Here is a 72,089-nt window from a genome sequence, read left to right as displayed (position 1 = left end):
GAGAAGCAAGAGCAAAAAATTCAAAAGCTAGCAGAAGACAAGAAATAACTAAGATCAGAGCAGAACTGAAGGAGACAGAGATACAAAAAATCCTTCAAAAAAATCAATGTATTCAGGAGTTGGTATTCTGAAGATTAACAAAATAGATAAGACCGCTAGCCTGACTAATAAGAAAAGAAAGAAGAATCAAATAGACACAATAAAAAATGATAAAGGGAATATCATCACTGATCCCACAGAAATACACACTACCATCTGAGTATACTATAAACACCTCTATGCAAATAAACTAGAAAATCTACAAGAAATGGATAAATTCACAGACACATACACCCTCCAAGATTAAAGCCAGAAAGAAGCTGAATTCCCGAATAGAACAATAACATGTTCTGAAATAGAGGCAGTGATTAATAGCTTACCAACTTAAAAAAGCTCAGGGACAGACAGATTCACAGCCAAATTCTGCCAGGGGTACAAGGGGGATCTGGTACCATTCCTTCTGAAACTATTCTAAACAATAAAGAGGGACTCCTCCCTAACTCATTTTATGAGGCCAGCTTCATCCTGATCCAAAACTTGGCAGAGACACAACAAAAAAATAAAATTTCAGGCCAATATCCCTTATGAACATCAGTGTGAAAATGCTTGATAAAATACTGGCAAACCGAATCTAGCAGCACATTAAAAAGCTTATCCACCACGATCAAGTCGGCTTCATCTCTGGGATGCAAGGCTGGTTCAACATAATCAAATCAATAAATGTAATCCATCACATAAACATAACCAATGACAAAACCCACATGATTATCTCAATAGATGCTGAAAAGGCCTTTGATAAAATTCAACAGCATGAAGGGCTCTCAATAAACTAGGTATTGATGGAAAAAAACCTCTCAATAAACTAGGTATTGATGGAACATATCTCAAAATAATAAGAGTTGTTTATGAAAAGCTCATAGCCAATATCATACTGAATGGGCAAAAGCTGGAAGCATTTCCTTTGGAAACCGGCACAAGACAAGGATGCCCTCTCTCACCACTCCTATTCAACATAGTATTGGAAGTTCTGGCCAGGGCAATCAGGTAAGAGAAAGAAAGAAATGGTATTCAAATAGGAAGAGAGGAAGTTAAACTGTCTCTGTTTGCAGATAATATGATTGTATATTTACAAAACCCCATCGCCTCAGCCCAAAAACTCCTTAAGCTGACAAGCAGCTTCAGCAAAGCCTCAAGATACAAAATCAGTGTGCAAAAATCACAAGCATTCTTGTACACCAATAATAGACAAGCAGAGAGCAAAATCATGACTGAACTCCAATTCACAATTGCTACAAAGAAAATAAAATACCTAAGAATACAACTTACAAAAAACATAAAGGACCTCTTCAAGGAGAACTACAAACCACTGCTCAAGGAAATGAAAGGACATAAACAAATGGAAAGAAATCCCATGCTCATGAATAGGAAGAATTAATATCATGAAAATGGCCATACTGCCCAAAGTTATTTATAGATTCAATGATATTCCCACCAAGTTACCACTGACTTTGTTTACAGAGCTAGAAAAAAGTACTTTAAATTTCATATGGAACCAAAAAAAAAAGCCTGTATAGCCAAAACAATCCTAAGCATAAAGAACAAAGCTGGAGGCATCACACTACCTGACTTCAAACTATACTACAAGGCTACTGTAACCAAAACAGCATGGTACCAGTACCAAAACAGATATATAGACCAATGGAACAGAACAGAGGCCTCAGAAGTAACACCACACCATCTGATATTTGACAAACCTGACAAAAACAAGCAATGGGGAAAGGATTTCCTGTTTAATTAACTCAAGATGGATTAAAGACTTAAATGTCAAACCTAAAACCATAAAAACCCAAGAAGAAAATCTAGGCAATACCATTCAGGACATAGGCATGGGCAAAGACTTCATGACTAAAACAACAAAAGCAATTGCAACAAAAGCCAACATTGTCAAATGAAATCTAACTAAACTAAAGATCTTCTGTTCAGCAAATGAAACTATAATCAGAGTGAGCAGGCAACCTACAGAATGGGAGAAAAATTCTGTAATCTGTCTATCTGACAAAGGTCTAAAATCCAGAAATTACAAGGAACTTAAACAAATTTACAAGAATAAAAACAAACAACCCCATCAAAAAGTGGGTGAAGGATGTGAACAGACACTTCTCAAAAGAAAATATTTATGTGGCCAACACACCTATGAACAAAAAGCTCATCATCACTGATCATTAGAGAAATGCAAATCAAAACCACAATGAGATACCATCTCATGCCAGTTAGAATGATGATCATTAAAAAGTCAGGAAACAACAGATGCTGGAGAGGATGTGGAGAAATAGGAACATTTTACACTGTTGATGGGAGTGTATATTAGTTCAACCATTGTGGTAGACAGTGTGGCAATTCCTCAAGGATCTAGAACCAGAAATAGCATTTGACCCAGCAATCCCATTACTGGGTATATACCCAAAAGATTATAAATCATTCCAGTATAAAGATATGTACACATGTATGTTTATTGCAGCACAATTTACAATAGCAAAAACTTGGAACCAACCCAAATGCCCATCAATGAAAGACTGGATAAAGAAAATATGGCACATATACACCATGGAATACTATGCAGCCATAAAAAAGAATGAGTTCATGTCCTTTGCAGGGACATGGATGAAGCTGGAAGCCAGCATCCTTAGCAAACTAACTCAGGAAGAGAAAACCAAACACCACATGTTCTCACTCATAAGTGGGAGTTGAACAATGAGAACACAAGGACACAGAGAGGGGAACATCACACACTGGGGCCTGTTGGGGGTTGGGTGGAAAGGGGAGGGAGAGCATTAGGACAAATACATAAAGCATGTGGGACTTAAAACCTAGATGATGGGTTGATAGGTGCAGCAAACCACCATGGCACATGTATACCTATGTAACAGGCCTGCATGTTCAGCACATGTATCCCAGAAGTTGAAGTTAAATTTTAAAAAAATTAAATTTAAAAAAAATTTTTAAAAAAGTTAAATTTTTAAAAAAATTAATAGGAAAACAAAAGAAATGCAAATTGAAATAGTATAACCAGCCTGGCATTATCTAATAAAGTTGACAATATGTTACTGTAAAAAAAAAAAAAAGAGAAAAAAAAAGAAAAATTTCCTCTAGCATGTCATTGCCTAATGTAGTAATTTTTCAGAATAATTTTAGAAATGATAAAGGTATTTTAAAAACACAGAAGAATTAAGCAGGAAAAAAAAGATTTGTTAACAAGGCCAATAAGTGCCAAATATTCATCAACAAAGAAATAGTTGAATAAATTAGCATCCATTCGCACAAACAATGGAGCATTATGATGCTTGAAAAAGAAAGAAGGTAGATCTCCATGTACTTTACACTATATTGTAGGTGACATATTTTTAGGTGAAAAAATACACAATTTGAAAAAAGTATATGTTGTATACTGCTATTTATCTGAGTGAAGGAAATAATGTATTAACATACTTATTTACAGTAAAAAAGGGAAAGGGGGTGAGCAAAAAGTAAAGGAAAAAATGATTGGGTATAATGGGGCAGAGGGAAGAGGGAGAAGGAGACAGAACTATGAATATACAGTTGGCCCTCTGTAAACATGGGTTCCACATCTGTGAACTCAATCAACTGCGGATCAAAAATATTAGGAAAAAAATTGCACCTATACTGAATATGTACACACTTTTCTCTTGTCATTATTTCCTAAACATTACAGTGTAATAACTATTTACATAAGCACTTACATGTATTAGGTATCATACACAATCTAGAAATGACTTAAAGCCTATGGCAGGATGTGCATAAGTTATATGCAAAGAGTTTATCATTTTATATCAGGCACTTGAGCATCCTCAGAGTTTGGTGCCATCAAGAGGTCCTGAAAACAATCCCCCAGGGACAGCAAGAAATGATTTTACCTTCTTTTGTATATTTGATAACATTAACTGTTACTAAAAGTGTATGTGTGTGTGTGTGTGTGTGTGTGTGTGTGTGTGCGTGCGTGTGTGTGTGTGTGCATGTGTGTGTGTGTGTCAGAGAGAGAGAGAGAAGGACAGAGAAGTTATGTAGTCTAATAAGGCTTAATTAAATTATCATACAGAGGTTTATAGAAGAATTTTCAAAGGGTTATTCATAGTAGATTCCTGCAGTGGGGAGTAAGTTTAGTCTTGCAGAAGAAGAAGAGAAGGAAGGGAGTAGAAAAAGAGAATGTAAGAAAAAGAGAAACTGCCTTAAATTCAGTGGCCATTGGAAACACATAATAAAATAAAGCAAGGCAAACAGATAATATATGTGCCAGAGTCCTATTTATTAAAATCATATTTATATTCATAAACAGATATAAAAAAGAAATCAATGAAATAACCATGGCGATTTTTAAGGATAGTAGGATTTTAGATCATATATACTTTACTATTTATATGTGTGTTATTCCTTTTCCGAACAATCACATTGTACTATTTATAAATCTAGAAAAATATAATAAAGTGATTTTCATTCTAGAAAAAAAGAACTACTACATACTACTAAAGAATAACTAAAAGAGCAACATTCCAAAAGGAAAATGTGTCAGGGATGTCAACAGTCATTTAACAGATAAAATACAAAGAGTATTTTATTTATTTGTTTATACAAAGCGTATACAATTGGAAACATATTCAACTGTTTGATAATTAAGGAAATGCAAAATAAGGCAACAGATTGAGCACAGAGCAGGGGAGAGAGGGAGTCAAGAATTATTCCAAGGATACTGGCATGAGAAACTGGAAGAATAACTGGTTATTGGTGACAAGAAGAACAGCTTGAGGAGGAAGATGAGGAGTCTGGTCTTAAATTGAGATGTTTGTGAAACATCCAAGTGGAGAAGTCAACCTGTCAGTTGGATGTATGAGCCTAGAGTCTAGGAAAGAGTGTTTCCCACAAAGAAATAATATTTAAAGCCATGAACTTAGGTGAAATCACCAGGAAGTGATTTATTGTATAAAATATTTCCAAGGACTGAATCCTAGGGTGCTTTAGAGTCAGAATGTGGGGGAAAGTAGAGGAAGTAGTATCAAGAAATGTGTTGGATTAAAAGCAAAATCGGGAGATTGTGGATTCCTGAAAGAAAACCATTTCAGGAGAGAAATCATCTAAGTCAGTAGGACAATAACTGATAACTTATCATGGGATTTAGCAATATGAAGGTCAATAGAAAAAAGGACAATTTCAGGGAAGTAGTGGGGATGAAATCTATTTAGATGGGTTCAGGGAGTCAGAGAGAATGAGAGGAGAGGACCTGAGACAGTGAGGTTAGACAGCTCTGTGAAGAGTTTGGCTGCAATGGGGTGTTATGAAATGAAATAAATCAAGGGGGTTCTGTGTCAAGATAAAGTTTTTTTTCTACAATGAGAGAAATTGTCTATAGGCCAGTGAAAATTACAAGTCACAGAAAAATTAATGATTAAGAAAATACTGGAGAAATTCCTGGAGTGGAGGTGAGGGAAGATGCAATGTAATGTCTAAGGGAAAACATCAGCCTTAGTGAGGAGCACAGGCTGCTCACACAGAGTATATGGACAAAATGTCAAGTCAGTGAGCAAATATAGGGTGGTCAGAGCTACTGAGATTTTTCTTATTACTTCAATTTCTTCAGTAAAATTAGCTGAGAGTGCATATGGGGTAGGAAATATTAGAAGTTTTAGTAAGAAAGGAATGAAATGTCCAGATAAAAACAATGAATAATATAATACCCAAACCATTTGAGTTGACATGTTCCAGGCTGTGGGCCAATATTGAGGTCATGATATTTATGTTTTTAACCAGTCAAATGATTTCTTATTTATAGTTCTATACTGAAGGATCGACTGGATTCCGAATACACGGGCTCCAGAAAACAGCTTCGTACCCTTTAGCTGCACATTTCACCATGAGGCAGAAGAAGATTCAATATTAAGTTGCTAATTAAGTAACTTTCTATATGCATGGCTATCTTCAAAGTTTTAAAACCACATGAAGTAAATTATATGAATAAGCTAAATGCTTAAGCATTATAAGTGACACTATAACTTTTTCTATGCATTTTAATAACAAATGTATTGATTACCATTTACTGACAGATTTCCTCTAATTTGTACCCAGGGTGTCACAGAGAGAACATGTAAAGCTAGTCTGGTTTTCAAGAATAAACCTTTTCTATTGCAGATATTGACTCTCCAGACCATACATGGAGAGGCTCATATCCTCATATTGTTGAAATCAAAGGCTGGCATAGTCTTTATTTCTATATGCAAGCTTGGTCATACAAAAGGATCTTTGTCCTGACAGATATTTTCTCCTGCAGAAGTGCTTCATTTTGGTTATGGTTTGGATTTGGTTTACAATTTTTCCTTCAAAGTTTTTCTTCAGTAAGCCTACTGAACACGCTAATGTGATTACCTCATGTGAACACTTCAATCTGACTTGATACTTTAGGTCTGTACTATCCAACATGGTAGCCAACAAGTTGCTATAGAACACTTAGAATGTTCCTAGTGCAACGAAGGAACTGAATTTTCTATTTTCCTTAATTGTCATTCATTTAAATTTAAAAACAAATTATTTAAAAATATTTTTCCACTTAACATACTTTACTATTTTTGTAGAAGTTCAGCTCATATTAACCATTGAAAATTCAGCATATGAAGGGAGATGAGCTCTAGGGAAGAAAAAAGATTGTGATGAGCTATAAGTGTAAAACACTCGCTGGATTTGAAGATTAAGTATGAAAAAAAGAATTAAAAAGTCATCCTGATAATTTTTATATTGACTATTTATTGAAATACTAATCCCTTGAATAAAATGGTTTAAATAAAGCACATAATAAAATATTAAAATATTTTATTCAGTCATAAAGTACTTTAAGATAAAATTAAAACATAAATAAATATATCTTGCTTCTTAAATGTAGCCAGTAGAAAATGCTAAATTACTTATTGTGGGCCACACATATATTTCTGGACAGCACTGTTCTGGTTTATTAAGCATAAAGTTGGTTCCAGATGAATAGGAAGGCTCATAGGTTATTACTGTTTTGCAACATCTTTCCCTCTGGTGAGGCAAAGAGCGTTACTTCAACCTTTCCAATCATTTACTCTCTGTGGCTTCGGAATTAACAAGGAGAAGTTACATGATGAAGACTATCTAAGAGAATTGTCTAACAACACAGAGTATCAGAGAAAAGAGCAGGTATCCATTCTAGGGTAGGTTCAAAAAGGGCCTAAATCAGTATTTGTTGATATAGAAAATACCAGGATGCATTGGAGAAATAAGCATTAATTTCCTGAATGTTTTCCAATAAATTTCTTAATTTCAAAGTCAGGAATACAACATATCTATAAGGCTAAGTTATAAGAGAAGTTTTTGTAACATGTGCTTTCTAAGTCAAGCTGTTAAAAGACATATTGGCCCTTGTCATTTTTTTTTCTTTTTAATCACTACCTTTTCTTTTTCTTTTTTCATTCTTTGTCTTTCTTATTTCATTTTCTAAGGAAACAGCAGAGTAGCATGACCAGCCTGGGCAAATTTATTGGAATGGAGAAGTTTTATTTGGCATCTTCTTAGTGATATTCTTCTTCCTTTTGGCAGTATGTCTAATGCCTAGAGCTACCCAAGGTCTCCATTTAAACTCCAACCAAAAACTACCTTTTCACAAGAGAATAATAAATCAACATGTGCCAATATATTTTCTGTCCATTTATTACTATCTCATGGGCATAATGCCTTATCCTAGTACAATAAAATTTTCAGGGTCCATGACAGGTAATTGGAGAATGTATATTGGGAATGTCAGAACTTTGGGACCAAACTCAGATTTTACCATTTTGACAGCTGTCTATTGCATCTACTGGGCGTATTAAGGCTCTGTTGGTCAGCTTTATTAAAACCAATTTAACTTATTGAATTCTTTTCCTGTTTGTCAAAGAAAAATGTATTCCAAAGCTCTGATTGAATGCAGTACTTTTCTACACAGAGGTAATAATTCATTTTCAAAATTCTCATATTCTCACAATTTCTTTTAAAAATATAGTGTGTGGATGCAGCAGTGCTGCACACTCTTCACTTAGTCAGTGTAAAAGTTTCTTGCAAATATTTGATGGGAGTCATATTTGAGTTAGCATAACTTTATTTATTCCCTGGTGCGTGGGATTTTATTGCTTGGGTCCATGTGGGATAGTCCTCAGAGTGATAGATGACTCACTGAAACAGCTGTGACCTGACAGAGTTCTTGCTGAAAATGCATTTTCTGTATAAATTTGATTTTTTTAAAAAACAATATCCATGATGTCATTGCAGTCTTCTAGTTCAGCTCTCCCTGGGGATGGAGTAACACTCCTTTACAGGTGGTGATGGAACAGATGGTCTCATGTGGACAGCATGAAGAGGAGGGAAGAAAGATGACAATATATAAGCATTTGTGGAGCTAAACAGCACACACAGTGGCCTATTTATTATTAAAGTTATGATGGACCCATTATGTGATGTCTTGAAATTCCTAGAAATGCCCCACTGGAGCTGGTAATCATCAGAGGATGCTCAGCAAGGCTGATCCTAGGCAAAACTGCAGGATGCCACATCAGCTTCACCTGACGAGACTCCTGTAGTGCTTTTCTGCCCCATGGCACACTCCCCTGTTGTCTTTTTTCATCCTTTCTAGAATGATCCTAACAACATCCTCAGCTTATCTGTTTTTCAGTTTCTTCATCACAAAAATAAATAAACAATACTTCATCTCTCGACATAGTTTATTTTTCTTTTGAGATGAGGTCTCACTATGTTACTCCTACCGTTGAACACTTTTTTTCTCCATGGCCTCCTAAAGTGCTGGGAGTACAGGCATGAGCCACTATGCTTGGCCTTAAGTATTAAGTAAGTTAATATGTGTAACTTTTAGAATGGTGGCTGTCTTATATATGTACTGAGAACATGTCATTTGTATTACTTGAGAAACAACAAATCAGAATTGCTTGACATGTAGCCTAGGCCCTTGCATCTGCTCATTGAACAAAATTAGATGGTTCAATTCTCTTTCTTTCCCATGCCCTCATCAAAACTTATTGGTCTTGTGTAGCATGTCATCAGAGGCTTTTTTTTTTTCTTTTGGTTCCAGATTTTTTTTTTTTTTTTTTTTTTTTTGAGACGGAGTCTCGCTCTGTCGCCCAAGCTGGAGTGCAGTGGCCGGATCTCAGCTCACTGCAGCTCCGCCTTCCGGGTTCCCGCCATTCTCCTGCCTCAGCCTCCCGAGTAGCTGGGACTACAGGCGCCCGCCACCTCGCCCGGCTAGTTTTTTTTTTTGTATTTTTTAATAGAGATGGGGTTTCACCGTGTTAGCCAGGATGGTCTCGATCTCCTGACCTCGTGATCCACCCATCTCGGCCTCCCAAAGTGCTGGGATTACAGGCTTGAGCCACCGCGCCCGGCCAGGTTCCAGATTTTTAAGAGCTACAAGCTAGCAGCTAATCACTGGATCTGAGGTATATATTAGTTCTTTGGGGACTGCACAGTTAAAAGTGTTTTAATTTAAACATCAGTATTTAGAAATTCATATATTTCTTATAAAATTATGATTTCTGATTTCCCTTGGAAAAAAATTTTTAAAAATTTGGCAACCATGGGCAGTGGCCCCACATGGGAACACACAGCTAGAACTAAATAGTAGTATTCCCTTTTTGATGCTGCATGGATCCTCCAATTCTCCAGTCTATACTACTTCTTATTTCTCCCTTCAGTCCAGCCTAATTCACTTTTCATTCCGGGCTCTGTGGATTTCTATGCTTGTGACCCAGGTGTCACAGTTGTCTTTCACAGAAGGCTTATTTGTGTCTTCATGAGAATGCTCTAAAGAAAAAAAAAAGGAAATTTAGTCCAGATGTGGAAGGATGCTGTGCCATTTTTGTATAGTAAGACACTTAATTTTCGTTCTCTGAACATGTTCTGCTCTTGTTGCTTAATCTGTTAACTCACTTGACTTTTATTTAGTCATGGCAAGGTGTTAGATTTTATTCTAAGCATACAGAAGTCACTGAGGGATTTTAAGTAGAGGAGGGGTTAGTGCAATTTACATATTTAGGCCTTACTATGATTGCTGTGCAGAGGTTGGAAAGGGTGAATGAAAAGAAATGCGAAGCCAGTTAGGTAGTTTTTGGAGGTGTTAACAAAGAGAGGAGGATGGTAATTTGGACCAGGTCATGGAGTAGTTAAAAAAATAATAAAAAATAAGAAGAAAGAGGAAGGAAGAGAAGAAGAGGAAGAAGAAGGAGGAGGAGGAGGAGGAGGAGGAAGAGGAGAGGGAGAGGGAGAAGGAGGAGAAAGGGAGGAGGAGGAGGAGAGGGAGAGGAGAGGGAGAAGGAGGAGAAAGGGAGGAGGAGGAGGAGGAGGCGGCGGCAGCAGGTGGGGAGTAGGAGTGTAATTCAATGAACTTTGAATAAAATGTTTCCTGTGGAAAATAAGGGCATAGTCTGGGCCTGGCCCAGCACCTGGCAAGTTTTTCCATTGGCTTGTTCTACTCTTGTCCCGTCAATATTTTCCTTTTCTTTAAAACGCCAAGATTTTTCCACCCTCTGGACCTTTGCATTTGCTGTGACACTCATTCTAACATGTCACCCCAATGTCTGTCATTCTTATTCTAGCATAGCTCACTGCTAGTTTGTATCTCATCACAACATAAATCTTATCATTTATTGCCATTTAATATTTCTTGTATATTTATGTTGTTGATTGCTTGTACTTGATTTGTTTGTTTCCCCTGATCAAAAAAGTATAAGGTCAAAGACCAGGCTTTTTTCCTTTTTTTAGCCATAGACCAGGCTTTTTTCCTTTTTTTAGCCATATCCTGGGTCCCTAGGATGGTATCTAGTCCACTCACTTGTTTAATAATATTTGTTGTATGAATGAGATTTCATAGATATTTATTAAAATGTGAATGTGAGATATGAGAGAAAACAACATCAAAGGTGATTGTAGTTTTTGGTGGATAATTGGGTGGCTGGTAGTAACATATACATTGGGATTGTGGGGTCTGGGAAATCCACTATCTTGTGTGGAGGTACAGGCAGAATTAGAGTTCTGTTTTGGATTTTGTAGAAATTTTCTAGGGCTGCCATAACAAATACAACAGAAATGTATTTTAAGTGGGCAACTTAAAACAACAGAAATGTATTTTCTCTCATTCTGGAGATGAGAAGTCTGAAATTAAGTTGATGGCAGGGTTGTTTAAGTGCCAGAGAAGAAGAGATATGTTCTCTAGAGAGAGGACTATGGGTTAGAAAAGCTCTCTCGTAAGTCCTCCAAACTTTGGTGGCAACTAAGATCAGACGTTAATAATAAAAGGTGAGAGGCATAGAAGACAGACATGGGAGCAAACAGACAGGCTGAGTAAACCAGAGGGAATGTAAAATGGGAGATATGACCTAGATGTGTGATCTAAGCATAAGAAAAGAACAAAATTCATTCATTCAGTCATGGCTTTCCAGAGTCTGTCTTGTTATTTCACAATGAAGCAAAGGGAATCCAGTATGGCCCAGCTTCCTTGGGATTAGCACACTGACTTTTCAAGATTCCAATATAGCAGCAGCTGACATTTCTACAGCTGTTGGTCCTCTTAGAAAGGTCTTACTGGTGTGGTAAACAATGGGTTCCGTATTCCCACATCACACATAAAAAAGGAACTTAGATGTTGAGAATATGTTTGCTAAGGCAGTGGGAAGTTTCACAATGGTACGTCAACTGCACTCCAACTTTTCTCAGCAGGAAGACCTTATGTTCAACTGAATCAGAACAGTTATACTATACTATTTCAGAGTGTTCACCAGTGTCTCGTAGAACAGGAAGGCAATCTTACAAATAGAGTACTGACAGTCACAAAGACAAATGTGAATGCTAGTGTCTAAATATTTTTTAGAATTTGGTAAGATCGGCATTCCAATACAATGCTGGAGGTATTTGGCAAACCAAGGTGTTCACTTTCCATTCGAACTCAGCCCACATACATTGGTCCACATCTGATATTGGGAGAAAGATAACTGCAAATCAAGGTAGGGCATTCTCAACGTCTTTTACTAAAACAAACCAGCAAATAAACCTGCAAAAAACATAATTGGTATTTAAGCTGTACATGAGTAAGTTGCTCTAGTGGCTCTACCTGCCTTTTTCCTTTGAAATGGATCTGAACTAGGATACCCTCAGTAGTCTGGGCAAGTGAGGAGCCCACCAGATTAGAGGCATCCATCCATCCATTTACTCATTCATTCATGTGTTTATTTTTTCTTGTTTGCTTTTAAATTTTAGGTTGGAAGAGACGGCACTTCTGTACTCAAGGACCAATTTCATTACTCTAATATCATATAAGGGAACTGTTGCATCCTGGTTGCTTACTTCTACTTTCCATTTCTTAACCATGTTATCAGGCTTACTAACAGTTTTAGTCCAGCAGACATAGATATGGCTTATCACATCTTCAATTTACATAATATATTTTGAGAACTCACCCCCTCATCCCATCATTACAACAAATTGCTTTTGTATATTAAAATTGGACTTTCATACATCATCTAATAAACAAACATTTGCACTATCCTTTGGTAGTATTTATCTGTAAAGAGTTCAATAATGATTAAGAGAAGACTTCTTAGAGAATAATATTGGGCAAATTACCTAACTCTCAGGGCTCAGATTCAACAACTGAAACGTGGAGAAAATAATACTATCCCTAATAGGACTGCAATGGTAATTAATTCAAGTAGTGTAGGAAGAGAAATTAATCTGGATCTGGCACATCACAATTACAATTACTAAAATTAGTGCCTCCACCTACCTAGTTGTGTGCCTTATTGCAAAGAAAAATTTAGAATTTTGATTTCTTAAAGAATTTGTGCTATGTATCTCAAAACTGCTGCATTTTGTCTCATATTTTAAAAATAATGTAATATAGAAAAATTAGAGTTCTACTAGACTTCAGTCTACATGACATATTCATTTGTAAAGGAACACTGCAATTAAAGAAAGTATACTAAATATTTGAAAAGATTTTGACTAAAAGGTGAGCTGTAATTAAGGAGTGAGAATCAGACTCAAAATATTTAAGTGATACACAATCCAGTTACAATGAGTACCTCTAATATTTAGATTGTGTTCATCCAATATGTTTTTTTCATAAAATAGGACCAGAGTTCCTTGGAGTGATTCTAGATTGAGGGCAAGAAATGTGCAAACTGAGGCTAGACTATCTTCATATGATGCCACAAAGCAAAAGCAAATAAGTTATCAGACTACCAGGTTTGTGTCAAAGGACTCAAGAACTAACTTTAAGAGGCTTTCATTGGCCAAGGATGGGTTACTTTGAAATTCAGTAAGAATACTGATTTGCAATGTGGACTGACATATTTCTAATGTAGTTAAAACTATAGATTTAAAATGACACTAAAAATAAAAATTAAATTAAAATTCATTGATTAAATTTGGAAGACTGGAGAAAGTCATGTAAATTATAAAGGAAAATAAAGCAAAAAAATCAATGCTTAGTTTTCCTATATGAATTGTAAGTATAAACAAATAACTGATGCAAGTTTCTTTTTATAAACATCTTCTAGCTAAGACAGGAAAGCAGAAACAATAGAATTACAAGATCGTAATTGTTTAACCTCTAGTGAATTAAATAAGCTGGGTAATGATCCCAATGGCTGCTGGCAACACACATACACACACACACACACACACACACACACACCAGACATTATGTGTCTTCTGAAAGAATTATAGAACCCCCCAAAATGTCAAACTTAAGTCTGACCAATTCTCTACATCTAACCACCATTTTACAGTATATACAGGGAGCAGAGTAACATGTCAAAAAATATCTCAGGGACTCTATCGACAAAATCCAGTGTGTACGGAAAAAAACCTAAAGAAAAATGAACTGAATTCTTCAATAAATAAATTTCAACTAATTGAAATAAGCCAGACACAGAAAGAAAAATACTTGTGATCTAACTTGTATGTGGAATAAAAACAGAGTTAAAATACACAGATAGAGAATGAAACAGTGGTTAATGTGGTGGGGGTGGGGAGAAGAAAGTGGGAGATGTAGGTCAAAGAATACAAAGTAGCAGATGTATAGATGAGGTGTAGAGAGCTAGTGTACAATGTGAGAACTAACTGAATGAAATTGTATTCTATTACAGATTTCTGTTAAATGAGTAGATTTCAGCTGCTCTTGTCACACAACACACACACACACAAACACACACATACATACACAACCACACACCTGTTAACAATGTGAGATGGTAGACGTGTTAATCTGCTTCAGTTTAGTAACCATTTTATTATCTATGTGTATCCCATAACATCATGTTGTAAACCTCAAATATACACAATTATATATATATATATATATATATATATATATATATATATATATATATGCATATATATATATATGCATTTTCAAGAGAAAAAAAGGTGTGGGAGAGGTTACAGGTACAAAGAGATTTAAAAGACATGTCAAGTTATTAAAATAGATGAGCCTTTAATAGCTTGAACGTAAAGTAAGAAAGTTAGAATGTAGGCGGGGCGCTGTGGCTCATGCCTGTAATCCCAGCATTTTGGGAAGCCGAGGCGGGCAGATCACCTGAGGTCAGGAGTTGGAGACCAGCCTGACCAACATGGAGAAACCACGTCACTACTAAAAATATAAAATTAGCCAGGCGTGGTGGCACTTGCCTGTAATCCCAGTGAGGCTGAGGCAGGAGAATCGCTTGAATCTGGGAGGTGGAAGTTGCGGTGAGCCAAGATCACGCCATTGCACTCCAGCCTGGGCAACAAGAGTGAAACTCCGTCTCAAAAAAAAAAAAAAAACAAAACTAGAATGTAAAGTAAAAATTTATTTCAGAAAATGAGTGTCCAAATTTAGTGCTTAATCTACTTAATGTTTTTCTAACTGTACATATTTCTTAATTCTTAGGAGTACAAAATTAAGCATTCACAAAAATAATTAGGAATAGTTTCTTTAATTATTTTGGAACAGAATTCCAATCATAACATGTAAATTGACTGCTTGATTTTTATGTATTTCACTTCCATTAATATATACATTTTCAGAAATATATCATGGTAAATGTGACTATCATTCATATATCAAGAGCTAAATAACATTTACTCTTTGACTCAATTTCTTTCCAGGAACCTGTTGAAAGAAGGTAGATATTTCTATGAGAATGGATATAATATTTTATTAGTGTTATTAATAACACAATTTTTAAGATAACCTAGATTTCAAATGCAACAAAACAAATTATAGCTCTTTGTGGGGGTGTGTTTTGTAGTGTAGGGGAAATCTAATCCAAAACAAAACCTTCTCCCAACCCAGAAATCCTCTCTGCAAAGGTAGTAGAAAGGAAAACAACACTTTTATCACCAAATAAGCATTAAACCAGAACACGCTGCCCACCACAGGCAATCTGCTAAGAGATTACAAAAACAGAAACCTTACCCTTTTACAACCAAGCAGATACAACCCATTACGTACATGTTTTTACGATAAACAGTAACTTGTTCTCAAATAAGAAGCTTTAACGTGCCACACATATTTTATCCTAAATTTACCTGGTAATTTGGGGTGATCATCTGTGTTATCTAACTGGCTTTATCCAGAAAAAAAATAAACATCTCATATCTTTGTGAAAGGAGGTTCCTTGGAGCAAGGTTCTCACCAACATTGGACTCCTATCTTTCCCTAGAAACTGGGAGATGGCAGTACTATCTTCCTTAATGTTTATGCTTCAAAGAGATAGCTCCCAGGTACTTGAGAAAGACATTCCTGGATCACAAAACTGAGGAAAAGCCTACCTTGTTTTTAAAAGGATTTATATACATTTCAAAGAGTGGAGAAAGATTTACAATCACAAGTTTTTCAAGTAAATGCTCTAAGAGAAAAGAGAAGAGAAAAGTCAATTTCCTTATTTTCAACATGTATAATAATTAAGCCTATTATCTCTAATTTTTATATGTTCTTAGAATAAGCTATCAAAGTTTTTTAATAGTATGGTAGCAGGTTTGCAATAAATGTTAAGAAAACTTTTTGTTAAATTATATATGGGTTATATGCCAAATTTGCAAAACAAAACAAGCAAAATATATGTATATAAAAATAATGTTGACCTAATGTTATCTATATTTGGAGAGTTATCTTTTATTTTAACTAGTTAATAATTTTTTCTCTAATTAAAGTAATATAAAATGATTTTATAACATTGAAGATACAACATAAAAAGGGTATTACCTTAGATAATTTTATTTTCCTCTATTTTCTGTTTTACCAACTTCTTCATTACCTGCAGGTATTAAATTTATAATAATCAAACTGTAAAAAATAAATTCTGTTCATACCAAAAAATAATTTCACTTTTGATACTTGAAAAATCAGACTTGAATACTAAATCAGAGGCATAGCCAATAATATAAACTGTTTGTATTTCTTACTTTATTAATTTTGACATAGGAGTTAAAAAGAAATTATTTAGGCAGATAGTGAAGGTAAAGAAGTCCTTGGTAAGGTTTCCCTTTTAATAAAAAGCATCCCCCAAATTATTTCTTTTCTAACAAACAGCAGCCTGTAAAATTGAGCTGCAGACATAGACAAGCAAGCTGGAAGCTTGCACGGGTGAATGCTGTTAGCTCTTCCAATAGGAAAAGGATACCTGGGGGCGAGGCATGTCCAGCGTGGCAGCGCCTCTTCTTTTTCCCTTGTGCACCACGTGTGAAGTAGGGAAGCAGACCAGTCTAGTAGAAAACCATTTGCAGAACAAGAAGATTATGCTGGTGTGGTCAACTTTGCCAGCTATGTAAACATCACAACAGGTCCTTGGGCCCTATGCAAATCAGACACCGTCTCCTCAAACCTATCTATAAAACCTTGTGTACTCTGCTGCAGGCCAGAAGTCCCACTTGGGCACCCCCCTCTCTCACAGGAGGGAGAGCTGTTCTCCTTTCTCCTTCTTTTATCTATTAAATCTCTCCTTCTAAACCCACTTCTTGTGTGTCCACAAACTCGATTTCTTTGGCGTAAGACTATGAATCTCAGATATTTATCCGAGACAACAATGCCACTTCAATTTTATACAAAATATAGAAAACCCATTATTTTTCATTGACTTTTTTAAAATTCAAAAACATGTTAATAACTTTTTGAATAAATAAAAGCTTTGGGGTGACAAAATTGTTCAGGAACTAAAAAGTAGTGATGGTCACACAACCCTGCAAAGGTACTAAATATTACTGAATTTTGTGAACCCTGAAAATTTGAGACAGGTCTCAGTTAATTTAGAAAGATTATTTTGCCAAGGTTGAGTATGCATGTCCATGAAGAAGCCTCAGGAAATCCTGATGATATGTGTCCAAGGTGGTTGGGACACAGCTTGGTTGTATACATTTTAGGGGGACATGAGTCATCAATGTGTGTAAGAAGTACATTGGTCCTCCAGAAACGGGGGGACAACTTGAAGCCAGGAGGAGGCTTCCAGGTCACAGATAGGTGGGAAACAAATGGATGCATTATTTTGAGTTTCTGATGAGACTTTCCAAAGGAAGCAATTCGAATATGCATCTATCTCAGAGAGCAGAGCTATCTATGATTTTGAATAGAACGGGAGGCAGGTTTGCCCTAAGCAGTTCTCAGCGTGACTTTTCCCTTTAGCTTAGTACTTTTGGGACCCCCAACATTTTTCTTTCACATTTCCCTCCTTTCCTTTTCTTTTTTTTTTTTTTTTTTTTTTGACAGAGTCTTGCTCTGTTGTCCAGGCTGGAGTGCAGTGGTACGATCTTGGCTCACTGCAAGCTCTGCCTCCCAGGTTCACACCATTCTCCTGCCTCAGCCTCCCGAGTAGCTGGGACTACAGGCACCCGCCACTATGCCGGCTAATTTTTTGTATTTTTAGTAGAGACAGAGTTTCACCGTGTTAGCCAGGATGCTCTCGATCTCCTGACTTCGTGATTCACCCGCCTCGGCCTCCCAAAGTGCTGGGATTACAGGGGTGAGCCACCGCTTCCACCCTCCTTTTCTTTCTTAATATCTTTTGGAGAAAGCATTTTAGAAGAAAATGAGTCTCTGGTCTCAGGTTTCATCTGAACTTGCATGGTTAGGAAGGTTTATTCCTAGACAGGTAGGCCCTGAAAGCTCATTTTTAGAATGTTGTGAAGTCTCAGATCCTATGAAGAGAAAATAGCAGGACAAAGGGAGAAAAACAACAACAAACAAAAGAATGATCCTAGAACATTGATATAGATCTTATGTATGTAAATAGGTTGCTGAGTTTTTATTTTTTTATTTTTTGTAGTTTAAGTTGTCTAGTTTTAGTTCTCAGGGCTTTAAGAAAGCACAGCTTAGTTTTCAGTGATTCAAATTAGAAAAAAAAAATGATGGGGATAGGAAAAGAAATAATAAAAAAAAATTGAAAATATTATTTTGGAGACTTGTAGGTAGGAAAAAATAGAATTCAGCTCAAACTGTAGAAAATAATAAAAATTGAAAATCATTAGGCAAGGCTAGAATCTAACAACAGGTGTACTATAGTTTTGAAACATAAGTTTTCTCTCTCAAGTTCCCATTTTTATTTAAGACAAATCATGGTAGGACTGATTTGGTTTACTATACTTGGCCAGATTATTTGCATAAAGTGCAGAAAAAGTAATTATTTTTCACATAGGCTTTTTAAAATTAGCTTTCATGGAACTTTGTTTCATAGAAGACATCTCAGATAAGACTTTTTTAAAGCTCAGCTCAGCCATGGATTTGTGCCATCACATACCTACGAGTTGGGTGAATTTCTAGAGGAAATTCCTCTTGAGGTTCCAAGATATACCTGGGGCTCATGGACCTGTCAGAAAGTGACATTCTTTACTTACCACAGTTTAGAAACCCTGTACAGGGACTGTGTACATAGAACATGAGGCCAGTTTTCCCAAGGGCTTTAATTGACTCCATAAGTTGAGTTTGATTCCTTAAAGGAAAGTACACCATTCCAGTCAAAGCCTGGTTAAATAATGTTTCTCCAACTGTGTCCTGTTACTTATTAAAACAGATTCTTATTGCACTTGTGCAAATAACTGTATTGCCATAAGTTAAGAATACTCACAAATAGTTTCCAAATTCTGGAGAAATCAGATAGAGAGAAACAAATATGCCCCAAATTTTGTTCATAAAAGTATAGTCAATTGTTAAAAGTTGTCAATAACTCAAAAGTTTCAAGACTCTGAAAAACAAAACAAAGGATCAGCAATGTTTTAAGCAAAAAGTCAAAAAGATTAGTTCAGTCCATGCAATTAATTCTTGTTCTGCTTGATATTCATGAACACTTGAGCTCTCCATGAGTCCTGAAAGTTTTCCCTCTATTCTGATATCACAATCTCCAAGGTTATCAGAAACCTGCAACCAAGAGCACCAGTTAGAGTCTTAGAGTTGATTATAAAACCATATTCTAAAGAGGACCAAAACAACACAATTGTCCATGGATGACAAAAGGTTTTATGGCAGCCATAGTCAAAGAAACAATTGACAAGGAAATCTGTTACCTCTAAACTTACTGTTACACAGTAATTTTAACATAACAACTATGATTATTACTGATAATGTACACCAAGTTATATCAGAATTACAGAAATTTCCCATAATTTTGGAACACATACCAATAACATATTTATACAAATAAAGGCCAAAGAAAACTAAATACCCTTTCAAATTTGACAATGTTTCCCGTATAATTTTTGTAACAAACAAGCCAAATTATATCATTTTTGGACTTAAGGGAGCCTAATGTCTTAAAGGAATAATTAGGTCAAAAAAGACATAATTTATAATTTGATTTTGGAAAGTTTGTCAAATATCAAAGGTTTAAAACACTTGGTATCACAAAATAGGATCACAGGTCATTGTAAAATAAGTCATTCATTTAACCAAAGTGATAACTCAAGGATTTCAAAAAAGGTGAAAACCTTTATTCTTTGAGAAAGAAGACTTAAGTTTCCAAACAATACATCCTAATAAAAACAGCATGAAGCCAATTAAATTTGCTTTTCAAAATTTTATGAACAATCTATAAAATTTTAATCTTGACCACAAATTATAACTTTCAAAAGCCTTTTATATCCTTCACAATCTTTATTAAGGAGTTGGTTATGCTTCAAGAAATCCTTGTTAATCTAATACAGGGCCCCATATGCTGGTCTCACATTGGTGTGCCTTTGACATTAATGATTATTTTATAGAGAAACTGAACTTATTTTATTTCTCAAAATCAGCCTTTACAATCTCATGTGCCTACCACTTCCACAATAGTGCCTGGGCCTTGAGGAGTTGACTAGCTTCAATTTCTGGCCCTGTGTCTCAGGAATGAAGTTTATTTTGATTGGCATCTTCTTTGGGGCCTGAAAAATGAGGTTTTAACTGCTGTCAGTGTTTAAGATTTAGCAGGACTTGGTGTTCTTTATAGATGCAGGAGTCAAAGCCCTGTAACTCAATGTCACAAGGACTTTAGAAGCACTTATAGGATGATACACGTATGTAATAACCTTAATTGAAAAAAATTAAATCTCAGTTTCTTCCTAAGCAAACCAAAGTTAATAATAACGCCATAGAAATTATTTTGATAAAAATCTGTTAGGCCAGTTTCCAAAAGGCAAAAGAAAAGACCTCCTGCAGTATGCAGAATACTATACAGGAAGAAAACCTTTCCTTTCGACCTTTAAAAAAAGTGTCTTGTAAAAGGGGAAAGAAAGCTGAAAAACTGAGATGCAATAAAAGTTGAACTTTGGGTTAATAATAAAAATTAAAATCTCTTATAATTTATTAAGAGGTACCAACCCCTTAAGAATATTTCTTTGTTCCAGCCAATAATTTAGTGTATAAGTGTTTTTATATCAAACCTAATCTCTAAAGGGAGTTATAATTTTCCTTTAATTATAAACAACTTGATCATATAAAAGTTTTTTTTTTTAATAAATCCTCTCATTGTGACTTACACCCACCATTCATGACATACTTTGACTTTCTAGTTCATCCTGAACATCTCTCTTTCTTAAACAAACAGTCATTTTATTTTAGGACTACATTTACCATGCAAGACTCTCTCTCATATAAAATTATTTATCTTTAAGCTTTCCTATCACAAAAACACCTCTTTATTTTTATAACTTTCTTTACATCTTTCTTATTTTCTAGCTCCTTTACCTTGTTTTATATATAAACTTTAAGCTTTGAATTAGACAAAACTTGTTCACCCTTTTTTAAAAGCACACACTTTTTTTTTAAATCAAGAATGTTTTTCTACAATATATTTTTCTGGAAAATACACAAATAATAAAATATCTATTATTTAATTTAATATAAATTTATATTCTAAATTATGACAAGTTTATCTACAAGTATTCATCCCATTATATTTACCTAATTATTTCATTTTAATTTTTTACCTAAATTATTTATGAAAACTGTGATAGTCATGATTTAAAGTTATGAAACAACCATTGCAAAATTATAACAGAGACAGTGAAAATGATTTGACCTAATTGGCTCCACCTTGCTTTTAACCTCTAAGCTGTCCTTGTTCATTCCTGGGTGTAAGTCAAACTAACGTTGGGAGGAACTTAGTTTATAGTTTAGCTTTGAAACAAAGACAATACTAAAAATTATACAAGCAAAGATCATTCTGTTTTGGGCTGGGTTTATAGTTTTATAACCCGTATGCCAAATTTTGACACCTTATAGTATTTGCAGCAATAAGTATGAAATTGCTTGATTAATAAATGCAAGCAAAAATGTATGCTGGAAATTCTTAAGACATTTGTAATATTACTTTACCAATAATTTTAAAGCTAGCTTATTTATTAAATATTTTACTTAAGTTACATAAACTTGAAAAAACATTTGACTAGTCTTTTCTTTCTTCCTGATAAAACATTTAATTCAAGTGCTTTTATTTTCTTCAGGCAATTAACTAGAGCTCTTTATATATTTTCAATAGTGAAGCCATGTGTACACAATACATAAAAACATAGTCGTATTAGGCATGTTGATAGAAGTACATCTTATAGATTTCTAAGACCTCCTGTTTTTTTTCCTATCTTAAACTTACAAACTCTTGATAACCTGTTTCCTTACCCTGGCAGTTGTCAGCTAAATGGCCCTAAATCTGCATATAAAAGGAAACAACTCAGGTGAAAATCAGAGAGCAAAATTTACATCATAAGGTATGAAGAGAAAGTCTCCTGAGCTAAGGGAAATTGAAATGAATTAAATTGCCAATTGAATATAAAATTATAGAAGTCTATTTTAAAGGCCTTCAAATATACACACATATATATACATACACACATACAAAGATTCTATAGCTTTTACTTCAGTACTTAGGCAAGAGATTAATACAAATTCACCAGCTTTCAAAAAAAAAAAAAATTAGATCCAAACAGTGGTTTTTATCTCAGTAGAAAAGTAATAGCTTATTTAAAGCACGCAGAAAAGAAAATAGAGAAAAGGGGACCTAGGAACTCTATAGTTGGCAGGTTGGTCTTAGGGCTCCTTTTTCTTACTGTAAATATGCATGGAGACCATATTACTTTCATTTTACTCTGGCAAGTAGTGGTGCCATAAAACCTACAGAATGCTGGAAAGGTCATTATCCTTGTTTTCTCCTCATTCTTGGATTGTTTCCTGCTTTTTTTTTTTTTTTCTTTTTTCTTAAACAGAAGAACTGAGCTTTGGCCTAGGGGTTTGTGTGGTGGATCAAAACGTGCTGCTTGTGGGTAGGACTCCACAGTTTGTAACCACTGAATCATTTCCACCCTCTTACATGTCTCAGTTTCTCTCTCCAGAGGTCTGTGACCTCTGAGAGGGCTCAAAATTCTGAGTGATCAGCCCTTATATGCATTTCCTGGACAAGCTACTTTTAAAATTAACTTTTGTTGGGGATATCCCAGCAGGGTCACTGCACTTTGCAGTGTGTTCCCACTCCCATAAGTCCCCTGGTGACCCAGGGGCACCTTTTAGCTGGGAGGAGTAAATGCCCTTTCCCTTCAGAAATGAGAAAACTCAGTCCTTCAGTTCCTCACACAAATGCACACAGGCAAACTGAATTAAGATTAAATTTGAGAGAGAGAACAATGGAGAGACTCTTTAGTATGCATTTGCAAACTAGAATTAGAATCCTTAAACAACAACTTCCTAGGACAGAAAAGAGAAAACACACACACACACAGCTAAGACCATTTCTTGTAAACTGTGGTCAGTCACCCGTAACTTTGTAGCTCTTGTCCACTGTTACACATGCCAAGGTCAAAGCCTCTCACAGTGCAAAGTAATCTCTGGTACCCCAAAGCTAAAAAGGATCAGGTCATGTAATACAGAAAAACAGAGCTTTAAACCTAAAAGAATCTGCCCATGACTCTTGAAACTTCACAGAGAAAACAGAACACCCCGAAAGGGGTTGAGTGATGCCTTTGTTCTGAATTATTTAAAGGGGTTCAAGTCATGAGCAGCCTTCTCTAGATTTTTTGGTACTGCAGATGGCAAAAGGAGAAAGGAGGTAAAGGATCGAAGAAAGTAAACAAAATAACAATTTTTATTTCTTTTTTTTTGAGGCAGGAAGCAAACACAGAAACCAAATACATGGTTGTTTTCTCTTCTCTTTCTTTCTTTTTACTTTTGCAGCTGCTAGGAATTTTGGCCAAATTAGAAAGGCCTTGTTACCCATAATTTGACATTCTCACTCAGATTTGATCAAGTCAGGTAGAGCTGGTCAAATCCAATGGGAGAAAGAATAGAACAAATAACAAGAAACCCCAACAAAATGATCACTGAGCCTTCTAATGGTAAGGAGAAATTAAGACCAACTAGTTGTTAATCTTAACTGTAGCTAAGACAAACCCCAATTCAGTTACTTACCTAGGAATGGGTCTCAGGCTGAAGACTGCTCTCTACCATCCTAGAATCAGAAAAAAAAAAATAATAATAATAATAATCTTCCCTGTTGGAAGCTACCTCAAACTCCGTAAAGGAGTTACCGGCCTTCCGTTGTCATGAAAACAGTAAAAACTTGGCCCCCTTGCGTTGGAAGCATGTAAAACTCCAAAAAAAAGAGGAGTTGTACAGCAAAATAAACTTTAGCTCTTGACCAAATTTTGGGAAATCAAGGATTCTCTGGAGGGGGTGTGTTCAGACCTCAACAAATTGTCCTATTGGTTTGAGCCATAAAGTTAGCTCATGGTGGTACCAAAGACCAAAAGGAGATTTGTCAAAGGTCTGGGGAATCTCCACTCAGAATCCCTCAGTGGTTACCACATGTGAACCCTGAAAATTTGGGACAGGTCTCAACTAATTTAGAAAGTTTATTTTTCCAAGGTTGAGGATGAGCACCTGTGACACAGCCTCAGGAAGTCCTGTTGACGTGTGCCCATGATGGTTAGGACAGAGCTTGGCTTTATACATTTTAGGGAGACAGGAGACATCAATCAATATATGTAAGAAGTACATTGGTTCAATCCAGAAAGTCAGTGTATTATTCTGTTTTCACACTGCTGATAAAGACATACCCAAGACTGGGAAATTTACAAAAGAAAGATGTTTGATTGAACTTACAGTTCCATGTGGCTGGGGAAGCCTTACAATCATGTTGGAAGGCAGGGAGGAGCAAGTCACGTCTTACATGAACAGCAGCAGGCAAAAAGAGAGCTTGTGCGGAGAAACCACCATTTTTAAAACCATCAGATCTCATGAGACCCATTCACTGTCACGAGAAGAGCACAGGAAAGACTCACCCCTGTGATTCAATCATCTTCCACTGGTCCCTCCCACAACACGTGGGAATTTTGAAAGCTACAAGATGAGACTTGGGTGGCTACACAGAGCCAAACCATATCAGGCAGAGACAACTTGAAGCAAGGAGGGGGCTTCCAGGTCCCAGGTAGGTGAGAGACAAATGGTTGCATTCTTTTGAGTTTCTGATTAGCCTTTCCAAAGGAGGTAACCAAAATCTTCATCTATCTCAATGAGCAGAGGGATGATTTTGAATAGAATGGGAGGCAGGTTTTCCTTGAGTAGTTACCAGCTTGACTTTTTCTTTTAATTTAGTAATTGTGGGGCCCCAGGATGTTCCTTTCCCTAGTGTACACTCTAAAACAGTAAATTTTATATTGTGTGTTTCACCATGATTTCAAAAAGAAAAAAACCTCACCATAAAGAACAAAGAAAAAAAGACGAAAAGGCATCTATGTAGAGGACTACGTGCTCGCAAATGAGACGTTACGGATAAGTCCTGCTCTTGCAAACGAAGCAGGGCGTTCCTTCCCTGCAAACAGGGAGAACAAAGGAGCCAGCTGCAAACAGCAGACCCTGGGGGCTGATTTATGTGTAAACATCTTGAAAATCCAGAAAGTCAGGGAACGGGTCAGAAAAACAACAATGTGTCTTGTGACGTGGCAACATTCCACAAACGACTGTATAAAATAAAGCAGAGCGTTTCGTTTGAGGCGGTCGCCATGTTTGTCTCGTCCTGTGTTGTCTTGTGTGTTCATTCCTTTGTTTAGGAAACACATGGACCCCAACACATGGACCCCAACACATCTACAACAAGAATGATTTTTTCTAGGCATCTTAAAGATCAAATGATAAAGCAGGGTAAAAACAGTGCATATTTCAAATAATTTTATCTACAATTATATTTTGCCCTAAAGACAGCTAGTTTAAATCTAGCATAGTTTTAGGTTGTTAATAAGCATTGGGTGAGTGTGGAAAAGAAGGAATAAAATCATTAACATGTAGTCTATTTTTAACATTAAAAAGCAAAACAAGATTTTAAAGAATCAGGAAAAATATAACAGCATTAATTTTGCAAATTTAACCTCCCCTCCCCTTCCTTCCCTGCTTCTCTCCTCCCCTCCCCTCCCCTCTTCTCTCCTTTCCTGTCCTGAAACTGTTAAGCAACCTAGCAATGCGGTTACTTTTCCCATCTGAGCTTTCATGAACTGGAATCATCTGAAACAAAACTCCCAGCCTCAAGGATATAATTATCTGGAAATTGAACCATTTCCACAGTGTTTAGCCTAAACCTTAACATGCAGCAACAAACAGTGTGCTATAACATGGTATCAAATTCTCAAATAACCCCATCTCTACTAAAAAATACAAAAAACTAGCCGGGCGAGGTGGCGGGCACCTGTAGTCCCAGCTACTCAGGAGGCTGAGACAGGAGAATGGCATAAACCCGGGAGGCGGAGCTTGCAGTGAGCTGAGATCTGGCCACTGCACTCCAGCCTGGGCGACAGAGCGAGACTCCGTCTCAAAAAAAAAATAATAATAAAATAAAAAAATAAAAAAATAAAAAAATTCTCAAATAAAATGCTCTTAGAGGACTAGAAATTTCTACATATTAAAAAGTTAATATTTTTATCACAAAAAATATAACTGGCCTTTTTTACTTTCTGAAACTCAAACTGAGAAAAAAAATTGTTAGTTTCTAACAAATTATATAAAATTGATTTGCAGGGGTGGCTAAAGTTCTTATTAAGAACAGTTCATTCCCAGCTTGCAAAATTTCTGTTTAATAGATGTTTTTCTGCCAAAGAATTTATTGCATATTGTAATTGGTGCATATAACTCTATACCAACAATGGCACATTAATTATTTTTATATGAATTATCTAATTTTTCTGCCTACGTTAATCAACATATTTGGATAATTTCAATATCCACTTTGGTTTTTAATTATATAAATTCATAATATAAACAATCTTTTGTCCGGCCCTTAACTGCATAATGTTACCTTACTTGATTTTATAAATAAATGTGTTAGGTAGACAGGGCAGACATTACTGTCCTTGCTTTTTTTCTCTCCAGAAGAAACAGTTTCAGATTTTATCTTCTATAAAGTAGCCCCAAAGACTCAGTCCCACTCTAGAACTCTTTATTACATTATCAGTTCTAATTCTAGGATTCACTCCTTGTTTGTTTTTGTTTGGTGTTGTAAGAAACATTTTCAATGACTTCAAAGCAACATATCTTTATCACTAAAAGTCTGGAAATAGAGAACTGTGATAAGAATATAAGACTCAGCTTTAACCTCATCACTTAGAGAATAATTAAAACTGATAATTATTTTTGGAAGAAGCCCACTAGCAGCCTTTTTATATAATCCTAGAGAGATCAAAATTGACACATATATGGTATGTCAAAAAATGGGCATAAAAACCAAACGAAACTTCCATCTACTTCAAGTTTAAAAGTGTCTCTGGTAAATATTGTCAATTCAAAACATAAACTTCCTACCAGTTCCGCTTAAGATGTTTCCCTCCTTCCATTCCAAAGTGACTTTTGAGGTCAGAAGTAAGTTTTTGTATCCTTTTGCATTGTAGGGAAGATTCTAAAGGATTTTCCTCTTTCTGGAGGCTCCTTCTGACCTCCAATTGAAGTATATCTCATTCATCCTGTTAGCACCTTGCTGAGACCAGCTCAGCTGGGGAGACCCTAACTCAGTGGCGCTAGAGAATTAAAGACACACACACAGAAATATAGAGGTGTGGAGTGGGAAATCAGGGTCCCACAGCCTTCAGAGCTGAGAGCCTCGAACAGAGATTTACCCATGTGTTTATTAACAGCAAGCCAGTGATAAGCATTGTTTCTATAGATTATAGATTAACTAAAAGTATTTCTTATGGGAAACAAAGGGATGGGCCAAAATAAAGGGATGGGTTTGGCTAGTTATCTGCAGCAGGAACATGTCCTTAAGGCACAGATTGCTCATGCTATTGTTTGTGGTTTAAGAACACCTTAAAGCAGTTTTCCGCCCTGGGTGGGCCAGGTATTCCTTGCCCTCATTCCGGTAAACCCACAACCTTCCAGCGTGCACATCATGGCCATCACGAACATGTCACAGTGCTGCAGAGATTTTGTTTATGGCCAGTTTTGGGACCAGTTTATGGCAAGATTTTGGGGGGCCTGTTCCCAACAGCACCTAACACACAGCAGCTCATGCAACTCCTGGACTATTCTCTTCTATTCTCTTGGCCACCTCCAGAAAGCACTTACATGTCTCTTCCCAAGTAGACCCATAAGTTTGGCTCTTGATGGACCTGCTCTAGTGCAGCCACATCCTTCATCAGAGTATCAGTCCAAGGTTATCTACCCCTCTCTTGAGCAACCAGTCAGGTACCAAATCTTCCACTAGGTGACATAAGAAATAGACCTCCTCCACAATATGCCAATGTATTGGGTTTGCTAATAATCACACTATTTCTAAACTGCTGTTTATCCTCATATTGGCTTGTTGTGTTTCTCAAAGGCTTGACTTTTTCTTTCCCTGAGAAGTGAGGAGTAATCTCTCCATGCTTTAGAATCTTCCTATATTATTATGTTGATATCAGCATGATTCCTTGTGTGGAGGAAGGATAATCATATCAGATAACTTGTTCTTGGCTGATTCTCTCCCGTAAATCTTCTGAGTCTTGGAAGAGCATCCTTTTACCCTTTTCTCTCTCACTGCCTTTATATCATATACAGGCATCTTTCACTTTATACAGATGCAGGGTACCATAAAAATGACAATGCAAAACAAGATCATGCAAAGCAATCTTAATAATCAAAGGGAAAATTGTGATTGCTCCCTGGCATTAAAAAATTTATGTTAAAATATCAAAAGCTTTTTATTGTCAATTACAAATGTATAGGAATGATAACAATAATAAAGCTGTTTTTCATTTAGCACAGTGTAAATGAAAAAAAATCGGAAACATTGAGACCTAAAATGTTTTATTTATTTGTTAAAAAAATAAAAAATAAAAACAACAACAACAACAACAACAAAAAAAAAAAACAAAAAGAAAACTTGAGTAGTTTGGACAGATTGTCTTCTTTTACTTATCATAACTTATGATAATTAGTGAACACTTTTACCATGCCTTCAAAATTGTTATATTTCTTTCTAAGTATGGAACAGCTCCAACATTTTCTCCTTTGTGACCTCGATGTCATGAAATATCTTCAAGAGTTCCTTTAATGTGAAGATTTCTGCTGGTGTCAGTTCCTCTGGGACATCTTCATCCTTTTTGTCAAAACCACTTTCCTCATTTATGTCGGTAAGTTCACCTTCACTCAGTTCCTCAGGCTGTGTATATAGTCTCTCCAATGGCAGCAGTGTCAATACTCCCACAGCCAGCTCTTTCTTTTATAACTCCATTCACTTTCAATTAGAATTTCACTTCCAGCATTACCCCTTTTTGTTTCTTTGCTGCACTTTAATCTTTTTTGGCCATTTCTCTCATTGGATTATACATTTTTGTAAAATGTAAGATGGCTTTATCATTGGGAGACCAGGAGGCAGCACAACCACATGCTTTGCTGTCTGTGCATGAACATGCAGTTGCACAGAGCCCAGTCACTGACAGATTGTGAAAGAAGTGATGTGATTGGCCACTGATCATGATGCACATCTTCTATATAGTGAAACTGAAGAACTAGTGGTGAAGCTTATGTTTTACCCGATTACTCATAATTCATATACTATAGTGACTAAAATTTAAATCATGTTTCTGGGGGACTGGTGTTATTTAACTAAACTGTGGTATCTGGAATTCCTGCATATCAGAACTGTGCCAAAAGAAGTTTGCTTGTGCTTTTCTTACCCTGGGTGGCCTTCACGCTCCTGTCTCCAGAGGCTATAAGTGTGGAACAGCTGCAGAGAAAGAAATTGAACTAGGAAAAGCAAAAATCATTAGAAAATAGTTGAAAAATACTGACTTTATTTTATTAAAATATTGTTGATACCTACATAGTTGCTTAACATAGTGTTTATGACTTTCACATTACTAATATTTACCAACATGATTTTATGACTGCATAATATTTCCTCCAACAATAATAAATTTTACTGTGTTTCTACGTACCAGATACTGTCCCAAATGCTTATAGTATTATCTAATTTAATGCTCTTAATATTTTGAGATGGTACTATTATTACCTATTTCATTTCATAAATTACAAAATCAAGGTACAAAGAGATTAAATTCATACTCAAAGATGTACAACTTACAAGTGAGAAGCTATGATTTGAATTCAAGCAATATGATTCTAGTGCCCTGTCCTCTTTTCTGCTAGGCTATACTACCATATTAGTTATTCATTCTAAACCCTTTTGTTGGGTACTTGGACTTTTTTTCTGCTATCTTTATACAGAAATCTTTGTATACATTCATAATTTTACTTTAGCAAAAAAGAAAGAAAAATTCATTACTTGAATTACTGCATCAAATTTTATAGATCTTTTCAAGGTTTTCAGTTGCATTTTGCAAATCACTTTAGAAAATATTTGTATCAATTTATATTTTTATAAGAAATGCATTAGATTGCCCATTTAGAAAACCCTCACCACCTAAAATTGTTGCACATATTTTTTTGTGGCTGTTGTAGTTTTCTTTTGTCAATTACTGTCATTCTTTACCTTATTTTTAATTGGGTCTTTTTTCAAGTTTTTAGTGTACATTTTATATAATAATGATAACAAGATCTTATTTTGTATCTTGGATGTATTCTAACCATTTCAGTACTATTTTAGCTAGCTATTGGTATTTATTGGAAAGCCGTGGTTTTTGCATATTTATTTTGCAACTGTTCTGTTTATTGTATGAAGCAGAGACATTGTGAAAATAGCATAAAATGAGAGTCAGTAAAAAAGAAGAGCTATGATAATGAGGTTAGGATTTATGGCAGGACTGTATGGGTTTGTTTTAAAATTCAATATATAAAGTAAAAGTGGACATATAATATAAAATTAGAATTATCCAGAGTAACTTAAGAACTCAAAGTTCTGAGCAGACCTACAAGGAATCAGTTAGAGAATCTATTACCATGGCTAAGGAATAAAGGCAGAACAAAACTGGCAGCAGAATTGTGATTTAATGCTGAGTTATAAAACTGTGGGCTTAGGATTTCATCGACACAGGGGTCAGAGACTGAGGCAGATGTGGACTGGCAAGCTGCAGGGGCCAGGGACCTGATTAAGTTGAATCCTCCCTTAATTAATCCAATTAAGTTGAATCCTCCCTTAATTAATTACATTACATCCAATCAGACAGGTCAGAGTGGTAATAATAGCATTTATATAGATTTTGTATATTATAAAATTAAATGAAGAGGTGACACAATCAGGTGATTTATTTATATAATGCAAAGTAAGTCTTTCAGACTGACAATCATGGAGTTCCCTGCTTTTTGAGAACTTTGGTCTATCTACCTTCATGGCAGAGTCTCACTCATAAAACTAACCTTAGAATTATTAACACTATCAGATTATGTAAATGTGATTGCATGACCCTACCACTTCTTCCACCTTTTCAATTACTGACTCCTTTGTGCTAATTAATCATTTCAGACCTCTGATTTTGTTTTATACTAATGGCAACATAATTTTTAAAAATAATATTTACCTATACGATAATACTTTAATTGTGTCAATGTCAGAATAATACAAATAATACCACAGAGAAATTGACAGAGATGATAATTCCAGTTTGGTAAGCAATCAGTACTAGACTTTGCCTTTATGGTTCTAATAACTGATTATGATGTTTTTTCTTTTTATCTTTTTTTTTTTTTTTTTTGATACAGAGTCTCGCTCTGTCGCGCAGGCTGGAGTGCAGTGGTGCGATCTCGGCTCACTGCAAGCTCTGCCTCCCTGCTGATTATGATTTTTAAATGCTATGTCACTGGGTGTAGGACATAGTTAATAAGTGCCCAAGTGCCCCTAAAGTGGCCCCTTCCAAGCCAATTTATCTCAAGGTATCTCATAAAATACATGTAATCGTAAAAATCTGATTAATTTTAGGGTATTTGATGTGCCATGTTTTTCTTTCCTGTCATCATAAATGGAATCCTCATTCTTAAGAGCCTTCCTTAGTTCCATGAACATTTAAGAGGATCAACCTGACAAGAAGGATAATTTTCAAGCTGTTTTAAATTTCTACATTGCACTTTGCTATAAAATTCACTTACCAGATTCTTAAAAATGTATAATAATGCCACATCACATGATATTTTTGTCCAAACATTGAATGAAAATGTTTCATATTTTGTTTATTGACTATAGAATGCTCTGAAGAGTGCCACAAAGATTATTTCAATTTTGCAGTAGCCAGTGTAGTGAGTAATCTATAATTTAGCACATACAAGTGATACTGATTTACATAATTTAATCATGCAGAGATTACTAAATTACCAAAGGCTGCAGAGTCTTATTAAAGGAAGTATATACTTTTCAATTTATTAGTTTCTTACCTTATAAGAACATCTCCCAGTTGAATCAGAAATTATAATTAAAATTAGCATAACGAGAGGATTTTACAGACTCTAAAATAAATGTGTTATATCAACTCCATTGAGCTGTTACCAAATTATCACTTTATACAAAAGAGTACATGCGGTCACTATTTTGTAGCTGAGACATCATTAGCCTTCATTTTTCACCAGATATATTTTCACCTGTGCTCCTTGCAAAGCACAGGAACTTCAGACTTGTAGAATTACTCTGACCCATCCCTTCAGGTTGATGAAGATGGGAAGCAGCTCTTTCCTACAAGAAATTAACCCATCACCTGCTAACCTCTAAGGTCATATCTAAAGAGCTATTATGCTGTCATTTAAAATTATTTTCTTATAATAAACCCATAATAGACCAGTCAGTCATTTTACTATCAAGAAATGTTGATATCAGATATAGGGCATATTTGCATTGCTGAAGAATGTCAGAGCAAATTCTTTCTAAAATGATACTTTCAACTACTATAGTTGCATTTAAATCATAGGCAATTGCATAGCTCATTTTCTCCTGTAATTTAAAGTTCCATTCCTAGTTTTATTTATAGGAAAAGACCTTAACAAGCATAACTGAGGAAGAATTGGACAGTTACTTTATCTTTTGAGCATCACAAGTATTTCTGCTTTAGCTGAATAAATGTATTCCCTAGCCCCTTCCACTCTCCTCTCATCCTCACCCTCCCGACTGCAGAGAATATGTTTGTCTACATTATATTTTGGTTTTGAAAAGCTTTGTAAAATTATAACAGAAAGAAACATGGCTGAACATAATAGAAACTTACAATTACCTCAGTAATACAAAGACAATGCTCCTCTATTTTTTGAGAAAATGTAAATTAGAAAATGCGAGGTTACTGCAGATGAACAATCAAAGATAAACAGTTGGCCAGAGAGCCTACCCCAGAAGAAAACTAATGTATATTTGTGAGCATACTTGATGCGATACAAATCAGCAACGAAGAGCAGCATCAATGATTCAGAGCTGAGAGTAAATTGTTAGAAAACCTGCAAATGGACTAAAAATGATAAATCATCCTGATTAAAGTGTGTTATTTGGGACCCTGAAATATTTTTGTTTCTTCTACAAATCTACTTTTTGCCACTATTTCTTAATAAACACCTATTTTCTGCAGAGTAATGCTAGAATAACTGTACTAAACATCATTTTGATTCTGCCAAACAAACTACTTATCACTTCCTCCCCATCCCTTCTCAAATATTTCCTTTTACCTAACACAATCACCTACACATAAGGACATAGTATTAATATTTATTGAATTCAATGATTGAAAGAATATAGAGTCCCAATCTTTAGAGCCAGCAACAATATTAATTCATTCTACTTCTTTTATCTTATTTTACACTGTGCCTAAAACTGTCATCCACTAATGTAATCAGACTGGTTTCTTCACTTATTGCATTAGTCTGTTCTCACACTCCTATAAAGAAATAACCAAGACTAGGTAATTTATAAAAGCAAGAGGTTGACAGTTCAACATGTCTGGGGAAGCCTCAGGAAACTTACGATCATGGCAAAAGGCAAAGGGGAAGCAAGGACCTTCATCAGATGGTGGCAGGAGAGAGAAGAGTGAGGAGCGAAGAGGGAAGATCCCCTTATAAAACTATCAGATCTCATGAGAACTCAACTCACTATCCTGGGAATAGCATGGGAGAAACTGTCTCCTTGGTCCAGTCACCTCCCACCAGATCTCTCTCTAGACACGTGGGGATTATGGGGATTACAATTCAAGATGAGGTTTGGGTGGGGACACAGCCAAACCATATTACTTATCAACAAGCAAACCTTGTACTTGTTTTGTCCCTTGCTTGATAATCCATTGTCATTTTGATTGCATTAAATCTATCGATTTCTCAAAGTAAATTTTAAGCCTCACTCTCCTAATGAGCGTCCTTTCTCTTTCCCTCATTGTTTATTTCCAATGCCTACCTCTATAATGCACAATTTTTAACCTAAATATTGATATAGCATTGTAATATCTGACACTGTACACCATTCTTCTTTTGCATTCATCTGTTTTCTGAATAAAATACTAAACAACTTAAGGATCAATGCAATGTCTTTAATTTTTCATATGCCTATATATAGCTTTGTGAAGTTTTGAGAAGTTCATTATCTACAATAAAATTTGCAGATAAATAGGAATATGGAATGAAACATATGGGATAAAAGATACCTAGCAGCTACATTATAATCTTTTCAAAATTCGATGTATTTTCCTATTATTAGTAAGTATCTGTGACCACTTTCTTTTAGAAGAGAGGGATGTTTTTTAAATTAACAAATAAAAATTGTATATATTTATGTACAACATGCTGTAAAATATGTATAAATTATGAAATGGCTAAAATGAGCTAATTAATACATGCATTACCTCACATACTTATTTTTTGTGGTGAGAATACATTCTGTATTCTCTTATGATTTTCAGGAATACCATACATTGTTATTAATTGTAGTCATGATATTGTATAATAGATCTCTTGAATTTATTTCTCCTATCTAACTGAAATTTGGTATCCTTTGGGCAACATCTCCCCAAACCCCCTCCTTCTCCAGCTGCTAGTAACCACCATTTTACTTTCTGCTTCTATGAGTTCAATATTTAGTTTCCACATCTAATTAAGATCATGTAGTATTTGTCTTTTGGTGTGTGGCTTATTTCACTTAATGTAATGTTCTCCAGGCTCATCCATGTTGCCTCAAATGACAGGATTTTCTTCTTTTTTATGGCTGAATAGTATTCTATATCACAGTTTCTTTGCCCATTCATCCATTAGGATCAATCAACACTTAGGTTGATTCCCTAATAGCCAATATGTGGAAGTGTTGATTTCATATCTTGGCTATTGTGAATAATGCTACAATCTCAAAACAACATGCAACAATAAACGTGGGCTTTACCAAGGGCAGTGGAGAAAGATTGGAATGAATATATTAGAGGGGTGCTCCTCAACCAACTGGCACATATTATATTTGCATTTTTTGAGATTTTACACAATGCAGTGGGAAGGTGTTAGAATTTTGGATCATGAATCATTAATCACAGATCTTTTCAGTGTGCCTCATAAAAAAGTTAAAAATATTGCTCCTTGAAATAAATAACACGATGTCCCAACGAAAAAATGTATACAGTGTGAAAGTTAAAGGAAGGACAAGAGTTCAGAGACTTTAAAACAATTCATGTTTGAAGAAATATAGACAATGTGCCTATCATGATTAAAAGATTTTATTGACAGAGGTAGTGATTAGAAAAATTATATATCACAGCCTTTAAAGGAATTTATTTCAGGAGTACTGAAATTCTGTTTCTCTTTTGTTGTTTGCTTGTTCATGCATGTTTTTACTTAGTCATTATGTTTTTCAGGATATACAAATTGCACTTAAACATAATTCCAAACCCTGCTTGTATGAAAACAATAAGAGCTTCAGGGTGAGCTGCATTCTTGCAAATAATACGATTCTAAATTTAATCTCAGGTTTCCATAGTCACCTTTGCAGAATAAAAGAGTTTATGCAATAAAATTTCACAGTAAAAAATACTTATACACATTTAGGTAAATAACTTTACATTTTAATTTAAAAGTAGGAAGGAAAACAAGTTCATTTCTCTCATTCATTGAAAGCCATAAACACGTTTTCACTCTTTCTTTTACTGCCCCTGAAAATCAAAATAATGAATAAATATATCAAAGTCAATCAGCTGTTTGATTAAAAAGTAAAAGATAAATTTTCTTAGCCTAGAGCAGCATCAGCTTCCTATTAGTACTGTCAGATACCCCCAGAAACCTGAACAACTAACATGCAATCTCTTTAAATGATCCTCACGGTCTCTCCACAAAGTTGGAAAATAACCTAACGATATCCAAACTGGACTTGGTCCTGACTCACCTAAGACAAGCTAAAGCATCTGGAGGTGAGGTGACAGGATCAGACTCTGCCTTTCATCCATAACACCAGCCATCCAGAGACCTGAACTAGCCATCTCCCATCCTTGCCTAACTCATGGAGTCCAAGAGATAATAATGAAGTGGCTCTTATGAACAGAGTCAAAACCTATATAAAATTCATCCTAGTACTAGTGTTTGGATCCAAGTACAAACTTTTTTTTAAATGCATTTCAGCATCTTCTATGCTTCCATATTTACAGATTTTCAGAGCATTGCAGGCCACTGCTGGCAGATATCAAAACCTTGGACTACTGTGATCTCTACTCTGCGGTCTCGTCTAAGAACATCACCATACAACACCTACAGTGTATGGAGCCCTGCCCACCCCGTTTCCCAAAGATATGGTGTTGAAGACATTCTAGTAAAGAATTTCATGCAAACTTGGTCATGATATGACTGCAGGACTAAACCAATGGTTTCTCTCTCAGCCGTATAGAAGGATTGGAAGAGAAAAGACATAGATTTATTTGACTGGTGCTGTTATAACTGGACAGCTGGTAGTTTTATGTTAGGCATCCACATGTCAACCTTCTCTCCTGGGGTGCTTTAGTGGGTTCTTCTGAGATTCTCTTTGCAGGCTTTGACACCATACTACATCATCCCTGGAAACATGTGAGTGAGTCACACTGCTACTGACTTCATACAACTCCCACTCTCATCTGAGCTTGGCTCCTATCCCCAGTAGTTTTCCTCCAGTGTTTGTTTGTTTGTTTGTTTGTTTGTTTTGCTAGAGTCCTCTCAGTTATGCCAGCAATCCTCGAGATAGCTCTTGGCCTTCTTTGGCGTCCACCAAAGTTAATATCTAGCTCTTTATCCTATAAAGTATTAGAAGTGCCAGCTGCACCTCATTCTGCTCTCTCTCCTCCCTCTGCCTCAATAGGCAGCTCTAGCCAGACTCTCCACACCTTACCTAGAGAGATGGAGCTGCCACACCAGGGGCACATTCCAACTTCTCTGCCAGCATGATTCATGAAAACCAGGACTGTGTAAAGCCTGTACACTGGTATTAGTCACTGACATTAATCACTGACACCTAATGGGTATTAAATACATATTTGTTGAATTAATAAATGAGTGAATTAGCTTTGACTTGCTTGATGGAAACTAAAAACCCTATATTCAGCTGGTACACAGTCTCTGGAGGATACTTTGATCATTTTCATTGGAAATTTTTTTTTCAAATTTCTTTTCTTCAACCTAGGTGTGCCAATTTGAGGAATTCATCTTAAGAAAATAATTCAGGAAGGGCTCACTGATGTGTGTACAAGGATAAGCAATGTCTAATCTAAGCAGAATGAAAATCAACTATGTTCAACAATAGTGGTTCGGTTAAATAAATTATTGTTAATTCAGACATATGGGATATTATCCTGCCATTGGATTTTTTTGTGTAGATGTATGTTACTTGATATGGAAATCGCAGCTTGAAAATTTAAAAAAATGATAACTTGCAAACAAATAAACGGTATCAAACTATTACCTGGAACACAAATGATCTAAGCTCAAATAAAATGTTTTAACATCATTTTAGGACTTACGTTTCAAGCTAAGTAACAATAACAGTAAACACAGATCCATATGTTCTAAAGACCATAACTATTCCAGCAGGTAACCTACTTTATAAATCTGACCTTCCCCTGTCAGACCATGATCACTAACTTCTGTGAGAAAATAATCATAACTAAAGTTCCAGAAATCCCGTAAGCACCCTTTCCTCTTGGGACTTACTTAAATTCTGACAAAATGATGTCCCTTGCTCAGCATGTTTAATAAACTCAATTTTGTATGTATGTTCAATAGGTTTCTTTACTGGTCTTTGGAAGGGAATTCAACAAAAGAATTTTGTGATATGTTTTTGTTATATTTAAAATGCAATACATGTACTTTGATTATATGGTAGGGTTTTTAATCATTTCAATCTTTTACAAAATTATCTGTAATTTAAAATTTTTATATGATATTTAATGTTAGTAATATAAAGAGGAAAAATAAATAAAATAATATCCATTGAAAAGAAATAAATTACATCTAATAACCACTGCCTGTGTAAAGGGAGCCTTAGCCCACTTCTTTTTCTCCCTTCTTCCCACTCTAGTTCTTATTTTCTCTTTGTAAATCTGTCATGCTTTATGTTCAGATTATCATACTGTTTAATGCATAATTTACATTTCCTTCCAAAAATACTTTTGGCACATGTATATGACTAATATTTATTTATTAATTCCACTTTAGTAACTGTATTACTCAGATTATCCTCCATTATTTCTTTTCAATCTTCTGGATCTGTCAAGAATAAAAGAGGTATTTTAAAATCCCCCAGAGTGATCATCTTTCTATAAATTATTCTTTGTATTTCATCAAACTTTTTCTTTACGTATTTCAATGCTATTATTCAGTTCACAGAAATTCATAATTTTTATATTGTCATTGATGATTATAACTCTTCATAATACAAAATTACATTTCTGCCCCATGTAATTTTTTTGTAGCAAATTCCAATTTACATGAATTATTTATTATTTTATTTTTATTGGCAGAAAAGAATATATATTTATCATGTAAATTCTAATTCATTTGAAGTTTAAAGTTACCAACCCAATCTCTTTTTTTATTCAAACTAAAGGTGTGAATTCTTAAAATGTTTATGCTTTTCTGTCATATTGTCAGTTTTTGTTTGTTTTGTTTTTCTTTTCTAAGTAGTCCTATTTGAATTTTTTTTTTGTATTCAAGATTCTTTTGAAAAAAGTCTTTTAGAGAAGGTTTTCTTATGTCTCACTAAGAACTTTTATGTTTTTCTGTCATGGTTGATGTATTTGCCCCTCTCCGACATGTTCATAAAAGCTGTATGAATGCACTAAGTTTTACTCCTGGATGTATATTAAACCAACACAGGTCACTTTTTTTTAGAGCTTCTGAGTTTATTGCTCTCCTGTGGGGCTAGTATTTCTGATATTTTGAAGAGTTTGAAGTGATTTTAGTATGGAGAGAAAGCAGATACCCACTGATTTAATCAGTATTTAAAAATAGTAAAAACTTATACATAAATATAAACCTTCCTTTTTGGTAAAAACTCATGCACACAAAATAAATGCCATGTGGTTACACTTCAGAATTCCTGGAGTACAGGAATGGATTTCTCTTGACCTTTCCCGTATGAGTACAATGGGTACAAACTGTATCCCATTAGGTGATTTGCACAGAGAGCTGAGCAAAGTGAGCAGAGTAGGAGATAACTGATTTACACACAAGAAATTCTGGAGCTTCTGTGTGAGTATCAAAAGTGATAGAGTAAATAAAGAGTGGAATTATATCTATTAGAAGCCAGCATTTACTGAATGCTGGGAACCAATATGTTTATTAACTTGCATGGAATATTGCATGTACTTTGAACAAAAATCCTAGGAATTGGATGTTATTATCTGCAGTTTACATAGGGAGAAACACAGTTATACAGGTTAAGTAACATACTCAAATGTCCTCAGCAGGTAATAGTGGAACCTGAATATTAATTCAACAGTCAGACTCCAGGATATACATTTATAACCCCTGTGCTTCCAGAGGGTACAAAAAGTGACTAAGTACTAACACAGATTCTTTTCTTATGTCAGGAGATGTGTATTAGTCCATTTTCTCACTGCTGATAAAGACATAACTCAGACTGGGAAGAAAAAGAGGTTTAATTGGACTTATAATTCCATATGACTGGGGAGGCCTCAGAATCACAGCAGGCACTTCTTACATGGTGGTGGCAAGAGAAAATGAGGAAGATGCAGAAGCGGAAACCCCTGATAAAATGATCAGATCTTGTGCGACTTGTTCACTACCATGAGAACAGTATGGGGGAAACAGCCAGCATGATTCAAGTTATCTCCCACTGGATCCCTCCCACAGCATGTAGCAATTATGGGAGCACAATTCAAGATGAGATTTGGGTGAGGACACCGAGCCAAACCATACCATTCTGCCCCTGGCCCCTCCAAATATCATGTCCTCACATTTCAAAACCAATCATGCCTTCCTAACAGTGCCCCAAAGTCTTAACTCATTTCAGCATTAACTCAAAAGTCAACAGTCCAAAGTCTTATCTGAGACAAGGCAAGTCCCTTCCGCCTATGAGACCGTAAAATCAAAAGCAAGTTAATAACATCCTAGATGCAATGGTGGTATAGATATTGGATAAATATAGCCATTCCAAATGGGGGAAATTGGCCAAAACAAAGTAGCTACCAGCCCCATACAAGTCCAAAATCCAGCAGGACAGTCAAGTCTTAAAGCTCCAAAATTATCTCCTTGGATGCCACGTCTTGCATCTGGGTCATGCTGATGTAAGAGGTAGGTTCTTATGGTCTAGGGAAGCTCTACCTCTGTGACTTTTCTGGATACAGCTTCCCTCTCAGCTGCTTTCATGGGCTGGCACTGAGTGTCTGTCACTTTTCCAGGCACAAGGTGCAAGCTATTGGAGGATCTACCCTTCTGGGGTCTGGAGAACAGTGGCCCTCTTGTCACAGCTCCACTAGGTGGTGCCACTGTAGGGACTCTGTGTTGGGGCTCTGACCCCACATTTCCCTTCCACATTGCCCTAGCGGAGGTTCTCCATGAGCGCCCTGCCCCTGCAGCAAACTTCTGCCTGAGCATCCAGGCATTTCCATATATGTTCTGAAATCTAGGCAGAGGTTTCCAAATTTCAATTCTTGACTTTTGTGCAGTCACAGGCTCAACACCACATGGAAGCTGCCAAGGTTGGGGCTTGCACCCTCTGAAACAATGGCCTAAGCTCTACATTGGCCTCTTTCAGCCATGGCTGGAGCAGCTGGGACACAGGGCACCACATCCCTAGGCTGCACACAGCACAGGGACCCTCGGCCTAGCCCACAAAAACATTTTCTCCACTGAAACCTCCAGGCCTGGGATAGGAGGGGCTGCTATGAAGACCTCTGACATGCCTTGGGGATGAACATCCGGCACCTCAACTGTATGCAGCCTGCTGGAATTTCTCCTCAGAAAGTGGATTTTCTTTTCTTTCACATCGTCAGAGTGAAAATTTTCCAAACTTTTATGCTGTTTCCCTTTCAAAACTTAATGCTTTAAAAGCACCAAAATTACCTCTTGAATGCTTTGCTCCTTAGAAATTTCTTCCACCAGATACTCTAAATAATCTCTCTCAAGTTCAAAGTTCCACAGTTCTTTAGAGCAGGGGCAAAATTCTGCCAGTCTCTTTGCTAAAACATAGCAAGAGTCACCTTTGCTCCAGTTCCTAACAAGCTCCTCGTCTCCATCTGAGACCACCTCAGCCTGGACCTTATTGTTCATATCACTATCAGCATTTTTGTCAAAGCCACTCAATAAATCTCTAGGAAGTTCCAAACTTTCCCACATTTTCCTGTCTTCTTTTGAGCCCTCCAAACTGTTCCAATCTCTACCTGTTATCCAGTTCCAAAATTGATTTCACATTTTTTGGTATCTTTTCAGCAGCACCCCACTCTACTGATACCAATTTACTGTACTAGTCTGTTTTCACACTGCTGATAAAGATATACCTAAGACTGTGAAGAAAAAGAGGTTTAATTGGACTTATACTTCCACATGGCTGAGGAGGCCTCAGAATTATGGAGGGAGACAAAATGCACTTCTTACATGGTGGTGGCAAGAGAAAATGAGGAAAATGTAAAAGTGGAAACCCCTGATAAAACCATCAGATCTTGTGAGACTTATTCACTACCAGGAGAACAATACGGGTGAAACCACCCCCACTATTCAAATTATCTTCTTCTGGGTCCCTCCCACGACATGTGGGAATTATGGGAGTATAATTCAAAATAAGATTTGGGTGCAGACACAGAGCCTAACCATGTCAAGATGGAAAAGCCTGAGACTTCAAGTATTTTTCTTTTAATCTCCTTTTCCTCCTCCGCATGGAATAACCACCATCTCTTCTTCATTTGCCAGCTTTATAGTACTTATCACAATGCCAGTTCAAGTATAATTCTTGTACATTTTTTTGTGTGGGGGGGTATTGTTTGCCTTCTTGTATAGACTGATGATCCTTGAGGGCAGAATTCATATTCGTGGTTTCCTGCTGGGTTCCCTGCTTCTAGCATAGTGCCTGTCCCATGCAAAACAAGGAATTAATATGTGAATACATTCAAACATTCATGTGAGAAGGAAGGAGGAAAAGGAGAAAAAGATAAGAATGGTTTGGAGGCATACATGTGCAGCTGGGGACCCTTTGCCACTTTCACTCAAATCCAAAAAAAAAGTGATCCTAAGTGTTGGTGAGAACCTCAAATTTTTATGTTCCATGGTCTTACATGGAGTACAGATATCCTGTAAGTACAGATGTCCTGTTATACTAGAGAGATAATCATAGAAAGGTCATTGAGTCAGACTGAAGTTCAAGATGGCTAAAGCATAAAATTAAGAATATTATATAACAGAAAATTCATCTTTTAAAAAATCCTTTACTTGAGTGCAAAGACGTATGTATACCACTCCACTCGTTAGCATGTCTGCCATAGTTGTCAAATAGGGTCTGTGTAATCTGGCCTGGTAAGGCCATGCAGGGTAATTTGCACTGATCAATTTGATAGGCATTAGACACACAGGAGGACAGAGTTGAGTAAATCCACTTAAAATAATGTTTCTGCTCTCACAGTCCAGATTTTTACAGTGCATGCCATATGGCATTAATATCAATAAGAAAAAATATAATCAAGAAAAGTTCTCCATAAATTGTAGAAACTAAAACAGTTCTAATTAATGCATTTATAAATAAAAAAGATGAACAAAGTCAAAATCTGATTGTGTATATTGACTAATAAAATGTATAAATCATAAGAAACCTATTAAAATCAAAGGGAAGAAATAAATAATACTAAGAAGAAAAGAACTGCATATACATATTTTTTTAAAAAAATAAAACAGAATGAATACAGTGATGTCAATAAATAAAAAATTTTATATTTTAAATTCAATTTCAGAAAATTAATAGATTTCCTAGGAAAAATACAGGGATTAACTGACTCAAGAAGATTTAATAAAGCCTGATCAGATATGTAACTGTTAAATTAAATCAGCAATCACCGTCAGTCACAAAACTGTAGAAGATCCAAACAGTTTCAAAGTTGAGATTTTACCCAGCCTTCAAAGACAGGTAATTTCAAATTTATGCAATTTCTCGTATGACATAAAAAAAAGAAACGTGTGTCAAATCCTTGTTCCGAGCTTAGTATAACCTTCACACACCAAGGTAGTACAAGAAAAGAAATATCTAGAGCAACCTCGCTTATTAATATGTATATTCATAAAACTGTAGAAGATCCAGGCAGTTTCAAAGTTGAGATTTTAGCCAGCCTTCAAAGACAGGTAACTTCAAATTTATGCAATTTCTCGTATAACATATAAAAATAACAAATATGTATCAAATCCTTGTTCTGAGCTTTGTATAACCTTCACACACCAAGACAGTACAAGAAAAGAAATATCTAGACCAACGTCTTTTATTAATATATATATACAGAAGTTAAGATGAAATATTAGTACCATACATATGATATGTTTTAAATGCAGCATAACTGTATAGCATTTATCTTAGCATGAAGAAATGATTTAACAATAGAAAATTTAAAATGCAATTTGCCATATTAATAGATAGGATAGAATAGGAGGGAAACAGATTAGGAGAAAAATGTAATTATCTTAATACCCACAGCAAAAGCACTTGATAAAATATAATACTAATTAATTATATATTTTTAGCCTTAGTCTCAAAAAGGGTATCTCCCTAAACTTTATAAAATTTCACAGTTAATGGACAAGCATTATGATCAGGAATAGGGATATCCACTACCTCTTTATCATTTAAATATTTTTTTAGTAGTCCCAATCAGTCCAATAAAACATAAAGAATCCATAAAAGAGGTAAATATGGTAGACAATTTCTGGATGACACAATTATAATCTAAGTTAAACTATTTGAACTATTTAAAGACTTCAGAAAGGTAGCTGGACACAAAGTTATGGAAAAATAAGTAGCATTCTTGTATATTAATGGTAGCATTTCTAAATTTTCAAAAATTGGAAAAACCAATTTTAGAACAATGGCTATCATAACATTTATAAACTTATAAAGTTCAAAGATAATTTAGAAGAAAAAAGGTGGGATATAAATCTACCACATACTAATATTTATTATAAAACTGTGGTAATTAAGATAATGCAAAAATGGTACAAAAGAACAGAATATAGAACCAAGAAGCAAACTCACATTTTATGGAAACATAGTACATTAAAAATATGGGGCCTAGCATGGTGGCTCATGCTTGTAATCCCAGCACTTCGGGAAGCCAAGGCTGGCAGATTGCTTGAGCCCAGGAGTTTGAGACCAGCCTGGTCAAAACCCAATCTGATGACAAAACCCTATCTCTACTAAAAATACAAAATAAAACAGCCAGGTGTGGTGGTGTGGACCTGTAGTCCCCGCTACTCCAAAGGCTGAGGTGGGAGGATCACCAGGGCCAGTGAGATGGAGGCTGCAGTGAACGAAAATAACAGCACTACACTCCAGCCTGGATGAGAAAGAGAGACCCTGTCTCAAAAAAAAGTGTGTACATATATATATAATATATGTATATTTTTTTGTACTCACAATGCTAATAAAGACATACCTGAGACTGGGTAATTTATAAGGGAAGAGGTTTAATATACTCACAGTTCCAAATGGCTGTGGAGGCCTCACAATCATGGTGGAAAACAAAGGAGACACAAAGGCACATCTTACATGGTGGCAGGCAAGACAGCTTGTGCAAGGGAACTCCCATTTATATCCCATCAGATCTCCTGAGACTTATTCACTACCACAAGAATAGTATGGGGGAAACTGCCCCCATGATTCATTTATCTCCACTTGGCCCAGCTCTTGATACATGGGGATTATTACAATTCAAGGTGAGATTTAGGCGGGACACAGCCAAACCATATCATTCTACCCAAGCCCCTTCCAAATCTCATGTTCTCATATTTCAAAACCAATCATGTCTTTCTAACAGTCCCCCAAAGTCTTAACTCATTTCACCATTAACTCAAAAGTCCACAGTCCAAAGTCTCATCTGAGACAAGGTAAGTCCCTTCCACCTATGAGCCTCTAAGATGAAAAGTAAGTTAGTTACTTCCTAGATATAATGGTTGTACAGGTATTTGGTAAATACACCCATTCCAAATAGGATAAATTGGCCAAAACAAAGGGGCTACAGGCCCCCTGTAAATCCAAAATCCAATGGGAGAGTCAAATTTTAAAGCTCTGAAATTATCTCCTTTGACTCCATGTCTCACATCCAGGTCATGCTGATGCAAGAGGTGGGCTACCATGGCCTTGGGCAGCTCCACTCCTGTGGCTTTGTAGGGTACACTCCCACTCCTGCTGCTTTCACAGCTGGCATTAAGTGTCTGCAGCTTTTCCATGAGCATGGTGCAAGTTGTGGTGGATCTGAACCATTCTGAAGTCTGGAGGACAGTGGCCCTCTTCTTACAGCTCCACGAGGCAGTGCCCAGTGGGGACTCTGTGTGGGGCTCCAACCCCACATTTCCATTCCACACTGCCCTAGCAGAGGTTCTCCATTAGGGCTCTGCCCCTGTAACAGAATTCTGCCTGGACATCCAGGCATTTCCATACATCTTCTGAAATCTAGGCACAGGTTCTTAAACCTAAATTATTGATTTTTGTGCACCTGAAGGCTCAACACCATGTAAAATCCACCAAGTCTTGGGGCTTGCATCCTCTGAAGCAATGACCTGAGCTCTGCATTGGCTCCTTTTAGCCATGGCTGGGACACAGAATACAAGTCCTGAGACTGCACAAAGCAGCAAGGCCCTGGGCCCCTCCTAGACCTCCAGGCCTGTGATAGGAGAGACTAACATGAAGACCTCTGGCATGCCCTGGAGACATATTTCCCTTTGTTTTAGGGATTAACATTTGGCTCCTCTTTACTTATGCAAATTTCTGCAGCCAGCTTGAATTTCTCTTCAGAAAATTTATTTTTCTTTTCTATCACATCATCAGGCTGTGTATTTTCCAAACTTTTATGCTCTGCTTCCTTTTGAATGTTTTGCCACTTAGCAATTTCTTCTTCCAGATACCATTAATCATCTCTCTCAAGTTCAAAGTTCCATAGATATCTAGGGCAGGGGAAAAATGCTACTAGTCTCTTTGCATAGCAAGAGGGACCTTTAGTCCAGTTCCCAGCAAGTTCCTCATCTCCATCTGAGACCACCTCAGCCTGGACTACTTTATTGCCCATATCACTATCAGCATTTTGGCCAAAGCCATTCAACGAGTCTCTAGGAACTTCCAAATTTTCTCACATCTTTCTGTCTTCTGAGCACTCCAAGTCTCTAGGAAGTTCCAAAGTGTCCCACATTTTTCTATCTTCTTCTGAATCCTCTAAATGGTTCCAGCCTCTGCCTGTTATCCACATCTTTAGAGCAGCTCCCCACTTCTGGTAACAAAATCTGTATTAGTCAGGGTTCTCTAAAGGGGCAGGACTAATAGGATAGATGTATATATAAAAAGGAATTTATTAAGGAGTATTGACTCACATGATCACAAGGTGAAGTCCCAAAATAGGCCATCTGCAAACTGAGGAACCAGGAAGCCAGACTGAGTCCTAAAACCTCAAAAGTAGGTAAGCTGAAAGTGCAGCTTTCAGTCTGTGGCCAAAGGCCTGAGAGCCCCTGACAAACCACTGGTGTAGGTACAAGAGTCCACAAACTGAAAAACTTGGAGTCTGATGTTTGAGGGCAGGAAGCATCCAGCATGGGAAAAAGACAGAGGTCAGAAGACTCAACCAGTCTGCTCTTTCCATGCCTGCTTTTATGCCAGCAGCTGATTAGATGGTGCTCACCCAGATTGAGGGAGGGTCTGCCTCTCTCTACTGACTCAAATGTTAATCTCCTCAGAGACACACCCAGTCCCCATACTTTGCATTGTCCAATCCAATCAAGTTGACACTCAATATTAACTATCACTATATATAAATCCATAAGACACTGATACTTAAAAATTTTTGTTTAGATAATTATCCTAATTATGTTCATCTTGAATTTATTTTGTTTAAATAATTAGGATAATCACGTAATATGTTGCTTAAACCAGGAATATGTTTAGTGAGAGTACTAAAAATAATTAAAACTATTTAAGTTTGACAAAATTCCTTGTAAATATTTGTTTTAAATTATTTTAGTACATTGGTGATTGATAAATTAGTTTTATACAAAAATATTTTCAAAAACAAAATTCACTCCAAAAATAAAAATAGCATATATTCATATATTAAGCAGAAAAGTCTTTACATAAATTATCTTAACTGTAACACAAAAGAGAAACAGAATGATTATATTTTGATATTTACATATATTAATTTTTTTACCTTATAGATGTCTAAAGATGTATGATAGGTGCTATTATTCTTTTAAAATATAATTCTGGTGTTTTTAATTTTTAATTCCCCTTTCCTAAAACTGTCTGCAACATTTTTCAAAGTTGCATCCTAGGGATAGTTCCCTATACACAATAATATTCATATTAAAAATCCTTTCTATGTCCTGAATGGTACTACCTAGGTTTTCCTCTAGGATTTTTATAGTATTAGGTCTAACATTTAAGTCTCTAATCCATCTTGAATTAATTTTCGTATAAGGAGTAAGGAAAGGATCCAGTTTCAGCTTTCTACTTATGGCTAGCCAATTTTCCCAGCACCATTTATTAAATAGGGAATCCTTTCCCCATTTCTTGTTTCTCTCAGGTTTCTCAAAGATCAGATAGCTGTAGATGTGTGGTATTATTTCTGAGGACTCTGTTCTGTTCCATTGGTCTATATCTCTGTTTTGGTACCAGTACCATGCTGTTTTGGTTACTGTAGCCTTGTAGTATAGTTTGAAGTCAGGTAGCGTGATGCCTCCAGCTTTGTTCTTTTGACTTAGGATTGTCTTGGAGATGCGGGCTCTTTTTTGGTTCCATATGAACTTTAAAGCAGTTTTTTCCAATTCTGTGAAGAAACTCATTGGCAAAGACTTCATGTCTAAAACACCAAAAGCAACGGCAGCAAAAGCCAAAATTGACAAATGGGATCTCATTAAACTAAAGAGCTTCTGCACAGCAAAAGAAACTACCATCAGAGTGAACAGGCAACCTACAGAATGGGAGAAAATTTTTGCAATCTACTCATCTGACAAAGGGCTAATATCCAGAACCTACAAAGAACTCAAACAAATTTACAAGAAAAAAACAAACAACCCCATCAAAAAGTGGGCAAAGGATATGAACAGACATTTCTCAAAAGAAGACATTCATACAGCCAACAGACACATGAAAAAATGCTCATCATCACTGGCCATCAGAGAAATGCAAATCAAAACCACAATGAGATACCATCTCACCCCAGTTAGAATGGCGATCATTAAAAAGTCAGGAAACAACAGGTGCTGGAGAGGATGTGGAGAAATAGGAACACTTTTACACTGTTGGTGGGATTGTAAACTAGTTCAACCATTATGGAAAACAGTATGGCGATTCCTCAAGGATCTAGAACTAGATGTACCATATGACCCAGCCATCCCATTACTGGGTATATACCCAAAGGATTATAAATTATGCTGCTATAAAGACACATGCACACATATGTTTATTGCAGCACTATTCACAATAGCAAAGACTTGGAATCAACCCAAATGTCCATCAGTGACAGATTGGATTAAGAAAATGTGGCACATATACACCATGGAATACTATGCAGCCATCAAAAAGGATGAGTTTGTGTCCTTTGTAGGGACATGGATGCAGCTGGAAACCATCATTCTTAGCAAACTATCACAAGAACAGAAAACCAAACACCGCATGTTTTCACTCATAGGTGGGAACTGAACAATGAGATCACTTGGACTCAGGAAGGGGGACATCACACACAGGGGCCTATCATGGGGAGGGGGGAGGGGGGAGGGATTGCATTGGGAGTTATACCTGATGTAAATGACGAGTTGATGGGTGCAGCACACCAACATGGCACAAGTATACATATGTAACAAACCTGCACGTTATGCACATGTACCCTACAACTTAAAGTATAATAATAATAAATAAATTAAAAAAAAAACAAAAAATCAAATCCTTTGCCCATTTTAAAATTCAGTCTTTTTTTTTATTATCGAGTTATAAGAGCTTTTTACACATTGTAGATATGTGTTCTATAAGAAATATAATTAGCAAATCTTTTCTTTCAAAAAAAAAATCCTTTCTAGAAGGTCAGAATGAACTCAATTCACTCAATTATCTCTCTTTTGTTTTTCTTCCCTTTTTTCTTTTGTACTATAATGTTTTAACCATAGAATTTTTGGGGTGGTTTTTATCTCCTTTTGGAGTCTGTTTGCCAAATATTTTATGTAATAAAATGAAATTAGTTGCTTTAACTTAAGAATACTTTAAATTTTTAGCAAACTGAGATGTTGCAGAATTATGTCTTATCGATTTTACTCCATTCCCAGAGAGTATAAATATATTTAATTAAATTAGAAGAGCCATCAAAATATTCTTCCCATAAATTAAGAAAAAGATATTTCAAAATTAAATCTTGTATACCATTTGAGGTGTCATTTATACTGTTCCTCTCTAGATTTTATAAAGACAAGCTTGTCTGCAAGCACTGTTTTTAAAAGTTTCAGTTTGCCAAAATTCACAAATCCTGAACTAGTTTAGTACTCTTTTTGTAGAATATATGGATTAAAAATTTCCAAAATGATTTTGAATAAAATATTAGCAAACTTTACAAGACAAATTTATAAAAGACAAATTTGTTAAAGTTCAATATGTTTATAGGACATCTAGCTAGATTTACACAGTAGATATTCAAAGGGTTAAATACTTGTCTATTTGGTGATGATTAGCAAAGACACAAATCATGCATCTCACAGGCTATAACACAACTGGCAACAGAATATAACATTTTTATAAACACAAAACACTACAAGGAGTTAATTTTCCCTGGTTCCTTATTTCAGAGAGCACTTCATTGCTATGATATCCTTAAAAAAGGAGAATTGGTAACACTGCACCTAGAAAGGACTAAGAAAAGAAAGAAGGATTATGATTGGCAATCTTTCAGATTTATCATGGCTTAAAGTTGAACTCTGTATAGTATACTGGAAGATACTTACTAGACAAGGCACTGACAGAAGGTGGAAATTTAGAGAGGGGGCCTGCTGAAGAAATAATGAGTTATTCTAATGAAACTATTAATCATAACACTTCATTATGTAATAAAAAAATCTGGGAAAATTCTAAAACATTTGGAACCCTGTTAGGCAGAATGGGACATATGGTCTCCTCAAAGACCTAAATATGTAAAACACAAACTTAAAATCTTCAGAAAAAAATACAGAAAAATATCTATTACCTTGGAGTAGAAACAAATGTATCAAAAAAGAGAAAAGAGTACAAAGTATAAAGAAAATTACTGACAAAAATAAATAAAACAGACCCAATAAAAACGGTGAAAAGAGAAGATACAGCAGAAAGATATTTTCAAAATACATAACAGATAAATTTGGAGTATCCAGGTCATATGAAATCTCCTGCATTCTACATGAAAAACACACAAACATCCCAATTTAAAAAGGAATATATTTATGTATATCTGTATGTGTATATAGGTAGATATTTATACATATTTGTAGTTCTCATGTTTATATATGTGAATTACAGAATAAACATCAATGTCAAATATGTGGAAAGATATTCAAATTCACTCATGGTGGGTGTATATTTCTAAAAATCTGACAATACAAAGTATTGTGAAGGTATGAGTCAAGAGGATTTCTCACATGTAAAATGGTATTACTTTGTGCATAATTTGAAAATATCAATAAAAATTGAAAAAGTACCTAATCAACAATCTAGCATTTCTTCTTCTAAGCATATACCCTGGAGAGTCTTTCATGTGAGTACACAGAGATAAGTACAAAGATGTGCATTATATCATTAATTATAATAAGAAATAACTGGAAACAAGTTAAATATCTTTTAATAAAAAGATTGATACATAAATTGTGGTTTATTTATAGGGCATAAAACCACATCACTGCAAAGGTTATTAAATTTGATTTATACGTATATCATTACAAAAGCAGCATTTATACCACATAAAATGTTTGAAAATTCATTCATGTTAGTACATATAAATGGAGTTCTTTCATTTTAGCTGCTACAGGATTTCTGTAATTATGTAATTTGCATTTTCCACTCAATATTGTTTTAAGATGATATGTAAATCATGATATATTCTGTAGAATTTTAAAACACATAAACCAATTTTCTACTATTGTGAAAGATGGAAACATATTTGGTAACCATAGAAACCAAACAGGCATGATACTCTTCAGGATTGTGGCAGAAATTAGAAAGGAAAGTGAGAGAATGAAATGGGAGAGGGGTACAAAGTGTTATGAGTTGAGTCTACAATGTTTTCTTTCTTAAAAAAAAAAAAAAAGGAGGGGAAGAGGAAGGAATTTGAAGCAAATATGACAAAAATCTATTCAATCTGGGTGGTAGGTATTGACAAAGATTCTCTACTTGAACAAACTTTAGTCAGGATCCTGATCTTTCTCCTAGGCCCATCTGCGCAGTTCCTTGTAGAATGCAAATTTTAGCAAAGAGCCATACTAAGTCAGTTTAGCATGAAACCCCCACTCTTAGTATCCAATCACCACCAGTATTTGATTGGGTTTCTCATCCTCCACCATCCCCCAGGTGATGTCTGACTACCCTGGCCTGTCTTCAGCAAAGTTGGCTTACCCAGAATCTCCCTTACCCCAATGTTTCCTCTTAGTAACTTCCCAACCACTGAGCCCCATCCTGCTCCTTGACTATAAGTTCCCACTTGCCCATGCTTTATTCAGAGTTGGGCCAAATCTCTCTCCCCTACTGCAAAAGCCTATTCTGGTGGTCTCTATACCTATTGCAGTGGTCCAGAATAAACTGTTTCTTACCATGCTTTACCAAGTATCATTGAATAATTTTTTCTTTAACAATACATAGGTGTTTTATTATTCTCTGTGTTTTTCTGAATGTTTGAAATATTTCATTGTGTTCAAAATACTTTCATATGAAAAATTTTAATTCCTCAAATCAAGAATAAAACTACATTTTCTGACATCTCCCTATGTAATAGGGTATTAGTGTCCTCTTTTAAAGAAATATCTGCCCTTCCACCATTTTTAACATTGGGCTTTGTTTTAAATATTGAATTTTAGATTGCAATTATTCTTATAAAGTAATAATTTTATATCTTGAGGTTTCTTTTCCAAAACAGTTTTTAAAAATATTTGCACAATTGCCTCACTGCTTAAATGGTCTTCATGAATGTTGCTAACAAATTTATACCTTGCTTATTCATCAGTTCTTAATTTTGATATGTTTATTGAATGGCTGGTAAATTTTTCAAATAATTCTATTTTCAGAAAGAATACAAGGTTGCTATAATTTCTAAGTCCTTGCATTTATAAGAGTATATTTCTATTTCTGTCTTACATGAACAGCAACATGGCTAGACATATAATTCACAGGTTAGGCTGTTTTCTCCTCAAAATGCTATACAGTTAACCATCATTTACTAACCTTTAGGAATACAGAGAAGTGTCAAACCAGTCTAATTTTTGTTTATTAAGGACTGTTAGTTTGTCTTCTGCTGGAAGGTTATAGTTTATGTTCTGTTATTTTGCAATTCAAAAAAGTTTTCCAGGATTGGCGTTAGTTTCTTTTATCATTAATGTTGCTTAGACCATGGCGAACTTTTTGATGGGTGTAATTTGCTCTGTTTCATCTTCGGGATATTTCCTCCAATTATATTTCACATGTTTAAATGTATTCCATTTAAGTGTTTTGGTTTCTTCCTTAGGAACATAAATATTTAATTTTATATTAAATTTCCATTCTATTGCATTTCCACGGAGAATATTGTTTATTACTTTAACTCATTATCTTACTTTATCCATCTCTGAGTTTTACATGTTTATACTCCATATTACTTGATTTGTTTTCTCTAATGTCAGTATTATAATTTATTATTTCCAAAGCAGCTCTTAATTTTGAGATTGCATTTTTGTATCTGCGATACTTTGTCTTACCTGAACAAATCTCATATTCATCTAAGCCTTTGCATCCATATCCAGCTCTCCAAGTTTTCCAACAAGCAAATGTTGGGAATAGTTTTATTTCTGCTTAATCTCCATTTGGTTGCTATTAGCATCACTATCTTACACCTCCACCCCTGGCATGGAATCAAGAATATTTGCTGTTGTTATCTTTACCCAAATTTCCCAGTGTCTAGTGGCACTCACTGTTATACCCTGATTGACCAGATAGAATATTCTCCTGTTCTCATGACAAGGTTCTCAGGCACTTTCAGTCAGTGCAGTAGGTAAAAATCTAATATTCCCATCATTCCTTACTGTTCCAGGTTTTTGTCTCTTCCCTCATCTAAGGAGACAAGTTACTCAAAGGCGCAAGATGCCATTTTTAACAAATTCCTCCACTATTTATTGGCAAATATAATATTAGAATACAGAAAGGTAAGTAACAGTGGGGGGAGAATAAACTGGGTTCTCCTGGAAGAAGTACTCATGCGGTTGTAAACAGGCTGGTCAATCATCAGTGTTCAAAATAAACCTACCCAAATATATCTATTCTGAGATAGAATCCAGAGGAAAAAAAAGAATAGCTAAAATTTCCTTCTATCTACTTCTTGGGTAACAGACTGCTATGTCTTAGAGAATGTGTAAGTTAAATTTATGCTTCTCAATGAACTCTTTGATACTGTTTCTAAACATCTTTATTGAAATATAGCTGATACACAAAGAACTGTATAAATTTAAAGTGTATAATTTGGTGAGTTTTTACTTGTGCAAACACCCATAATGCCATCACCACAATCAAGGAAGTAGACATATCTAACATGTTCCAAAGTTCTCATGCCCCTTTATTTTGTTGTGGTTGGTTTTGCTTGCTTGTTTAGTTTGTCGTTGTTGTTGTTGTTGTTATTTTGGTGAGAACACTTAACATGACATCTATACTTAACAAATTTTGAAGTGCACAATGCTGTATTATTAACTATAAACACTATGATGTACAGCAGGTCTCTTGAACCTGTTCATATGGCATAATTGAAACTTCATATTCACTGAACAGCAACTCCCCATTTCTCTATCCCCAACTCCTGGCAAGCACTAATTTATTCTGTGTTGCTATGAGTTTGACTATTGCACATTACTCATATAAGTGGAATCCTCTGTTATAAGTTTGAACTGAGGTGCTTTGGTATTTGTATTAGTCCATTTTCACACTGCCATAAAGAATTGAGAGTGATCAGAGAAGTGTTACTACTAAGATGATATATGAAAGATGTAAAAACCCAGCAGAAGAGAAAACTCTGACTTAAGGAAAAGCATAGCATAGCTTAGGAGTCAAATGCAGCCTAAAGAGTAGTGACTGGGAGAGTCATAGTGGATGCAGTTGAAAAAGTAGCAGGAGTCAGACCATACATGGTCACGTAGGCCAAGAGAAAGATGCTGGCATTCTTCTTAAAGTGTAATAGGAAACCACTGAAGAATTTTAAGCAAGAAATGAGATGTATGTTGTAGTATAGCAGAGGGATACTTTAAAAAAAAAAACTATAACGTGGCTATGCATAGGTTTAAAAGGTAAGATGGAATATTTCACAGAAAACTAGAAAATTATAAGGATCCACAAGGAGACTGTAGGATTGAAAAACACAAAAATTAAAATAAGATTAGACAAAGCTGAGAAGGGAAGTAGTCAACAAAGTATAAATCAGAAGAACATTTCCAGATTGAAGCAGAGAGACAAAAAGATGAAAAAATAACAAAGGAGCATATGACACACATAAGAAAAATAAATTTGAAGAAGAGAGGAGACAGTTCTGTAGGAGAAGCAACATTTGAAAAGATGACAGCAAATAATTGTTTGGGTGATGTTTCAAACTAAAGACATCAAATCACAGATAATAAAGCCCTAACTAGGGTGAATCTTAAAAATATCACACCCAAGCACATTACTGTGAATCTGCTCAAAATGAAAGACAAAGAATAAACCTATAAAGCAGCCAATTCTGGTAATAATAAAATCATATTACCTGCAAAGATCCAACAAGGTTGACAGTTAATTTTTCACAGAAAAACACAAATGAAGTCAATGGTAACAAAATGATATCTCTAAATGTGGAAAGAAAATAATTGCCAACTGAAAAGTAAAAGTTGCCATCCAAACGAGAGGAAAATGAAGACGTTTTCAAAAATGAAAACAGAGTATTCCTAAGCATCAGTCCCACATTAAAAGGCATGTTTCAAAGTGAAGAAAAAAGGTAACAGAAGTTCAGAGATATGGGAAGGAATGAAGACTAAGGGGAAGGGAAAATAAATAGGCAAACACATAATCAAGACAAGGTGAATGTCTAGAAAACTGAAAAAAGCACTAATCACAGTGACCACAATATATAACCCACACATGTTGTAATCTCTGGAGAGCCTAAAAAAAAGATCATAAAAGTATAAAACTAGAAAACTAATGGAAAGGAAACCTGGAATGATAAAACGTGTTTAATCTATCAAAAAGTAGACAAGAAAAAAAGACAGGTGAAAAAAATAAATCGGTTAGGAAACAAAAGGTAAAATTGCAAATTTAAAAACAAAAGCAGTAGTAATCTTAATAAAATTAGATATTTTTAAGTACTTAAAATACTTTTGAGGGGCCTCCTAAGAAGCTAATAATCTATTTCTTAATAGGTTATGGCCTCTCAATTTGTCTATTCATTTTGTTATGTCTTATAAATCTTTTTGTATAACTTAATATTATCTTTAAAATATATTTATTAAAATTGTAGAAGAAATTGAATAATCCCTCTGCAGTTTACTGGAGAGTTGGATTTTTAAAAAACCCAACTATTTATTGATTAGGATAGACAATTTTATCTTGGGATAGCTGTGTTATCACTGAAATTGAATATATAGCTCAGAAACATCACATATACAAGGAAATTTAGTTTATGATGAAAGTGGCACTTCAAGGAAGTACAGAGCCTTTAAATACTGATGTTGCAACAATTGGACATTGGCATGAGAGAAAAACACTCAACTCTCCCCTTCTCACATTATATACAAAAGTCAATTCTTAGTTGATTGTAGATCTGGATATGAAAAGCAAAGCAAAATATCTTCTAGAAGATAATATAGAAGACTATCTTAATCACTGTAGTACTTGGCAAAAATGTCCTACATTTAACTACATTAAAATTAAGAATGTCCTCAGAGGACATCAATAAGGGCAGTTATTTATATACCACTGAGTAAAACAAGATTGTTGCAGCACATAGCTCACAGAAGGCTCTAATCAGAATATATAAAGAATGCCACATTTATGAAATTATGGACAATCTCAGATCTCAAAAATAGGTAAGGGGCATGAGCAGGTATTTCAAAAATGATGTGATATATACAAATGGCCAATAAACTTTTTACCCAATTCTTGGTAATGGGATTGGGTTAAACAAAATGCTGCTACATACAAAATGACTAAAATTCAAAACATCTACAACATTGAGTGTTGGCAAGGCAGTGGAGCAACTGCAATTCTCAGACATTGGTGATACAAGTGTAAACTGGTGCAGTCACTTTGGAAAACTGGCCATATCTGCTGAAGTGAACACATCACACCCACATCCTATCTTACCTTTTCACCCTGCAAATCTGCTCCTAGGTACATATGCACAGAAGATAAATGTATATGCACAAAACACTTGTATAGAATATTTAAAGCAGCATTATTTGCTATAGTCCCAAACTAAAGACAGCCAAATGGCTGTCAGCAGTAGCAAGGAAAAAATACTTTTAGGGGGTTTTCTAAGAAGCTAATAATATTCTATTACTTGATAGGTTGTGGTTGCTCAATGTGTCTATTCCTTTTGTTATGCTTTCTAAAACTTTGTATAAATTAATGTTATCTTTAAAATATATTTCTTTAAATTTTAGAAGAAATTGCAATAATCCCTCTGCAGGTTACTGGAGAATTGGATTAATTTGTTATCAGCGGAGATGGAAAGGAGAGGATGGGTCTGAGACTGTATTTTACACAAACAAATAGAAGCTACAAGAGGCGTCCCTGGATTGTACGAGGGAAAGGGGAAATAACGTAAATTTTGTTTGTTAGTTTTAGTAGTATTAACCATAACATTGTCCACCAGTTACTACTTTCAGACAAAAGAAAAAAAATTTATTCTGTGTCAGTAGTCATTTCTCCACTTCTAAATAGAGTTAAGGTTTTAGAGAACTCCTAAAATATATATTTTTCATTTTAGTGCTTTTTAACTTTATTTTATATAATAATATATTATTCTCCTTGGTATAGGTGAGACTGAAAAAGAGGCAGCAAGATATAATTAGAGAAGCCTCCCTTTCAGCAGTTCACACTAGAACTCAGAAAGAATGTCCCAGATATTACACAGAAAATCAAGGGAAGTTTCAAATCAGTTTCACATTCAAAACTACCAGGAAGTTTACATAAGCTTTAGGATGACCTTAAATTTCAATTTAAATAATTCCAACTGTAAAAACATAAAAATAAAAAGAGATTTAAAGTCGTTCGTTTTACCTCTTAATGAAAGTGATTCTGATAAAAGAGAGCAGGTAGAATTTTTGAAACCAGAAACTGTGAAATATTGATTTGTATGTGAAGGAAGATGAAAGGACTGTTTCTCAACCACTTTAACATACCACTCTCAAATTTCCTGTGAGACCCTTAGCTGATCATGTCAAAATGGAATTGTTTTTCTTTCACTTTCACAAGATACTTATGGGCAACTCAAAATATATTCTAACATCCTGTACAGCAGATTTCCAGTCCCATTGCAGTGGCAGTGATAATGGAAGGACCAAAAGGGGAGCCTGAAATCAGTGCATTTGGCAACCTCTACGTTATGTTCCAGATGGGTGTCTCAGGAGAGGAACAATATCCAGGATTGATTCTTAGACTTACATAATATGCCCTGCAATATTTAGGAAAGGATGACACTCTGTATAGGATTGGAGAAGCAACTGGAAGACTGAGCATATGAGCTAGTAAGAGTATGTCTGCCATGGTTGGAGAAGGCAGGAACAACTCCATTTCACCAATATAAATATAGAATCTGGAAGGTGTGCTGAGAAAAATGTCCCATCCTATGCAGTTCTAGATTACTAAAATCTTCATAAATGAAAGGAAAGAAACTATGTGATAGATATAGCACTTCTGGGTAAAAAAAGAAATGTTTAATGTCATTTGAATTTTTATCCTAAGAAAGAAAATGAGATTTTCACAAAGAAGATGCTGCTGCTCCTTGTAATTTAAAAAAATATATATCATTTGGTGGCATGTGTTTAAATATGTTTAATAAAGTAACCTTAATTCATTGAATAAATTTTGACCTTTGCTCTTCAAACGGCTTAAGAGAAACATTATATTAGTCCATTCTCTCATTGCTATAAAGAAATGCCTGATGCTGGGTAATTTATAAAGAAAAGAGGTTTAATCAACTCACAGTTCCATAGGCTGTACAGGAGACAGGGCTGGAGAGGCCTCAGGAAATTTTCAATCATGGCGGAAGGCAAAGAGAAAGCAGACATGTCTTACATGGCCAGAGCAGAAGAAAGAGAGAAACGGGGAGGTGTCACGCACATTATTTGTTTGTTCCTTTGTTTGGAGACAGTGTCTTGCTGTATCAACCAGGCTGGAGTGCAGTGGCGAATCTCAGCTCACCACAGCGTCTGCCTCCTGGGTTCAAGCGATTCTCCTGCTTCAGGCTCCCCAAAAGCTGGGATTACAGGCCTCCGCCACACGCCTGGCTAATTTTTGTGCTTTTCGTAAAGATGGGTTTTCGCCATGTTGCTCAAGCTGGTCTTGAACTCTTGACCTTAGGCGATCCACCTGCCTCGGCCTCCCAAAATACTGAAATTCCAGGCGTGAGCCACTGTGCCGGGCTATGTGCCACACACTTTTAAACAACCAGATCTCCCGAGTGTTTACTCACCATCCTGAGAGAAGCACCCTGAGGGAAATCGGCCCCCATGAGCCAATTATCTTCCACCAGGCCCCAACTCCTACACTGGGAATAACAATTCAACATGAGGCTTTTTGGGGAATACAGACACAAACCATATCAAGCATAAAACACTTTCTCCTTAATCTTATGGATTTAAGCATGATGACAAACATAAGTTAAGATAGTATTTAGGGCGAAGGTTTTGATGCTGGTGTTAATTTTTGTATTTTTTAAATTTATGTGAATAATATGGTTATATATTTCTATTGTTGGAAAAATTATTTTCTCTGTGTATATTTGAAAACCACTGATACTCTCGTTTTAAATGATAGTATCGTGTAAAACAGGAATGATTCCTTAATTTTGATTTGAAATATGTCTATGTCCTACAGATTTTGGATGTCATAAAGGAGAAATGAAAATGAGTACACTGGAGTCAGAGTAGTTGCTCTATTTAGGTGGCAAAGATAGTGAATGTTCCTAAAGGACTTGGATGCAAGGATGTAAAGTACACTCAACAGCAGATTGCTTCTTAGATATTCTTAGAAGAAACATATGTGCTATCAATGCCTGCCAGAAAATAATTTACATAGTTCTCTACAGCAGTAGGAACCACTGATTTTCAACTGCAAACCAATACAATAAAAGAGAAAAATTAGATTAAGAATGAACATAAACATTTAAAAATATGTTCTCTTATGAAAATATATTGGTTAATATTTTCCATTTATGGTTGATATTTTAAAATGTTTTAAATATTAAAATAAATGAACAATCTTCAATCATTTTTGAAATAGTGTGTTAGCTAAAGATACTATAAAGATAAAATATGCCTTAATTTTGAGCTTAAAATTTTACTGTAAAATACATGCAGTTTTAGGGCACTAAACACTTTCCTTTTAATTATTTAATTATAATTGAAAAATAAACATTGTATATATTTATGTACAGCATGCTGTTTTAAAATATATATGTATTTTTATATATAAATATATACATATGTACACTGTGGAAATCGCTAAATAGAGCGAATTAACCTTATATATCTTTTTTGTGGTGAAAACACTTAAAATCTATTATTTTACCAATTTTCAATAAAGATTTATGTATTTTAAATATAAAAATTGCAACTGGAAAAACAAATATTTTAATATTAATTTTTAGTTTAAATTGATTTAAAAATATTCAATTTCCATATAATTGTATGTGAAATTCAGTTTTATAATAACATCTTTACAAGTCTAGGTAGTGTAGTGACTGGGATTCAATTTCCAGTCCAAATTTCACTAATACCAGTAATGAGTGCCTGCTATGTAAGAAATCACAGTACAAAGTAATTTACACAGTACAAAGTAGTTTACCTCAAAACAATGCTGAGAAACCAATAAATGCCCAATTTCAACAATGATGAATCTGATGTTCTGTGTAGCTAAACTACTTCACAGCGTTATCATTGCTATTAAACTTCAAAACAAGAATTAGAACTACATTTTCTGATTCCAAATAAATGTACAATGATTTTCAATGGTAATGAAAATCTATTTTGATGAGACTATAGATGAAGATATATTAGTGAACAATTTTTGTAAACTTTAAATTCTCCATCTTCATTACCTCTGGTGGATGCAACTGGCATTAGTAAAATAAATGAATGAATTTAACACCAACATGAGCCTTATAAGCCGAATTGGTATAGGAATTCCAAAATAGTAAATGCAGTTTCTCTTTCTTAAGATTCTTTCCATATTATATCATTTTACTGAACAAGATGTTGAAAATTATTTAGAATATGTGATTACTCTACACTAAAGCAAAATATTAAAATTCTTAAAATAGACCAGGCACAGTGACTCACACCTGTAATCCAACACTTTGGGAGCCAAGGCAGGTGGATCTCTTGAGCTCAGGAGTTTGAGACCAGACTGGGCAGACAGGTGAAATACAGTCTCTACAAAAAGTACAAAAATTAGCCAGGAATTTTAGTGTACATCTGTGGTCCCAACTACTCAGGAGGGTGAGGTGGAAGAATCACTTGAACCCGGAATGTTGAGATTTCAGTGAGCCATGAGTGTGCCACTTCATTCCAGTCTGGGTGGTAGAGCAAGACCCTGTCTTTAAAAAAAAAAAAAGTTCTTAAAATATTTCTTTGTTCTTTACAAAGTTTTACATAATCTAAATGTATTCCTGAATGAATATTCAATTTAATTCATTTCAACACACATTTATTGAGTCAACCATATGCCAAGGACTCTACCAGACACTTCAGGAAATACAGTAGTCTCCTTTAATCGTGGAAGATATGTTCCAAGATGCCCAGTGGATGCCTGAAAATGCATAGTACAAAATCCTACATATACTATGTTTTTTTCTGTATATACATATATGATAACGATTAATTTATCAGAGATATGTATATATAGGAAAAAACAGTTATTGTTTATTTCAAACAACAATAATAACAACAATAATAAAATGGAACAATTATAACAATACACTGTAATAAAAGCTTACGTGAATCTGGTTTTCTCTGTCTTTCAAAATGTCTTATTGTACTCTACTCACCAATTTTTGGAGCATGGTTGACAGTGGGTGACTGAAATTGTGGGTGGCACAACCGTGAATAAGGGGGGACTACTGTACAAAGATAAGTAAAACCATTCCTATACTGAAGGTGTCTTCTTATGTCACATACAGAGTTAGACACCATGAAGTGTAGCAAAGAGCAGCTGCTATGGAATTGAGATCTTATCAAAAATACCAGAAGTCATGCAATGCTGAGGAATCTTGGAGCTACAGTTCAGTAGAGTTGAGAGGTAACCGCTGAGTTTTGTGTCTTCAAGTAAAGTCCTAGAAGGCCATTGTTTAGACTAAGGACCACAAATTGGGACCAATGACAAATGAAAAATAGACCACCCTAATAAACATAAAACAAAGCTTGACAGAATAAAGAAATATACTAGCAAATTAACTGTAAGTCAAAATAAAATCCAAAACACTTTGAAAGAATAATAATTAATACAGATTAGCTAGAAAATAAAAATGTGTCCAGCATAAAATCCAAAATTACCAAACACAAAAGAAACAGAAAATAGTGTTTTGAATTAATAACCAAGGGCTTTAAAACTGCTATTATAAATATGTTCAATGACATAATGGAGAAAATAGACATACTCATTGAACAGATATGGAAGCTTAGCCAAGAAATAAAAAGAAAAAAGAATCAAAAGGGAAATTGTAGAAGTAAAAAGTGTAATTGCTGAAAATTAAAACAGGATGGGATTTGTAATAATAGGGCACTACAGCAGTAAGACTCTGAACTTGAAACCAAATTAATATAAATTATTCAAACTGAAGAAATAGAGATAAAATAACTAAAATAAATATATAGAGCCTCATTGAGATGTGTTCCTCAAATTTGGAGAATTTCCAAAGTCCATTATTATTATTATTATCATCATCATCATCATTAGAAGTGAGGTCTCACTCTGTCATCCAGGGTGAAGTACAGTAGAACAATCACAACTCACTGTGGCCTTTAATTCCTGGGCTCAAGAGATCCTCCCATCTTAGCCTCCCAAGAAGCTGGGACTACGGAAATTCACCACCCCACCTGACTACTTTTTTTTCTTCAGTAGAAACAGCGTCTTGCCTTCTTGCCTAGGCTAGCCCCAAAGTCGTGGGCTCAAGTGATCTTCTGGCCTTGGCTTCCCCAAATGCTAGGATTACAGGCATGAGCCACCTTGCCCAGGCCAAGCATTATGTTTTTCAACTATGTTTCTGCCCTATTCTCTCTTTTTTATATATCTAAGACTTAAATTGTCCTTTGTTCTTGGAAATTTATTTAAAAGACATGACTGTTTAAAGCAAAAAAAAATTCTGTATTCCCACATTTTTAGGTTATAACACATGTAGTATTACATATAACAACGCAAAAGGGGAGGGGTTGAAGTATAATGGTGCAAATTCTCATACATAACTGAAGTCAGCAGTAACTTAAAAAATTGTGGCAAATTAAAAATGCATAATGTATTTGTTAAAGCATTACATTAAAAAATAAATGTAACTAAAATGTCAATAGGAAAATAAAAAGCATACTAAAACTATTTTGTTAACACCAACAAAGGTGATAAAAAAACTAATACAGGAACAAAAAGTGAGATGAAGTGAACAAAAAACAAATAGCAATAGGTAGACCTAAATACAACATTTTCAATAATTACATTACATGTAAATAGACAAAAATGGACTAATTAATAGAAATGGTCAAACAAGATTTAACAAATAGGATCCCATAATATGCTATTAACAAGAGATAAAATTTAAGTTCAAATGCATAAATTAGTTGAAAAATAAAAAGATAAACCAGAAACACAGTAAGCATCAGAGAGTTGGAGTGACTATATTAATATCAGACAAATTGTACTTTAAGATAAAAAAATTCTAGAGACAAAAAAAGATTTTTTTTCTCATAATAATAGGTGAATTAATGTATATACACTTAGCAGTCAAAGACTGATATATTCCTGGAAACCTGAAAGATTGCATGCATGCAGAATGTAGGCCCAGGCCCTTTCTTGGTCATTCTTTCCTAGAATGACCCAGTCACTCAACTCTGGCTTAATGTGAGGTCATATAAAAGCAAGAAGTGAAAGCTTAGGTTGTCCCATAAACTACTGAAGTATGAGGCATGAATTCCCACACAGATTCTCTTGGCAAAGAGTGGAAGACATATAGGAAAAGCTTTTAAACAAGTGTTCCAATAAATAATTTGATGATCACTAAAGTATACTAACTCAGAGGTGAACACTAAGAAGCAAAGCTTAAAAAGAAAAAGGGAAAGAAAGCTAGCAGTGATCTTGGTGGCCCAAACATTGCAGGAAAGATAAAATCTACAAAATAAATTCAGTCAGGATGCTAAACAAGTAAGTAGTAACAAGAAAAAAAAAAAAAAAAAAAACAAGAAAAACCAGCAACATCAAAAAACTGTGAGTGGTGAGAGATGTCTAATACCAGAAATGAGAAATGATACAGTATGTTATTTCAAAAGAGAAAAGAAAAAAGTGAATGAAAAAACAACTCATTATATATAAGTAGCCCTGGTTAGATTAATAAATGAATTCTCACCAGAAATCATGGAGGTCAAAGGTCAGTGGGCTGATGGGGAGACATCTTCAAAAATGTCAAAAGAATATGACAGTTAAACTCTCCTTCAACATCAGGATAGCTTAACTAAGCTCTCCTTCAACATTAGGAAGAAATTAAGACATTCCAGATAAACAAAAACTGAAAGAATATATCAGTAAAAGAGCTTCAGTAAAAGTATTTCCCTATAAAAAAATACTAAAGGGAATCTTTCAGGCTGAAAAATCATAATGGTGAAAATAAGTGAACACTAGATAATTACTGACATTCATAGTAAGAAATAAAGAGTACCTAGAAGGGTAAATATATAGGTAAATACAAAAGATAATATAGATATATTTTTATTTGTAGTTATTTTTTCTACCATCTACTTTTAAAGACATCAGTATAAAATAAAAATTATAAAATTATATTGATCACCTTGTATTATAAAGATGTAAATTATAGAAAATAATAGTACAAAGGAGAAGGTGAAGAAAGGAGGTTTACTAGAAGATTGCTTTGTGTAGTATTGAAATTAAGCTAGTATCAATCCAAAATAGATTGTTTTAAGTTAATATGCTAGTTGCCAGGACATACACAGGGACAATATTTCAAAAATATATTCAGTAAAGTAAACAACAAAGTACACTATAGATTATCCACTTAATGCAAAGAAGGAAGTTACTACACAAAAGAGTGTAGAAATTATAAAGGTATAAGTGCTATGAAAAAGAGGAAAATGGTAATCATAAATCCTACCCGCTCAGTAATTACATTACACGTAACTGCATTAAAAACTCTAATCAAAAGACAGACTAATATTAAAATTCCACATATTTCAACTATTGTGTCTATAAGATAACACTTTAGATGTAAACATATAACTTTTTTGAAGACTAACAGATAGAAAAAAAAGACATACTATGTTAGCAGTACCATAAATAATCTAGAGTAGATATATTAATATCAGATAAAATATACTTTAAGACAGAAAATATTACTAGGAACTAAGAAAGATACTTTATAGTAAAAAGAGTATAAATCAAACAAGAATATATAAAAATTATACATATGTGCACCTAAAAACAGAACCCCAAAATACAAGAAAAACTGAGAAAATTGTACAAAAAAAATAGACAATTCAACAGTAATATTTGAAGAGATAAATAACCCACTTCCAATAAGAGATGGAATGACTAGTAAAGCATCAACAATAAAATGAAATATTTAACCCAACTCTAAATCAATTAAACTCTACAGATATCTGTGTGATGCCCAACAACAGAAGAATAAACATTTCTCTCAAGATCATATGGAACATTCTCCAAAATAAATTATTTACTAGGCTATAAAACAAGACTGAATGAATTTAAAAGACTGAAATTATGCAATGGATGCCCTCTAACACAAATATGTGGAAACTAAAATAACACATTCCCAAATAACCAATGAGTCAAAGAATAAATCAAAAGGAAATTAGAAAATACTTTCAGATGAAAGAAACTAAAATACAATGTACCAGAACTTATGGGTTGCCACTTAAGCCATGCTTAAAGGTAAATTTATCAGTGTAAATACTTATTTTTTTAAAAAAGATTATAAATCAATAATCTAAACTTCTACCCTAAGAAACTAGAACATAGCCAGAGGCATCAAACCACCTGACTTCAAACTATACTGTAGAGCTACAGTAAGCAAAACAGCATGGTACTGGTACAAAACAGACACACAGATGATGGAATAAAAATAGAAAACTCAGAAATAAAACCACACACATACAACCATCTGATCTTTAACAAGGCTGACCAAAACAAACAATGGAAAAAGGACTCCCTATTCAAAAAATGGTGCTGGAATAAATGGCTAGCCATATGGAAAAACTGAGGCTGTATTCTTACCTTTTACCTTATACAAAAGTTAGCTTAAAATAGATGAAAGATTTAATGTAAGACCTCAAACTATAAATATCCTAGAAAACAACCTAGGAAATAATCTTCTCAACATTGGCCTCGGCAAAATATTTTTGGCTAAATCCCCAAAAGCAATTATGACAAAAACAAAAATAGATGAGTCAGACCTAATTAAACTACAGAGCTTCTGTACAGCAAAAAAAAAAAAAAAAAAAACAAAAACAAACAAACAAACAAAAAAAAAACTATCAACAGAGTAAACAGGCATCCTACAGAATCAGAGAAGGTGTTTACAAACTAGGCATCCAACAAAGACTAATATCCAGAATTTCTACAGAACTTAAACAAATCAACAAGCAAAAAACAAATAACCTCATTACAAAATGGGCACAGGATGAGAACAGACACTTTTCAAAAGAAGATATAAAAGTGACCAACAGGCTGGGCATGGCAGCTCATGTCTGTAATCCCAACACTTTGGGAGACCAAGGTGGGCAGACCACGAGACTAGAAGATCGAGAGCATGGTGAAATCCTGTCTCTACTAAAAATACAAAAAACTAGCAGGGTGCAGTGGCAGGCGCCTGTAGTCACAGCTACTCAGGAGGCTGAGGAAGGAGAATGGTGTGAACCTGGGAGGTGGAGCTTGTAGTGAGCCAAGACCATGCCACTATACTCTAGCCTGGGCAACAGAGCCAGACTCCATCTCCAAAAAAAAAAAAAAGTGACCAAAAAAAAAAAAAATGAAAGTTTAGCATCATTAATCATCAGAGAATTGCAAATTAAAACCATAAAATCACAAAAAGATACTATCTCACACTAGTTGTTATTATTAAAAATCAAAAAACAACAGATGCTGGCAGGGCTGCAGAGAAAAGAGACAATTTATAAACTGTTAGTGGGAATACAAATTAGTTCAGCCACTGTGTAAAGCAGTCTGGAGACTTTTCAAAGAACCTAAAGCAGAGCTACCATTCGACCCAGCAATCCCATTACTAGGCATATACCCAAAGGAAGATAAATTATTCTACCAAAAAGATATACGCATTTGAATTGACTCATCACTGCACTATTCACAATAGCAAAGACATGAAATCAATCCAGGTGCCCATCAGTGGTAGACTGGATAAAGAATAAGTGGTACACATACACCGTGGAACAATGCACAACAATAAAAAAGAATGAAATCATGTCCTTTGCAGTAATGTGGATGCAGTTGGAGGCCATGATGCTATGCAAACTAACACAGTAACATAAAACCAGATACTGCATGTTTTCACTCAAAAGTGAGAGCTAAACATTGAGCACACATGGTCATAAATGTGGGAAAAATAGACACTCTGGACTACTAGAAGGGGGAGGGAAGGAAGAGGACATGTGTTGAAAACTACCTATTGGCAGTATACTACTATGCTTACTACCTGGGTGATGAGATTCATACTCCAAACCTCAGCATCACGCAATTTCCCCATGTAATGAACCTGCACACTTTGCCTCATATCTAAAATAAAAGTTTAAATTTAAATTTAAAGAAAAGGAAAAAACTAGAAAAAGTGAGGAAACTAAACCCAAAGAAAATAGAAGGAAAAAAATAATAAATACTAGAGCAGAAATAAATGAAGTAGAGAATATTTTTTAAAATAGAGAAAAAAAATTAATAAAACCAGTTGCTTCTTAACACAATCAACAAAATTGACAAAAAGTTTACCTAGACTGAAAAATTTTAAAAGAGAAAAATTAAATACTAAAATTAAGAATAAAAGAAAAACATCACTAATGACATTAAGAAATGAAAAAGATTAAGAACTATAAACAACCTGACAAATTAGAAAACAAATGAAATGGACACATTCCTGGAAAGGCACTAACTACCATAACTTACTCAAGAAGTAATAGGGAATCTCAATAAACCTGTCAAGCAATTGACTAATAATTAGACTTTCCGCAAAGGAAAGTCCAGGCTCAGATGATTTCACCAGTGAGTTTTGCCAAAAGTTTAAAGAAGGATTAGTGTCAACCCATCACAAACTCTTCGAAATAAATAGAAGGTAACATTTCTCAATTCAATCTACTTTGATATCAAAAATGAACAAAAACAAAACATGAAAAAAGTGACAGATCCTTATCTCTAATGAATGTATACACAAATAACCTTAAGCAAAATAGTAGCAAACAAAATTCAATGATAAGTAAAGAGAATTAAAAAGCATGACTAAATGGGACTTATTCCAGGAATGCAAGGTTGTTTAAACATCTGGTAATTTATCAGCTTATTACACCATCTTAATAGAATAAAGGACAAAATAACATATGGTTATCTCAATTGATATGGTTTGGCTGTGTCCCCACCCAAATCTCATCTTGAATTCCCATGTGTTGTGAGAGGTACCCTGTGGGAGGTAATTGAATCATGGGGGCAGGTCTTTCCTATGCTGTTCTTTTGATAGTGAATAAGTCTCATGAGATCTGATGATTTTTTAAAGGGGAGTTTTCCTATACAAGCTCTCTTCTCTTGTCTCCTGCCATTTGAGATGTGCCTTTTATCTTCCACCACAATTGTGAGGCCTCCCCAGACATGTGGAACTGTCAAGTCCATTAAACTTCTTTCTTTTGTAAATCACCCAGTCTCTGGTATGTCTTTATCAGCAGTGTGAAAATGGAATAGAGTAAATTGGGACCAGTAGAGCAGGGTTCTGGCTGCAAAGATACCAAAAAATGTGGAAGCAATTTTGGAACTTGGTAACAGACAGAGGCTGGAACAATTTGGAGGGCTCAGAAGAAGACAGGAAAATGTGGAAAAGTTGTTGGAACTCCCTAGAGACTTGTTGAATGACTTTGACCAAAATTCTGATAATGATACGGACAATGAAATCCAGGCTGGGGTGGTCTCAGATGGAGATGAGTAACTTGTTGGGAAATGGAGCAAAGATGACTCTTGTTATGTTTTAGCAAAGAGACTAGTGGCATTTTGCCCCTGACCTAGAGATTTGTGGAACTTTGAACTTGAGAGGGATGATTTAGAACTGGAGAGGGATGATTTAGGGTATCTGGTGGAAGAAATTTCTCAGCAGCAAAGCATTCAAAATGTGACTTGGGTGCTGTTAAAGGCATTCAGTTTTAAAAGGGAAACAGAGCATAAAAGTTTGGAAAATTTGCAGCCTAACAATGTGATAGAAAAGAAAAGCCCATTTTCTGAGGAGAAACTCAAGCTGAGGTTGCATAAGTAATGAGGAGCCAAATGTTAATCACCAAGACAATGGGCAACATGTCTCCAGAGCATATGAGAGACCTCTTCAGCAGCCCCTCCCATCACAGGCCCAGAGGTTTAGAAGGACAAAATGGTTTCCTGGGCTGGGTCCAGGGTCTCTCTGCTGTATGCAGTCTAGGGACTTAGTGTTCTGCATTCCAGCTGCTCCAGGCATGACTAAAAGGGTCCAAGGTATAGCTTGGGCTGTTGCTTCAGAGGGTAAAACTTCACAGACTTCACAGCTTCCATGTGGTGTTGAGCCTACAGGTACACAGAAGTCAAGAATTGAGGTTTGGGAACCTTGGCCTAGATTTCAGAGGATGTTTGGAAATGTCTGGATGCTCAGGCAGAAGTTTGCTGCTGGGGCAGGGCCCTCATGGAGACCCTCTGCTAAGGCAGTGCAGAAGGGAAATGTGGGGTTGGAGCCCCCACACAGAGTCCCTACTGGGGCACCAGTGGAACTGTGAGAAGAGGGCCACAGTCCTCCAGACCCCAGAATGGTAGATCTACTTACAGCTTGAACTATGAGTCTGGAAAAGCTGCAGACACTCAATGCCAGCACATGAAAGCAGACAGAAGCAGGGCTATACCTTGCAAAGCCACAGTGGTGGAGCTACCCAAGACTGTAGGAGACTATCTCTTGCATCATGTGACCTGGATGTGAGACATGGAGTCAAAGGAGATCAGTTTGGAGCTTTAAGATTTCATTACCCTGCTGGATTTTGAACTTGCATGGGGCCTGTGGCCCCTTTGTTTTGGCCAATTTCTCCCATTTGGAATGGCTGTATTTACCCAGTGCCTGTATCCCCATTGTATCTAGGAAGTAATTAACTTGCTTTTGATTTTACAGGCTCATAGGCCAAAGGGAGTCACCTTGTCTCAAATGAGACTTTGGACTGTGGACTTTGAAATTTATGCTGAAATGAGTTAAGATTTTAGGGGACTGTTGGCAAGGCATGATTGGTATTGAAATGTGAGGACATAAGATTTGAGAGGGGCCAAGGGTGGAATACTATGGTTTGACTGTGTGCTCACCCATATCTCATCTTGAATTACCATGTGTTGTGGGAGGGACCCAGTGAGAAGTAATTGAATCATGGGAATGGGTCTTTCCTATGCAATTCTCATGATAGTGAATAAATCTCATGAGATCTGATTTTTTTGTTGTTGTTGTTGAGATGGAGTCTCGCTCTGTTGCCCAGGTTGGAGTGCAGTGGTGTGATCTCAGCTCACTGCAAGCTCCACCTTCTGGGTTCATGCCTTTCTCCTGCCGTCCGCCTCCCAAGTAGCTGGGACTACAGGTGTCTGCCACCACGGCTGGCTATTTTTTCTGTATTTTTAGTACAGATGGGGTTTCACCATGTTAGCCAGGATGGTCTAGATCTCTTGACCTTGTGATCCGCCCTCCTTGGCCTTCCAAAGTGCTGGGATTACAGGCATGAGCCACTGCACCTGGCCGATCTGATGGTTTTATAAAGTAGAGTTTCCCTGAACAAGCTCATTTCTCTTCTCTGCTGCCATGTAAGATGCACCTTTCACCTTCTGCCATGATTATGAGTCTCTCCTGTCATGTAGAACTGCAAGTCCATTAAACCTCTTTGTAAATTGCCCAATCTCAGGTATGTTTTATCACCAGTGTGAAAATGGACTAATATATCAGTACATGCAAAAAAAAGTTGGACAAAATCGAAAATATTTTTATGATATAAAAAAAAACTTTAAGAAACTTCTTCAACCTCCTAAATGGCATCTACAGAAAACCCATAGCCAACATCAAACCTAATGAAGAAAGACTGAATACTTCCCCTAAGATCTGGAACAAGACAAGTATATATACTTTCTTCACTTTTATTCAGCATTGTACTGATACATGTGACAACATACATGAATCTTTAATTATTCCATTTATATGGAAAGTTTATAATTGACCAATCTTTATAGAAAGTAGATTAGTAATTGCTTAGAGTTAGGGAGTGGGAATAATGAGGAATGCTGAGTAGTGAGTATAGGGTTTCTTGTTAGAATAATTAGAATGTTCTAAAATTAGATCATATTGGCAATTTTACAAATCCATTAATTTTCTAAAAAAAATCATTGTATACTTTAAAGGGGTAAGTTTTATTGTATGTAACTATATTTCAATAAAGCTATTTTCTCAAAACCTCATGATAATGAGTCTGCCACATTAATGAAGATTTAAGGCTTCAGTGAACTATAATATACCAAGACATTTCTTCCAACATAAAGGAGAATTTATTGCATATAGTATCCAAAATAGAGCACAAGTAATTGCACTTTACATCT

Source organism: Macaca nemestrina, chromosome 4 (genome assembly GCF_043159975.1).
Source record: "Macaca nemestrina isolate mMacNem1 chromosome 4, mMacNem.hap1, whole genome shotgun sequence".
NCBI classification, from domain to species: Eukaryota; Metazoa; Chordata; class Mammalia; order Primates; family Cercopithecidae; genus Macaca; species Macaca nemestrina.
Note: the sequence above shows the minus strand (reverse complement) of the source record.